Source organism: Quercus lobata, chromosome 3 (genome assembly GCF_001633185.2).
Source record: "Quercus lobata isolate SW786 chromosome 3, ValleyOak3.0 Primary Assembly, whole genome shotgun sequence".
In the NCBI taxonomy this organism is placed as follows: Eukaryota; Viridiplantae; Streptophyta; class Magnoliopsida; order Fagales; family Fagaceae; genus Quercus; species Quercus lobata.
The window spans coordinates 31,489,703-31,561,791 of record NC_044906.1 but is presented as its reverse complement, the minus strand read 5'-3'; the positions used below and the strand labels follow the sequence as shown (position 1 = coordinate 31,561,791).

Below are 72,089 nucleotides of genomic sequence, written 5' to 3'. Positions count from 1 at the left end.
GATTTGTGCAACGTATATATAAAGAGAATACTTTATCCATAATAGCGAAGACATCACACAAATACACATAAGAGGTATCCACAAGTGGGGAAAAAACTTAGCCATATACAATTTACTGGAAATTTGAATATACTTTTGTACGTTTTTAGATCCCTATAAACTAGATTGTTTAACCTAATTAATTAACCAAGTGAATACTTAAGTTTATTATTCAGATATAGGTTAAAACAAAACAACCATATCATGCAAAGCAAAGGAAAAAAAATAACACAATGATATGATGCCCTAGGAAAACCAAGCCGGTAAAAAACCTAGGGAGGATTTAACCTAGCTATCCTTAAGGTAAAAAAAAAATCCACTATAGAGAATCGAAGTTTACTATAAGACTTAGACCACTAACATCCTATTACTACCACATGTAGAACTTACTGACATGACCACATGCAAGTGCCGAATCTACAGACTTCTTCACCATCAGGCCTTTGCAACACAAGCACCCACACTTGTGATAAAAAAACACAAACTCTCTTGTTTGTGACTCCAAGACCACCCTTGAAGGTTTAGATCATCAGCGCCTTTGATGACTAGAGAAGCTAGCGATTTCTACAATATCGGATCTTAAGATTCTTCAAGGAATAATACCGATAGAAGACATGAGAGAGCTTTTTGGGTACAAAACCCTAGATACAAAAAATGCACACTCTTCTCTCTTTAAAAAGCCTTATAAAAACGTGCTTAGGGTTTCCTTTATATACTAGTAGTGTTTTACTTGAAACCCAATACGTTTAAGTAGAGTTTGGGCTGAAATAGAATTTTGCAGATACATGTTTCGATCAGTCGAGCATGTCTTTCGATTGATCGAACTAGGCATATTTCGAATTCTCCTTTCTGCAGCTTGTATGTTCTTGAATAATGACTTGTATCACCTTGAGTATTATCTAATAATACCTATAAACTCTAGGATCTATATCTAGACAAGTTTGTGTTCACGATTTGCTAATTGTTCTAAACTTTTAGAACCTAACTATCTCCCCCTTTAGCAATTCGTGACAAAACTTACATACAAAATGAAATGCTCAAATACAAGAACAACCCAATACAATAAAATCCCCAATTACATCACAAATCCCAATCTAAGACTCCTAACGTAGAAGTTGCAATAAGAGGTAGAAGGTCTTGATCAGAATGTACCTACCTTTCCTGAAAACACTCAAAAGAAAACATCATCGCATGTGTGGAAAGAAAGACATATAAACAATATGAAACACAAATATAAAAACAAAAGTAAACTAACTCTCCCCTTAAGTTAGATACATCAAAAACTTTTATTGTCTTCCCCTTTCAAAAACAATTTGATCTTCCCCTAAACAAAACATTTTGAAAACCTTTTTAAATAGGATTCTCACATTTCATCTATTTCTTCCCCTTTTTGTCACGTATTGACAAAGACAACTTAAACAAAGTGTAAACAGAAAACATACGCAACAAAAGTCAAGAGAAAATAGAGACTCAAGGAAACAAATGAATCCAGCTCTATAGAGAATAGAGGCAACTCCCCCTATGAAGAGCAACAACTCCCTCTAGGAACAAAAAATGTTAAAAAAAACTTTTCCCCCCTATAAAAATAGGAAAAACAAAATATGTTTTGGGAAAAACAGTTTTGGGGAAAATTTAGGAGGTGGGGAAAATAAAGACACACAAACCAAATATAAAAACTAAGTTGAGGATACACATGAAGAAAAATATTATCTCTTTCAATATATGCAAACTTGACACTATGTGACCCATAAACAGTTGGTGTTTGAACTCAAATCAAGTAGAGAAAATATTTGTACATTGATTATCCATCATATCTTTTAAGAAAAATATTTTCTGCAGTTCATACATAAAAATAGCATATACTAAAATGTATAAAGGACTCAAAAATTAATCAATCAATTTTTAAATCAAGTTGAATACCCAATTTAGCAAAGTGTATGCATGTTATGTGTGAAAACAATAAGAGATATGACTACAAAACTGCAAGATGGATACAAAAAACAATACAATGCATATGAATCCTAAAATAAATGATGCATGAAAAAAAATTGGTCAAAAACTTAAAAACTGTAAAATTTTCAGTTTCGATCGGTCGAGCATTAATTGAATACCAATCAAGTCAAGTAGAAGCTAGACTTGAAAAATATGGAAATTTTTGATTGATCAAAAATTACACTTGATTGATCGAAATTCTGGAAAACTGGAATTTTGAAAAACTGTAGAAGATTATGCAGAAAACAACTCACTCCAAATAATTTCATGAATGAAATACATGAGAATGAGTTTAAAAGTTTTTCAAAAACATTTGTTTTCAACCTAGAACTTCAAAAACAAGATTTTCAATCATCAAAGACACAATTTTTGCCAACCCTTAAACATATTTTGCATCAAACACCATAGAAAACATAATCTTGGATGGCCAAACCAAATTCACACACAATTTCATATACTAAGTTTAGCAAAGAATAACTTGTGTAGTATGTGTAGCTAGTAAAAGCATGAGATACAAGTAATGTGATAAGTAGATAGTAATCAATCACAATTTCTACATTATTCATCACATAAATTTGAAAGTGACTATCACCTAAAGAGTTATATCATATAACTCTCACATCTCCTAGAAAACAAGTTTGCAATCATATATATATATATATATATATATATATATATTTTTTTTTTAAAATTTTGCCTAATAATGTACACACTATTTTTATTTCATTGTGAAATTAGTATTTTAGCCAAATAAAGTATACACCAATTTTATTATTAATCTAAGGCTACACCTTATATTCTTTTTGTGCATGTGCTACACTTTCTTGAGTACAAAATTTTATGATATGCACTAAGGTGTTCATGATTGGCTAGTAAACAGTGGTAAAATGGTTATTTATGCCTTTCTCATTAAGTTCTAGTCCTAACAATTAAAAGCATGTGACTTCAAAATCAAGACCATGTGATTAAAAACTATAAATAAATCCCACAAAACATGCACTACATAGCTAAAACTAGCAAAGTGCAATAAAAATAAGCTTATCCAAGCTAAACAAGGTACACAAGCATGTTATGTAAAGATAATAGGCCAACTTTGATTATAAATCCATGATATGTAATACAAAACACAAAAATCTTTTTGGTTTAAAAAAAATTTATGACCAAAACTAAAAGCACACATTAAGCTAAGTGATTAAAAATGCACATGCAATGCATTACAGTGCTTAACTAAGCTATAGATGGTACACAAATTAGAAATATCAATTTCTTAATTAACCATTAAGTACATGTACAAACTTGTACATACACAAAATCATAAATAACTTAGCACTTATATAACACATACTATTCAAGTTTCTAAATCAAGAGAGAGATATCATAATTCATGTAATCCTCAAGAAAAAATAAAACAAGACACAAAATAAAATATTTTTGTCTTTTTGAAAATTTTCTATGTTTTTGGATTTTATTTTAAACAAAACAACCTAAGAAAATAAAACAACCAAAAACAAAAGGAAAACATGTCCACAATTAATTAAAGGCGAAAAGCACATTTTGGTCCCTACATTTTCGCACGATTCCTACTTTGGTCCCTAAATTTTGTTTTTACCGCTTTTAGTCCCTGTTTAGAAAAACGCCTTCTGTTTTAGTCCTTTCCGTCAGTGCCGTTAGGGCACTGACCTACGTGGCAAACGGGATTATTAAAATAATAATAATAAAATTTTATTTTGTCATTAAAAAATTCCAAGTCAGCATTTAAATTTAGAAAAATAATTTATTAAATTTAACTAAATAAAAAAAATAAAAAACATAAATAAAAATAAAAAATCACATTAATTAAGATTGAAGTGTGTCTTGAGCAAGAACAACAAGAACACATACACAAACCCAGAAATTAGAATTCAAAAATTAAAATTTTCAAAATCATCACATACACATGAAAGTTTGGAAATGTTCCAATCGGGGCCATGTGAAAGACAAAATAAACTGCAAAAACAACCCAAACACACACTGTACATGACAACAACATAAAAGAAAAAAACCCAGTAATGCTTTAAACTTTAAAAAGCAAACCTAGATATAGATTCAAAAAAAAAAAATTAAGTACCCAAAGCTTCCAATTGGTGCTTCTTGCTACTAGAACCAGGCGGTCTGCCCCTAGCTTTCTTGAACGAAGTGGGTGGCGCTGATCCTCCAGAAGGAAGCGATGTTGGAGCCGAGGGAGGAGTTGGAGCTGGATGAGGAGATGAAAACCCACCTCCACCACTTGACTGAGTCTGAGCTACAGGTACGGGCTGAGCCGTAGGAGTGAGACCCAAAGCCATAGAGCCATCTGGGCCATACTTTCTGGGTCTCCCTCTTTTCCTCTTAGCTTGCTCGCTGCCAGTCATACTCCCCATATTCACATTCACATTCACAGCCCCACCACTACCACTTCCACCATCAAGCTGGTAAGTCGGTGATGTTGCTGTTGCTGCTGTTGCTGTCGTCGTAGCAGTTGTGGCGTTTGTTGCGGCGAAGATGGGCTTGTAAACGGCGTTGCCGTCGGAACTAAAACCAAAGCGTATGTTCTAAACCAGTGGCTGTGCCGGCGACGGCAACGACGACTGTTGCTGTTGTTTCTACTGTTGTTGAAGTGCACCGACGGCGGTGAAAATTTTAATTTTTGAATTTTAATTTCTGGGTTTGTGTATGTGTTCTTGTTGTTCTTGCTCAAGACACACTTCAATCTTAATTAATATGATTTTTTATTTTTATTTCTGTTTTTTATTTTTTTATTTAGTTAAATTTAATAAATTATTTTTTTAAATTTAAATGCTGACTTGGCATTTTTTAACGACAAAATAAAATTTTTTATTATTATTTTAATAATTCCGTTTGCCACGTAGGTCAGTGCCCTAACGACACTGACGGAAAGGACTAAAACAGAAGGCATTTTTCTAAACCGGGACTAAAAGTGGTAAAAATAAAATTTAGGGACCAAAGTAGGAATCGTGTGAAAATGTAGGGACCAAAATGTGCTTTTCGCCTTAATTAAAAGAATTAAATCAAGGACAAGTAAACAACACTCAACTTAGAGAATCTTTTCTCACCCATATAGCACGAGTCTTTGGCTTTGTAGGTAAAAATCCATGAGAAGCAGAGTGCATTTGAGGGATTACACCAATTTTCTGAGAAAGACTAAAATCCTGCTAATTCTTTTCATAAGCCAACAAGCTTAAACTTTTCAAAAGAATATGAAACAGTTTGTTTGGACTTATGGCAAGAGAAATATCATCACATATCCTAGATTGAGATACATAATTTTTAAATTTCAATTTATGATAATTAGGACGAATGTGACTGGAGACACCACAAAAGTGACAAACAGGAACAAACTTAGGAACATAAGTATTCCTAACAACAAGTCTAGTCTCAGATTTTGGTTTTTGCCTCAACAAAGAACAAATTGTCTAATATGACCAACAACACCACAAAGGTGACAAGTAGGCACAAAAAAAAGATTTATTATGCTTTCTAACAGTAGGTTTAGACATAGGTTTAGGAACTTCAACATCTACATCAGAACTTTTACCTTTGTCTAAACAAGCAAAATAAGCCTTTTCTTTATTATTTCTCTTGAAAGGAGGGATATAAACTTTTTTAGTTTAGGCTTAAGAGAAACAGAAACAGTTCTGTTATCAACAACAGGCTTGATACTAGTCAAATTTTCAATTTTAGCTTTAGATTCAATTAACTCTTGTTCCAAGCTTTTCATCTTCTCATCTTGAGAGGAAATTTGATTTTTCAAAAATTCATTCTTTTTATTAGATTCATCTAATCAAACAACCAATTCCTGTTTTTCAAGATTAGCCAATTTTAACTCTTACTTGAATTTCTTAGCAATTTTCAATGATTTAGGTAATTTCTTATGAAGAGTTTCACAAGCATCAATAAGATCAACGGAAGCAATAGCATCTTCTTTATTCAAATTATCACAAACATGAGTAAAAAGACACTTCAAATTATCCATGATAGCAGGGATCAAGGATCAACTCTTAGATCAAAATATCTAACACAAGAGCTAACCTACTTTGATACCACTTGTATGTTTTTAGATCCCTGTAAACTAGATTATTTAACCTAATTAATTAACCAAGTAAATACTTAAGTTTATTATTCAGATCTAGGTTAAAACAAAACAATCATATCATGCAAAGCAGCAGAAAATAAATAACACAATTATATGATGACCCAGGAAAACCAAACTGGTAAAAAAATCTGGGGAGGATTTAACCTAGCTATCCTTAAGGTAAAAAGCAAATCCACTATAGAGAATCGAAGTTTACAATACAACTTAGATCACTAACATCCTATTGCTTCTACATGTAGAACTTACTGACACGACCATGTGCAAGTTTCGAATCCATGAACTTCTTCTCTATCAGGCTTTTGCAACACAAGCACCCACACTTGTGATAAAAAACACAAACTCTCCTGTTTATGACTCCATGACCACCCTTGAAGGTTTAAATCATTAGCACCTTTGATGACTAGAGAAGGTAGCAACCTCTACAACACTGGATCTTGAGATTCTTCAAGGAATAACATCGGTAGAAGACATGAGAGAACTTTTTGGGTACAAAACCCTAGATACAAAAAGGCACACTCTTTTCTCTCTGAAAAGCCTTATAAAAATGTGCTTAGGGTTTCCTTTATATACTAGTAGTGTTTTACTTGAAACCTAATACGTTTAAGTAGAGTTTGGGCTGAAATAGAATTCTGCAGATACGAGTTTCGATCAGTCGAGCCTGTCTTTCGATCAATCGAACCAGGCAGATTTCGAATCCTCCTTTCTGTAGCTTGTATGTTCTTGAATCTTGACTTGTATCACCTTGAGCATTGTTTAATAATACCTATAGACTCTAGGATCTATATCTAGACAAGTTTGTGTTCACGATTTGCCAATTGTTCTAAACTTTTAGAACCTAAAAACTTTTCTATCTAAGACACTACTTTCTAAACATTAGTTAGGGTACTACTATCGAGATTATTGACAAGTGTATTGTAATGACGATTTTGCCTGTTACCACTTACTTAGATACAATCTAATAAACATTTTTAGCTATTCTGAAGACTAAACCTAACTATTACTAATTACAGTCTACCAAACATTAATGACCATATAAACTATAGTACATTGCAATTCTTTTACTATATTCTTCACCATGGCTTTGAAATTTTTTTGGTTGGTTTATAGGAATCAATGTTGTTGGCACTTGAGATCTTTGATGGCACATCACGAACAAAATTAATTGGGAAAACTTGAAGAATATGGGGGAGAAAAAAAAAAAAAAACTCACTTTAGAGGGACTTCCAAATTTTCAGAAGTAGGGTAGAGCTATTGCAAATACACACACACACACACACACACACACACACACACACACACTATATATATATATATATATATATGAGAGAGAGAGAGAGAGAGAGAGAGAGAGAGAGAGCAAATCAGTAGGGTTTTTTTTTTTGGAAATCTAATAGGGTGGCAATTGAACGGTTTCATATTGCTTGATTGGGGAGTAGGAGAGTCATAGAGTTGAAGGGAGTTTGAATTATTATCAGATTAAGTTTGATGGATTAATAAATGAAAAGTTGAAAAGTTAGGAAACATTAATAGAGAGAGAGAGAGAGAGAGAGAGAGAGAGAGAGAGAGTAATTATATACTGGTAAAAAAAAAAGTATGTACTAAGAAAGTATTTACATAGAAAAAAAATCACTTCTCAATAGGACATTTATCCCTACAAAATCACTTTTACCATAAAATGTGGAGCTATCCATAGCAAATATGCCACTTGAAATGTAAAACAGAAACATGATGAATAATTAAAGGATAATGAATGATGGTGTGAGAACAAAATTGCATAATTGTGAACGCAAAAATAAAAATAGACAAAAATCAAGAAAAGTCTTCAAAGCTAAAATTAAGAAGGTTCATTTGCTGTGAAAACATTAGGGAACCTGAATTCCTTCATGTTATAGTAAATATTGCAACCCCTTGATGGCATAATTTTCTTGGTAACCAACAACATTCACGTTCTAGTGACGGTGCATCCTTCAAAAAATTTACTGTAACATTGTTGGTTAGTAAGTTTACCTAGTATCTATATTATACAACTTGGTTTACACAAATCATACATTCCAATACAAAGAGCTACATTTCAGATGTCATGTTTTACTTCCCACACATCAATAAATTTTTGTCATGATCATGGTTTAATGATCATGACAGAAATATATTGATATTTGGAAAGTAAAACATGACATCTGAAATGGTTGAAAGATTCAACAGTTGCACATATTATATAACTTCAAACAAAAAATAATGAGAGATAACAAATTCATCAAACTCCTAAGCTATGGTACTAAGACCTGATATCAAGTGTCATACATTGCACTGTGAGGCGCCTCGAAAGCAGATCATGGAGATCGACCTCTGTAACAGAGCCACCCATAGTTCCAATAATAAAAAGCCTCCCAGTAAAATTTAAGCTCTCAAGTTTTGCTTTAAGTAGATGCTCCAATATGATCTAGAATAACATCAACTCTTACCATTGAACATTTAGTTAGTTGTTCTTTTTTTATCACCTAATAATCAATGCAAAAAGAATAATGAAAACCATCAATCTCTATAAAAATTGAGAAAAACTGAGGTGTTAGTATTAAGAAAATACCTTTAATACCTGTTTCTTCCTTCACCCATTCAACAAAGTCCTTTGTCTTGTAATTGATGCACACATCAGCCCAAGATCCTTGCAAATATATAACTTTTCATCACTCCTTGCCAATCACAATCTAAAAATATATGAAAACTTAGAAATCAAACTTATGCATTAGATGAAAAGTGATATTGGACCTGCAATAACAAACACTCTTGCTCCATGATATTTAGCTATCTGAATTACAAATGTACCAATACAGGTTGAGCTCCCATGAACCTGACGTTTTTAGCCTACTTAAATTCAGAATTAGGATTTTTGGTAAACTACAAAGTTGTAGTCATTTAAGTTAAATTTCTAGCCCAACTTGAATCATCTCGATTGGACATCTGAACCAAAAGTTATGCCCAAAATACTAACTGGTGTGCAAGCTGGAATCCTAGTCCGAATTGGACTTGAATTTGGTGCAAATTTCCTTTGATTCCTTGCTCCAATTCGACTCAAATTTAGTTGGGTTGTCATTCTTTAACTTCATTATGGCCCTTGTAAAAGTAAAGTCCATTAGCCTTCTTCTTTGCACAAATCCACTTATTTAATTCCATTCTCCTACAAAAGACATATTCATGCATTAAAATTCAATTAAGCATAAAATTGATTATTCAGCTTTATTTTAAAACCAAATATAAAATGTATGAATTAACTCAAAATAAGTATGAAAATGCTTTCTAATAATGATATAAATATGCAAAATTAAGCTATTATCAGATATCAATGGTACCTTGTGAACATGATGTTGCTTATCATATTAAAAAAAATTGGTATTCCTATGTTACTCAACAACAAAATAAGCACCAATTAGGGGAAAAGGAAAAGTCTCCATAAGTGGGCCCCATGTTCATCTAATGTAATTCACTATCTTAAACTTAAGGGCCAATTATGATCAGGATCAAGATTCCTACATAGGATTGGTGAGATGGTCACATGGATTGGATTGTATATTGAATCGAGAATTATAGGATTCTACTTTTTGTTAAAAAATGGGTGTAAAATCACATATATATGAAAAAAAAAAAAAAAAAAATTTGGTATCTGAATGTTCAAATAGTGTATAAAACACCCTAAACGTTTAAACCCCCAATTTACAAATTACTAATTCAAGCTTATTATCAAACAATATATGTGCGGAAAATGAACATAAGCTTATAACAGAATTTATAAACAATCTAAATCAAATAAAATCACATCCACAGCAAAAATTAAATGGCAAAGATTAAGGGAAGAGAGATACAAACACAAGGACAGCACAACGATGTGTTATCGAAGAGGAAATCGAAGCCCTTGGCGTAAAACCTCTCCGCCGTTCTCCAAGTGGTAAATAATCTACTAAAGAATGAAGTTGAGATACATGAACAGCAGAAGACCCTCCAAGCCTAATCTATCTAGTGTACCTAAGCCTTCCAAGCTCCTACTCCAATGAGGTTACGCCGAACCTATTTCTTCTTTAACTTATCGGATTCCGCTATAGTCCATAGCATCAACCAATATCAATTGGTCCCTTCCTAACTGCTTCCCAAGCACAAAAAAGCCTTCTCACCCTCTCCATTGACTCACCCTCTCCTTTTTGAAGGTTGTTGGAATGATTGTGAACCTTTAGATTTGGGTGTGTTCTAGTGGACCAAAATTTACTTGATCTGATAGTAGGCTGGAATTGGCTCAATACATTAAGGAACGTTTTGGATAGGGACCTAGGAAATGTAGCGTGGAAATTACTGTTTCCATTTCCCGGGATACACATAAACCTACCTAGAAACCTTATGAAAATTAAGTCATTTTCTTAACAGGCACCATCTCTTGGGAATGGTGCAACACCAATCTGGTTCTCATTCCGCAAATCTCAAAACGCATAATGAAATAAGAGTTTACTACTGCTAATGAAAAAAAAAAAAAAAAAAAAAAAAAAAAAAAAAAAAAAAAGGTAACTGGTGTATACAAAATTCTCAATACAATACTTCACAAGCTCTGCAATGCAATTGTATCTCTGTACGAACTCTTAAGTGTCAAAGGGATCATATCACAAATACAAATCAACTTCAAGGCATAGGCTTTTTGATTATTTGATTACTGATCCACACAAAAGTGCGCACGCAAACAATTTAATATATAAACAACTTGCTTCTAAAGCCAAATTGTTGATTTGACCTTGAGCGAACTGGGTGATTCAAGATTATTAAGACTCCAGTGCATCTTTCGGCTGCAATAGTTTATCTTCGGTTTGTTAATGATCAGAAACCCAAAATTTAAAAGAAATATTGCTTATACAAATAAAATTCGCCTCTTAACCAAAGCAATCTACGTACTTTTGAAATCACTTCCCTATAATGAAAAACTTGATAACCAGTCATTCACATTCAAGCAACAAAAGGACATGGAAAGAAGAATTTACAGATTTATATAAAGCCAGTTGTTTCCTATTCATCATATGGCACTGCTTGCCATTTTTTCTTCTTGACATCCATGACATGTTAGATTCAGGATGTTGATTAGAGCCTCATATATAAGCCTTTTTGTGTCCATGAGTTGAGTATAGAGCTTTGTAAACAAGTTTGGGGGGGGGGGGGGGTGTTGGAGAAAGAGAGCTTTGTTGTTTTGATATATAAAACTTTGCTATTCTGCATATGGAGCCTTTTCAATTAGCTATCTTGCACCAGAATGTAAGACTTGGTTATATGAGGCGCATCCTTGCTTAATGATTTTCAATAGCATAACTACGCTTCTCCAATAAGTTTAGGCTGCATAAGTTCAACAAAGAAGGTTGTGGCTTCAGGACAAAGGGCAGAAAATGCAAAAGCAAAGCTTGAGAAATAAAAAATTTCAGCAACAGGTATATTACTGCAAATCCAACAATTTTTTTTTTTGTACTATAACATGAAAATGATTCTATCAATTGAAAATATTCAGTAAACTTCACTTCTATTCCCTTAATTTTAGAAAAGGGTAATTAAAGTCTTAAGCTCAAACCCATCCCAAGATCAATATAGTGTTTTGATTCCCCAGCCACAAATTCTCAATAAGTAGTACACCATAATGAATATCGTAGTAAATTTCTGTGTGCGCTGGACGACGTGACCATTATTGCATTGTAGCATTATATTTAATTGATGCTAAAGGAAAACCAAAAATGTTTTGCAAAATTCCAAACTGTGAACGACTGAGATAAATCAGAAATTGAAAAACAAGATGGAAAATGTAAGCTTTGACTAGACCTCTTAATTCCCAAGTAACTTCCAATTTGTTGACTACGATTTAAAACTTAGATAACCACATGGAGGAATGATGTTGAGCAATTTTATTGGAATTATATAGAACTTCAAAATGATGTTTACACACAAAGAGTTGTACCTCTTAGATAACTAAAAAAGCTAACGGAAAAGCACCTTAATTATGAGAAGTTAAAAAAAAAGGGAAATAAAAATGCAAACCTTCAATGTAACCCTGATGTTGATGAGAAAATAGATGAAATTAAGCCCTAAATAGACGAAATCTGAGGTCAATCTTTCAGTTCTTCATCACTATTAAACTCAACACTGTACTGCACTACACCATTCTTCATGCTTATAACTTCAAACACTCACTGGCTACTAGCTTAATGAGCTTCATCTGTGATCTGAATCATGAGTGACAACCATACCCAACAGATTAATGTAGAGAAAGTGATAAGAAACTAAATAGTTGCAGCCAGGCAGAGAACCTATAAAGCCAGCAGAGGAATAATGAAGGACAAATTCGAGAAGATTTGGTCATTGGCAATATTAGTATGTAAAAAGGAAAAACTTACTTCCGTTGGCAGTTCAAAATCCATGCTCGCATCCCCAGGTGCTCACTGAACATTCTTTCTATGTCCTTAGAGGTCTATTGCAAAGCAAGGAATGTCTTCTAGTGGCTGGGATTTAGGACTTATTCAGGGCAACCAGCATCATCAGAAGTAAGAAGTTCACAAAGAAGGCATAATTTTTTTAATGATTAGATTTATGATACTTTTAATCACAATGGACATCAATGTAATAATCTAAAGTGAATATATATGGTAGCCTAACCTTAATTTCAAGGAGCTATAACATGTTAAGAGGAATTTCAAAGTCGAGCATCACGAGCTATACACAAGCAATCAAAATAGTAGTCAGAATGATTTTTTTTTTAATAAAAAAAGGTGACTATTAGGACAGACTATATCCAGCAGCAGAATGCTAAGTCCAACAGTAAACTTTACTACCATGCCTTGCAACTTATTTAACTTATAAGCAAGACGAGGAGCATAAAAATGACGCAGAAAATATAATCCTAATTCCTACAACAAAACAGAGATATTAAAGACTATGCAAATGAGAAGCAGAAATAAGTATGGATTTGACAGTCAAACAAACAAAACGGAAGTTAAAGGAAAAATATACCATATAATATATTTGGGAGGCATCATCTTCCTCAATTTCCTTTGTGAGTGGTGGTGTCAAGATCATGTTCATTTCCTTCCTCAACTGAATCCTTGACGTCCCTGAAGGGGTTTCCTCTCCGTCAGAAATACTCTGTCCACAAGGTATATGTTAATCTGTTGGTCGAATGCTATTTGTAACAACTAGAGGACTTTGTCTAAGATCTGAAAAAATGAATTACAAACAGAAGAATATTGTTTTGAGAATTAAACATAGATTACACTAGGGGATGAGCTAGATATGACATTGTCAATGATTTTAGGAGGTCTAGCTGCAAAAGCTTTTGAAGGTACTCCAAATTTCCTACAGAGAATAGTACTGTTTAACACAGGTTTCAAATGTGTAAATTATAAGTAGCAACAGGTCTTTTGCACCCTTTTTTTCTATAAGTAATGGGGTTTCCTTTTGCCTGATGCTAAGATTGAGTCAGACCTAACGAGGAAAGAAGATTTTGCATGATGTTCTGATTGAATGAGACCAAAACATTCCTAGGCCCTTAAGGGTTGGAAATAAAATTCGTTGACCATGGATTAAAAAGCAAAAACAATAGCATTAGAAGAAGAATATAAAGTTACCTATAAGTGAATCAGAATTGAACTGCCTAGAGCGAACACTAGTAATATGGCTTCATTGCGTTCTTTTTTCCATTAAAATATTAGTGACTAATTCAGCTATTTCCGTTGTTAAATGTCATTCCAAATTGGGCGACTACCAATGCTAAAAATAAAAGCAAGAATTTATCATCTCATCCCCTCCACTAACTAAGACAAGAAATCCACATGCCTTTGTATTCATCAATCTCCTAAATGTATAACACTACACCATAAAAATTAGCAAACAAATTTCAAACCCTAAAACATAATGCCAGAAATTACATGAGATGAAAACTGGTCAATTACCTAGCTCACCTTTCATCGACTACCATATAATATGGATTGCACATGATATGTTCCATGATGCACATCCTTGCTTCCATTATGAAATGATAGAGGACCTGTTTCTTTGGCCCTTTCTCAAATGTACATCCATCTGTGAAAATTTGATTTATCACAAAATGTACATCCCTAGATATTAGAATCAGATGTTTGGTTCAAATGAGGCCAAAAAGAATTAAATACTTAGCATAAGATTATCAAGGATGGACAAAATGATAAGGTTAAACAAACAGATGATTAAGAAGAAAATATCGAGATATACCTCACAGTGGAGGAGTAAATGATTTAACTAACAAAGCCAAGGTATATGTAGTTTCTTCTTCTTTCCTGCTGGTAACGGGCCTCTTGTACTTCAAACTTTTTCATGTAAAGAAATACTTCAGACTCTAAAACAAGAAACAAGTATATGATATTGCTTTATAACTTGATAAATAGCTATTGCCTAACCCTATAACCTTCGTACTTGATAATTAACAAAAGCATTTTAAAGCCTTGAGGGTCCCCTTCTTTCTTCTTAAGACTAGCATTACGTAGATTTCTTTTCATGTGTCGCCAACTTAGATTGAATACAAAAGAAAGCCAACATGTTAAGTTAAAATTTGAGTAACATTCATTTAGGTATTATTTTTTTTTCTTTTCTTTTCAAATAGAGAATCTTCAACACATTCACACATTCTGGTAAAGTTGCATATAGAGGGCAAACAAGATTGAACCATTTGTGTCAATGTCTTAGTTAGTTTGGTCAAAATCTATTAAATTAATCTACCAAAGTTGTAATTATAATCTTTCTGAGGGAATTTTTGAGTTTTGAGTAGGATCATTAATTGAAATTTTGGTGAAATAAAAGAAGATGATGAAGAAGGTGTTATCCATAACTGGATCAAAATTGCAACGTCGAATCAAGCTGATGCTGAACTTTGCTGACATGCACAAGTGCAAATAACTTTTCACAATCATCATCCAAAAATCTGAACTTGTATTTAAATTTATGAATCCTGAAAGGGGGAATTTCTTGTCCTTTATACCCAAATATATATATATATATATATATAAATCAATATCATAATATTTTGCTTGAAATTGATTACTTGTAAATAAACTCACAATGACAATGACTGTGAGTGAAGAGACCAACACCTTTCAACCAGTGACACTCATTAGGGAACTAGAAAACTGCAACCTCAATATGCATTGCATAGGATCAGTAAATAATATTAAACAAATGGTACCACATCAGCACTTCCAAATGTGTCTTTGAACAGCAGAGGAAATTAACTAACATCATAAAAATAATCATGCCACTATCTTGATTATCAATTCTATGCAAATCATAATGAATCTTTTAAATTGTTCTAGAGTCTAGACTCAATTCCATGGACAGTGGGCCAAAAACTAGAGCTTGAGGTTTACCAGTGGAAAACATAAATTGGTATTACATGGGACACAAGACAGTAGTATTGCTTCAAAATTTAAATGAGCTGAGAATTAACAATTATGGAAGTAAATGTTTCAAAATGTTAGTTTCTCTTTGTTGAAGTCCGATCAATGTGGACAGAACCTCAATCAGTTTATAGAGTCACTCAACACATTTATGGATATTAAGATATCCTATTAAAGCATGAAAGACTTTAAGAATTTACTCAAAAGGACCCATTTGTAGTTATTTCTATATAAAAAGGTCATTGATTTTATAATTGACAGGACAAATGTTAAAATCTTTTAAATGAAGTGTAATCAAAAGTTGTTATTTACTAGAAAGTACAGACACTTCATTTAGGGTGCTGTATCATGTCGTATCCGTGTCATACCGGTGTCGTACTGACCGTTTTATATTATAATTTTTCAAAAATTGCTCTTGTCACCATGGTAAATTCAAATTGCCTAAGAGCACTCACAGCAGTGGTGCTATATAGGTATAATGGTATTTTTTAGCTCTCAATCACAAAAAACCATGATGCAGCAGTGGAGCTAAATCTAAAAGATTTAGCTCCTCAGCTATAGTGCATATCTATCTTTAGATGTGCACTGCAGCTCAAAGGTAATAAAAAAAAAAAAAAATTTATTACACTTCTCTCTCTTCTCTCATTAAATAAACATTTCCTTTTCTCTCTCTCTCTCTCTCTCTCTCTCTCTCTCCGGCTTCTCTTCTTTCTTCTTTCTTCCTCAATTTTTTTTTTCTCTCTAGCTCGCTGGCCAGCTCCCTCATCTCCCTCATCCCTTAGCTCGCCGGCCAGCTCCTTCATCGTCGATCTGTTTTACCAACCTAACTCGTCGACCCACCCCAAGCCCCATCGCCGATCTCCCCAAGCCCCATCGCCCAGTCCGTGCCTCTTTCTCTCTCAGTCACTCTCACCTCTCTCTCTCTCTCAACGTCTTCGACCCACGCCTCCGCCGCCCTCAACGTCGCCAGCCCAAGCCGACCTAAGCCCCAAGCTACTGATCCACGCCTCCGCCCAGTCCTCCGATCAAACCCACGCCGCCCAGTCCTCCCCACTCCGCCGATCCATGCCTCCAACACACACCTCCGCCTAGTCCTCCGATCAGACCCACGCCATCTCTCTATTCTCTTTGCTGTGATTGAGTTTGTTTGTTTGTTTTTTTTTGTTTTTAATGTATTTTCATAGGGGTTTGGTGGTTGTGGTGATGGTTGATTTTGGCTATGGTAGTGGTGGTGGATGATTTTGACAGTGGGTTTATGGATTTTGGTTGTGGTGGTGGTGGATGATTTTGGCTTTGGCAATGGTGGTGGTGGATTTTGTGTATTTTGGGTATGAGTTTTGTGGTTTATGGTTGTGGTTATGGTTGTGGCAGTGGCAGTGGGTTGTGGTTGTGGTTGTCATGGTTGGTGGTTTGTGGTGACTGGTGGCGATGGGGTTGTGATTATGGTTGTGGTTTTGTTTTTTTGTTTTGTTTTTTGTTTTTTTTTTCTATGTTGTGTTGTGGTTGCCAAATTAGAGTGGTGGTGGTGGTGGTGGTGGTGGCTGTGGCTGATGGTAGAGGTGGTTGGTGCTATGTATGTTTTTTTGGGTAGTGGGATATATTATTTTATTGCAGTGGTTATATTATTTTATTGTGATGTTTATATTATTTTATTGTGTTGAAAGCTAAAATAGATCTACTATTGTAGTATGTGTGTAGGTAAAATAGATAAAGTAATTTTTATTGGTGCTAAATAGCTAAAATTATAGATCCACTGCTGTGGATACTCTAATTCAAATTACTGAGAATCTAATAAAAATTTTTAATCTGTGGGATTGCTTGGCAATCAATTAGAATATTCAATTGATATATTTAGTAAAATAAAAGAAGATGCCACTAGATTAGACTTGCAACATTGAATCAAGCCAAGAATGAACTTTGCCAACAGACACACTAACAAAAATCATCTTTCACCATCATTATCCAAAAATCTCTACGTGAAGCTAAAATTCATGAACCCAAAAATACAGAGATCACAGGAACCATTTCCTTATCTTTCTACCAAAAGAAAACCATTGAGTTATTTGAGATTAGTCTTATATCCATAGCCTTAAAAATCAATAAAATGAGCAAGACCCATATAAATAAAAGAAATTGTAAATGAATTAGAAAGACGTAGGTAGACATTGATTGGAGTTGGAGTTGTTTTCTCTCTACACATTTGCAAATGATTGAGATTTTTAAGGATATCTATTAAACTAATGAAGCAATTAAGCAACAACATCCTATGCATAGTAGTTATGTGTATATGTACAACAATATACAATATAAATCGCCTAATTCAAATTACTGAGAGCCAGATAAATTCATCAACAATGTTTTTTCTCTAAATTTTTGCAAAGTAAAAGAAGAATCCAATGGAGAAGAAAAAACATAAGAAGTTACCTCTGGGTTAAATTCTCAACCGTCTATTTGAACAATGTTGTTATCAATCAGGATGTTACGAATGTGGAAAATCTTGGACCAGTCCTCTCCTGTCTCTCTTTGGAACAGTCTTCCCACACAATCAAATTTCCAAATATGAGAGATTTCAAATTTGGGAAGGCTAGTATTATTTTGTCATCTTTCTTCTTCATTTTGGATTCTTCCATTCCCAAAAATTCATCACTCATCTTTTTCAAATACTGCCCGTTCTGTATGTGTAATGATTCAAGGAACCAAAGTTGAAGACTTTAAGTGCTTGATGGCATCTCGCGAGTGGCTTGCAACTTTGCCAACTTGCGACATAACTTGCGAGAAGCACTGCTAGCCTGTTTGTGTGTTTTTCCTCATTTCTTTAATTACCCACACTATATAAACTCACATTACCCACGAAATTGTAAAGAGAATTTCAGAGAGAAAACCCTAAAAATCCATTTGAGAGTTAGAGATTGTACACCCACAATCCTCTACACATTTCTCTTACTTTTCCTCTACTCCTACCTCTCTAATTACATATCCTTTTAGAGGTTTTAAGCCCAAACACAACCTCATCCATTGTAAGTGTTGTGAGTTATTTTGGTGCTCATAGGAAGCATTGGATGAAGCCATTCTTTGGTGGATGCAATTGGAGCTAATTGCAGGATCCGGAAAGCTAGTAAAGACAAGGTTTGGTGAAGCTTGTTTGTAGCTGGGACTCAAAGAGTCTAAGTACAGAGGGTAATCTAGGCTTAGAGGGTCTATATTGTAATCCTTGTACTCCAACTTATTCACTAGTGGATTGATTCAGCTTGGAGAGCTGCGAAGTGGTTTTCACGCTGAGTTCTTTGGTTTTCCTCTTCGATAATACACTATCATGTTATCCTGTGCTTGCATCTCTCTTCCCTTACTCCTTATACTTTACATTTAATTGTTAATTATGTATATCCATGCACTAGAATGTAGTCCTGGTCAATTGTGCTTTGTGTACTCTAATTCTGCACTCAGTTGAGTAGATTAAAAGCAATTAAGCCGTAATTTTAAAATTTGAGGTCTAAACAAGCTATAGTAGTTTTACTCTTGAGCTTCCAATATCTTTGTTTGTCATCCTGGCCACTTATAGTGAATTTATGTTCTAAGAGAAGTCAATCTCCCAAATCCTCTTGGAAACTTTACATTTGACATAAAGTCTTTAGAATTAAAAATAAAATGTCTTAGGTTAATTAGATTACCCATCCCTTGAGGCAATTTTGTGAAATTGCCACTATGAATTATAATATTCAAAATTTGTAAATTGCATAAATTACAAATGATTTCAAACAATACTTCTCCACGATAGTTAACTAAATTTAGTTACATCAAATGTATGAAATTTTCCACTATATTTGGAAGTTCTATTAACATATCACCATATACACAATTCAAAGTTAATGTCTGTAAATATCTAAAATGTTGGAATAACTTAGTTAAGTTATAATAAAAATGAGAGTGTGTTGATTTTTTGCACAATAAATGGATTGACTCAAGAAATTGGGTTTCTTCATCAATTTCTAAATGCAAGGAGTAGACATTTTTATAATCTAATGACAACTCTATATCAGAATTGATTGCGAAGCATTCATTTTTTGACATTAATTGTGCAAGTCATGCACTATGTCTTGCATTTTGCAATTTTTTATCTTGCCACCATCCTCATCTTTCTCAATACCTTGGAAGAGGGAGCATATGACTAATTTTTTAAAGTAATCTTGTGCCATAATTTCCATCTCCATATTTGTGTTTGACATGATATATCATTGTGCCATCCACATAAATACCAACTCATTCCTAAAAAAGACATAATCTTTTGGAAAGATAGCACAATATGAGAGACACCATTTTAATGGTGAGGGAAAATCATAATAACTCAATAACAAAGGTGCAAAAAGACTTTTTATTTCATCATCTTCTAATTCCCACAAGCTTCTATCCAAAATACTCTTCCATTTTTCTTTACTATTCTTGAAGTGCATTAGACTTCCTAAAGTCTTTGTAGCAAGTGGCAAGCCTTTGCATTTCTCTGCTATTTTCCAGCCAAGGTCTTCTAGTTGTTCACATAGAGTTGGATCCTTATAAATAAAATAAAATAAAATAAAATAAGCTATTTTCCTAAACATTAACCAACAATCTTCCTCAGACAAAACTTCCAAATTGATGATCTCTACACTTCCTATCTTATCAGCAACACTATATTACTTGTGGTGGCTAAAATTCTATTACCTTGGGAACCATATTTGAATGCTTCTTTGATTGGCACCCAATTTCTGTCATCTTCAGTCCACACATCATCCAAGATTAGAAAGAACTTCTTTCCCCCAATCAATTCACAATTTTTTTCCAATAAACTTTGCAATTCAGTAACGTTGGGATTAGCACCTCCAAATGCTTGAATGATTGCTTTGGCAACAGTACATTGATCAAAAGGTTCAGAAATACAAACCCAAATTCTTTTGTCAAAATGGGTCTTCACTTAATGATGATTATAGACTAGTTGGACAAGAGTTGATTTGCCAATACCCCTATGCCCACTAAGGAGATGACATAGGGCTAATAACTGGATTGCATGTTGTTTATGTTCTAAATATGCATGTCAAATTTTGTTCACATTGAATGTTATTTACCATTCAATAAATAAACTTAACTTTTACGTATAATTTTAGATCACAAAAATTTGAAATTTAAATTTTAATTGAAAAAATAGCTATTAATTTTTTATCTTCTTGAAATTTTGCAAGCATATGCATGGAGGATATAATAAAAATATGTAATCTAATGGTTAGATTTTCAAAATTCACATCCAACAAAAAGATATATGAAGAGTTTGAAGAATATCTCTCTAAACTAATTTGGAGAGAAACATTTTCCAACTAATTAATATATATATATATATATATATATTTATTTAGTGCTCATCATTCAATCCTAATAGCAGGGGTGACTCTACAGCCAGCCTAGGGGGTTTAAATGAACCCCTTGACCTAGCCAAAAAACAAAAATTACATATAAAATTTTTAATTTTTAATTTTATTTAGAGCCCTAAAATAAAATTTTGAACACCCTAATCCTAAATTTTCTTTAATCCCAATTGAAATAAGCTTGAATATGATCATTTAATGCTATTTCAAAATAATTTTACAATAAAGGTTAAGTGGCAAGTTTTAATAGGTTTTTATCTAGACCCACAATTAACATCATTTTTTTACATATTTTTAACAACTAGCCACCTAAATTTTGTTGTGAAAGTGTTGTGTCAGTATCTCTACTCTTAAAATTGCTACTTCGTTTTTATAAATAAATAAACATTCTCTCCGGACTCTGGCTTATTTTGCGATTGGCCGCGGAATAAAATTGCTTTTCCCTGCATTTTTTTTATTCATTAGCAAAAAATTACCACTTTTAGCACACAAAAATTACAACACTATATATTGACCCTCCTAGAAAAAAAATCATGGAACCACCACTACCTAATAGAGGATTCTCCCAAGGATGCAACGAATCTGCTTCTATTATTGTAATTTGATTGAAATAGTGTGTTTGTTTTTTCTTATTGTTAATTTCATATGGTGATATATGAATTATTTTTCTTGATATGTGAGTTATTTTGCTTATTTCATAATTATTTATTTTTGGTATAAGAATTAAATGTTAGCTTTTTCCCTCCTTTAAAATTTATGAATTTTTTACTTGAAGAGTAAAATTGACATTTCAATTTTAATTAATTGAATATAATTGAATAGGCCATGCATTTCCAGACATTTGAATTTTGTGTTAAAAGTTTGAAATTGACTGAATTTTTTGAGTGTAGGGGCAAAATTACTTACTATCAATCAATTAGAAAGAACACGTACTGCTTGATTTTATAATTTAATCCGGAATTGAACTTTTGACCCTACACTTTATGGAGTCAATGTAAAAACAATGAAGAAAGAGGAAAAATTAAAATAAAATAAAATAAAAAAGGCGGAAAATTTGACGAATGGTAAGAACATTGGTTTAAGAAATAGTTTTAAAATCTTTTTATTAAAGTGAAAACAATTAATTGATTTTTTTGACTACTTTTTATGTTTTTCATGAAAGTGACATCAAAACTTTCTTAAAATGGTCTATAAACAAATGCTTTAAGAATACCCATTAGCAGAACCCATTCAAAGATAGTGAACAAAATCTTTTTTTGAATTGTGAGACCAAAAAGTGGCCAGAAAAAGAAGTTAAAAGATGTACACCTTAGTCCTTACACAGAAATACATCAAAGTTTTTGTTATTGTCAAAGTAAGACGGTCTGTCATATATACACCTTTTTGAACCAAAGTGAAGTGGATGTGTTTTCTTGTGGTAAAGTTCAAAGATATGCATTGAATTCCCAATTGTTAATGATGAGTGGTGTTGGTGGGGACGAAGGGTTTCCTAGTCTATTGCATGCTTTAGTTTACTTTTGGGGCCAAATCCAGTGTCGGTAAATAGCGGGGATATGCATAGAATTGATTCAACCCTCAAAAGAGTTTCAAGAACAACTTTTTTGGTATCTTTTTAAGCAAAGTAAAACCGAAGATCTTGCATTACACACCCAAGTCAAGATTTTGAATATGATGGATGGCTTGACCAAATGCTATACGATTAATTATGACAATAAAAAAAAAAAGGGGCAAACAAAGGAAATACGTGTTTTACATAGTCGTAAATCCTTTACTTATGTGTCAAGTTATTTTATTTTTCTTTTTTGTTGTTGAGATGGTTTGACGGTATATATATGCAGATTAAACGAAGGAAAATCGTAGGAGCAAGATAAAGACATGATAGAGTTCATGAAATTCACATAGACAATAATTAATTTTAGGGTATATTCTTATGTACTTATGATGGTAACAAGATTGAATTACGTAAATGGCGGTTCTTTAATTTTGTGCTTGATTGGAAACTGATAATGCAGCATGAGAATGCATGAACTACTGATATGGAGATGCATATAGTCTAAATTCTCAAGGCCACGTATGGCTCCAACTAGAAATTAATTACTTGCTCAAATGGTATAATCCAAATAAGTCTTAGTCTCAAAATTTCGGGATACAATATAGATTTTCCAAAACCTAATTATTGTCGGCTACAAATATTATTTTCTGTCATTCTATTATTTTCTGAAATCATATTCTTTATAATCTCTTTAGTTAGATTACAATTCTTTTTTATTACTATTAATAATATTAGTTTAGATATTCTTTTATTCTTTTTATTATTCTCTCGACTTGAATCAACCCACTCTTCCTCTACATATGATTTGCTTCTCATCCTTTCATCAATAGGGACTATCATAAGCTTTAAGCAATTTTTTAATTATTTGAATCCTACTTTTACTTGTATTTCCAGTACTTATCCTTTTTTTTTTTTATTATAAATATTTTTGGATAATTAGCCGCTTATATATCCATCTTAGCAACATCATTTTTTCTATCCTCAATTTATGAACATATTGCTTTTGAACATCCCAACATTCAATATTATATAGCATAGCTAGTCTTATAGTAACCTTATATAAATTTTCCTTTAACTTGATAAGCATGCTGTGATTCATTACAAAATACTCCTTATGCACTTTTCAACTTATTCACTACTCTGCTCTGGCTTATCTTATTTTTACATCATCTTCAATCTCTCAGTCCTTATAAATAAAAAATTGATCCAATAGAACATAAACTCTCACCAGTTAGTATCTCTTGACCATCAAGTTTTACAATCTCTTCATATGACCGATAATACAGTCTTCCATACCTGAACATGTCACACACATGGAGATCAATTATCATTTCTTTCAGGAATTACTTGCACGTGGTGCTCTACAAGTTAATCAATTATATTTATTCCAAACATCAAGGCAGATATCTTCACAAGGGGCTCACTTGTGTAAACTTCATAGTTTTTTCTTCCAAGCTCAATCTCCACTATGTTTCATTTCGCTTAAGTGGGTGTGAAAAACACAAGATTGAGACATAACTATTCGACATGACTCCATGATATTCTCCTACCATGGTTTTCTCATTTTTTTTTTTAATATATATTTTGAATTTCCCTGTATTTATTTCTGTGTATAAAATCCTTGATTGTATCATGTTCCCAATTGTAAGCCCCATTATATAAAGATTAATAATTAAACAACACCATAATGTGTGGGACGTCCTCCATTTTTCTTCAAAACCATCATAATCATATGCAATAAAATTCTAAATCTATTTGAGTTTACTTTTTTTTTTGGTTTTCTTCAAACAACAAAGTGCACATTTGACGTGCTTGTCCTTAAAACCCACGTGACCCCAATTTCTACCCGTGCCGCACATAAATTTTGACCATTATACACAAAACAAAATGAAGAGGCTTAATCTTTTGCAACACAGAGAGAAGCAACCTAGAAGAATGGTTATTAAACAGCTTCTCAACATGTGGTACATGACAAAATGATTTCGTCACATGCTTTAAAATCAAGGAAAAATGAAACATTTGAGGAAGTCTCCATCACTTAGTGAATAGATATCCACAATATTTTTTAAAAAAAATGTCCGTGAGTGAGACAGAAAGAGATAATAATCTTCCTAGAAAAAACGGGGTTTGCTTTTGAAAATCCTGCTGCATTTTAAAGAGAATATAAGGCTATTTGATGACCTTGCAAGAGCATAAACTTAAGAAACTCATTTGAGAGAGAGAGAGAGAGAGAGAGAGAGAGAGAGTAGAAAAAGAAAGAAAGAAAGAGAAAGAAATTAAGAGTGCAATTCAAGAACAAGGATGGTGAGGACTCCTTGCTGTGAGAAGATGGGACTAAAGAAGGGACCATGGACTCCTGAAGAAGATCAGGTATTGATTTCATACATCCAAACATACGGACATGCAAATTGGCGGGCGCTTCCCAAGCAAGCAGGTATGAACAATGTTCCAACTACGTATTTTTAATACAAACATAGAAAAACCCTTTCGCACTCTCAAAAAATATTGCATGTTTTTGTTGTTGTTGTTGTGTTTTTTTAGAGCCCCAGATTTTTACATGATTCAAATATAGTTTTTTGATAATTCAAAAGTTGAGGAGAGAGATTTGAATTTTATATGTCTTCTTTAAAAATAGCAGAACATGTCATTTGAGTTATATATATATATATATATATATATAAAATTATAATTTTAGTTGTTCAAAAGACATAATTTAAATATCTTCTTTCTTGAATAAAATCGTAAGCATTTCCAGAAATATTTAGATTCGTTTTAACTGATCTGTTTTAATTAAGTTTTAATAGAGTTATTATATATATGTAACAGCTTGTTTAATTAATTTATGCATTCTTCAGGTTTACTAAGGTGTGGAAAGAGTTGCAGGCTTCGATGGACTAATTACTTGCGGCCAGATATCAAACGAGGAAACTTTAACATGGAAGAAGAAGAGACCATCATCAAGCTACATCACATGCTTGGAAATAGGAACGTACAGATTGGTTTGCTGCACTTCTAAAAAATTCAATTTTTTATTTCTATCTCTCTTGTACACACACATATATGCACCAACACACATGCATATCATGGAAGCAAAACGCATAGAAGGTTACTTAATGGTTAACATGGCGAATTAAACTTTGTCAACTGTCGAGAACATACTCATAGATTTGAAGATGCATTTAATTAGTAGTTTCTTTCATCATTACTATTGTCTCGGAAGTGACCATTTAAAATGGAATAGGTACAACCCAATTGGTTAATCCACTTTGCTGCCCACTTTTCAAATATCCTAAAATATAATTACATATTTACATTGTTAAATTTAACTTAAAAGAAATACTCTAGAGTCAAGATTAAGGTCCAAGAGATAAGATTATAAATTTTAAATTCTTACATATTAGCACATTATTTTAAGGAAAGCCTATTTGCTTTGTATTAATTCAGTCTTTTATAAATGAAGATTATTTAATACTTCCATGATTAATACCCTCTCTTCTCAGATGAATAATAAATCCTTCCATAAATTTTCATGGACTAATGATTAATCTGTTTTAATTTGTATCCTAAATTTTGACTTCCGTTGTCATTGCATTATATATAATGGTTGTGTTCATGCATCGCATGCATACACCCGTTGTCTCATGTTAAGATTATAGCTTTTTAAATTCTCCAATTACAGATTATAAAATTGTTAAACAAGATGCACACTACCCTAAGCATCTAGTTGATTCGTAAATATTCTTCTATCTCCAGATGGTCTGCCATCGCAGCAAGATTACCAGGACGAACCGATAACGAAATCAAAAACTTCTGGAATAGCCACTTGAAGAAGAGATCACTTGCACAAAATTTAGCCACTCCAACCACCACAAATCAGGCTGTTGGAACGCCTGGTTATATGCTTGATAGAGATTTTCAAGGTCATGTTCATGCACCAAATTTCCCCCAAGAGTCTTGGAAATTTGTGTGTTTAGATCCAATCAGGAAGGAGGCAGAGGGATCATCACAAACCATTTCAATGGAAACAGAGGAAACATTTAACAATGATAGTTCCAAAAACAATGATGAAATGGATTTTTGGTACAAGCTCTTCATAAAATCTGGCGAGTCATCACAACCTCATGTAAGCTTAGGACAGTTTGGCTAGTTTTTCATTAATTTTCTTTTGGTTCATCTTTTGTTTTTTCATCTAAAGACTATGAATACTTTCGAATTTGGACAGAAAGCATTGGTTTGAAATGTTTTATTTGTAATGTTAATTGTTAGCGTCGATTGAGATAAATCTCTATGTATATTCATAAAGTATATTCAAATAACTTTGGTGGTCCCGAAGGATAAAGTGATTAAAGAAATTTAAGGTTTTCTAAAGCATCTATGATCAAAGAATCGAAGCAAATTCAACTTTGTTTATCCAGAAGTATAATATTATCTCTCTTTATTCGTACGTAAAAAGACATAAAATATGAACTTTTTATCATAGTAGCTAGTGAGGACGAGAACATCCATTAGGAGTCCTACTAATTTCTCTTAACCATTAGGCTAAGATACCTACTAATTTCCTTTTTGTGTAGACAAAATTTGAGTGGATGTGTTTTTTATTCAACAACAAAAGACTTTATCCGTAACTAAAACCAATATTTTTTAAACACTTTGGTCGAATTGAAAACTGTGTCATTCCACCTTAAAACCAATTGGAAATGAGAAAGACACACTCAAATATTTAATGGCATTCAACATCGTGCCCCACGGGCCTACTTTTAGAGTGGTTGTAGGGAGTTAAATTGTGATCCCCCTAACAATCCCTCCCTCACAATAACAATCCCTCCCTTACAATAACACTCCCACAACTTGAACCTATGACTCTTGGTTCTAATACCATTTGTTGGACCATGAGCGTATCATCTCACCTCAAAACTAATTGGTATTGAGGAAGATACACTTAAATCTTTTATGTCATTCGATATATATAGAGCCTCATGGGCCTATATTTAGAGTGGTTGTAGGAATTCAAATTGTGACCCCCTACAATCCCTCCGTCACAATGACACTCCTACGACTCGAACCCATGACCCTGGCTCTGAAACTATTTGTCGGATTGTGAGTTATGGCATTCTACTTCAAAACCAATTGGTGATAAGGAAGACACTCAAAATTTTTATGGCATTTAACATCGCGTCCCGCAGTCTATTTTTAGAGTGGTTATAACGAGTCAAATTGTGGTCCCCCAACAATCCCTCCCTCACAATGACACTCCCGGGACTCGAACCCATAACCCTACCTCTAATACTATTTGTCAAATCATGAGTAATGTTATTCTATCTCAAAACCAATTGGTGATGAAGAAGACACACTCAAATCTTTTATGATATTTAACTTCACGCTACGTGAGCCTACTTTTAGAGTGATTGTAGAGAGTCAAATTGTGGTCCCCCCAAAAAATCTCTCTCACAATGACACTCCCATGACTCGAACCCTATGACCCCGACTCTAATACTATTTGTCAGATCTTGAGATGTGTCATTCTACTTCAAAACCAATTGGTGATGAGGAAGACACTCAAAATTTTTGTGGCATTTAACATCGCGCCCTGTAGGCCTATTTTTAGAGTGGTTGTAGCGAGTCAAATTGAGGTCCCCCAACAATCCCTCCCTCACAATGACACTCCTAGAACTCGAACCCATAACCCTAGCTCTAATACTATTTGTCAGATCATGAGTAATGTCATTCTACTTTAAAACTAATTGGTAATGAGGAAGACACACTCAAATCTTTTATGACATTTAACTTCACGCTACGTGAGCCTACTTTTAGAGTGGTTGTAAAGAGTCAAATTATGGTCCCCCCAAAATCTCTCCCTCACAATGACACTCCCACGACTCGAACCCTATGACCCTGGCTCTGATACTAGTTGTCGGATTTTGAGTTGTGTCATTTCACCTCAAAACTAATTGGTGATGAGGAAGACACACTCAAATCTTTTATGTCATTTGACATTGCATCCCACGGGCCTATTTTTAGAGTGGTTGTAGTGAGTCAAATTATGGTCCTCCAACAACTTTTACTAGTGTTTTCATTAAATATACTAAACATTAGACATTAAAATTAGCTTTAATTATAGAAAACATAAAATGTATACAAATCAATTAATTTAGATAAATTAAATAATAAATATTAATTTTATATGCCTTAACGTATATAATGTATTATAAGAGAAAAACATAATAATAATTAACAATACTAATGAAAAAAATTTCTTTTGTTTTTAGATAACAAAGTAGGCCATGTATCAAACTTTTAACCATAAAAATCATAGCATCTGTCTTCCAATGAAAAAAAAAAATTTCACACTGTCGATGCCCGACCTCTATTAGGGATAAAGCAGAAAAACCACCACTGCTGTCGTGGACCCTCGTTCAACCACCCACCGTGGCAATAGCTCCCGTGCATGCAGGACCCCGTTGGAGGGCCCCTCTCGGTATATATGGTATGTGTGTTCGTGTGGAGCTTCTGGTGCTCTCTCTCTTGGTGGAGGAAGGTAGGTCTACCTTTGGTTTTTTGGCAAGAATCTGGGCCAAATTTTAAGGGATTACCGAAGGTAAGTGGAGTCACCACCAATCATTAGGTTTTTCTAAGGTGTGATTGGTCACTTATTTCTAATTGATTTTATTACCAATTGTAGGCTAAGAAAAAAGGAATTTTTCCTAATCTAATGTGGTTTCTAGTTGATTTTATTACCAATTTTAGGCTAAGAAATAAGGCATTTTTCCTAATCTAATGTGGATGGCAAAAAAAACTTGATTTTTAGGTCCAGAAGTTTGGTTACGTGTGGGGAAGGTGTTAGGCACCCCACAACGCATGTCCAAGGACAGTCCTTTGTTTTGATAAAACCTTAAGATTGACAGTAAAAACATAATTTTGGCATTGGCTTTCGGAGCTTTGCATGCAAGGGAGCTTTGAGGTTTGGCTTTTGAATGGGTGTGGTCCCAATATTTGCTTTCCTAAGGAATTCGAGCAAAGTACTAGATTTCCACGGCGAAAATCTAGCAAGATGTCACCTTACTTTCGCTGCGAAAATTAGGCATCACTTGCCTTAGGTGACATGTTTTGTGACAATCACACCGGAAGGGGCAAGCAAATATATATATATATATATATACACATACATCATGCACAATGCAAGCACACAAAGCAGGAAAGTAAATACCTATATCCTTAAAGCATGGCCCAAAATATAAGTGTAAGAAAATAAACAGGGGTTGCCATACTATAGAGATGAGGATGAATGGTACATGACATGATATACCTAATACAAACCATCTAGGGGAGAAAGGGAGGAGGAAGGAAGGGGTTTAAAAGAGTGCATAACCAAAAGGGAGAAGCGAAACTCCTAAACCTACTAACTACAGCTGCTTGGCTTAACCACATGCTCGCGTCGGCGTCCCTTTTGCTTGAGCCTGGGAAACCGTGCCCTAGCTCCATGCGTCCTCGCTCTATGTGTGTACATGCAAAGGCAAAGACAAGAAACCAGCAAACAAGTAATGGAAGGAAAAGATGAAAAGAGTATATGAAAAGGCATAAAATAGATGAGCGTGATAGACTTGGCAAGCATAGCAAGAAAGCAAGCAAACAAGCAAGAAAACGAATAAAAGGTGGTGCCCGCGAAGGACAAATGTAAGTTTGGATCAAATGTCCATAACTTCATTGTGTTGAAGCATGGACGACTCATGCATGGACATGTAAGCAAGCGTGTAAAGATGCATATAAAGCCAATGGGTGGCACAAATAAGCATCATAGCAAGCATATCGTCGCACGGAGCGAAAAAGGGGAAACGTATGCATGAAGCAACCGACATCATGGTGATGCCTCCTAAGTGGTTACATCCAAACAGGGCCTCATGGGCGTTGGATGTAACCACACAACCACACGCCCGCTAAGGGCGTCAAGCGTGGCAAAGCCTAGAATAAGAGAGGCTAACACAAGCATAAAGCATAGAAGCAAGCAAACATAGACATGCAAATAGGATGATCCAAACCCTTTTATGTGGGCCTTGCTGTATGGACGATGAAAGAAACCATAGAGTTTAGATCGGGTCCTAACCACTAGGCCAAAACACATTAAAGAAAGACAAAGCAACAAAAAGGCTACAATAGCACATGGCATGACAAACATAGCCTAGGTCTAGGCATACAAACATGGCATGGAGTGCACAAGCACATGGATGATGGCATAAAGCATATAAAACATATAAGCAAGGAAACAAGCATGCGGAGGCATAAGCATAGGCATAGGAGCATAGAACATGCATACAAACATGTAGATCTAAGCAAGGCATAACCATAGACATGATATCAAATATGTGAGCATGTAACCCTAACATTAACATAGAGCAAAAGAGGAACAAAATATAGGAAAATACAACATAAATCATAAAACATGTAGGAAAGACAAATAGACATGTAAACAACAATAGAAACATGTGGATCTAGCCAAACAACACATGGGAAAAATATATCTAAGCACAAACACATGGTATGAGACATGGAGGCATGTGGATCTAACAAAAAAAACATAGGAAAGAGAAGATCTAAGCATAGAAAGCATGGTATAAAGCATGAAAACATGTAGATCTAAACATTTAGGCATGTAAGGATGTAGATCTAAGCATAAAACATGGCATAACGCATTAAAAGCAAGGATATTTAAGCTAGAAGCACAAATAAAACAAGGAACATGCTAAAGAAAGCAATAAATTATGTTATTCAAGCAAAAAGAAAGGATAAAAAGCTTGTTGAAGCTTTAAAGAAAAAGGGGTATGGACAGTAGCTAAAAAGCTACATCCATACCCCTTAAACCTCAAATCCAAGGTATGGAACAAAGGAGAGGAAGATGGAGGGGATGAACACTACCTTGTTTTTTGGAGAAGAGAGAAGAATCAAGAAGGTTTGATGTGTTTTTTGTTTTTTGGGAGAGAAATATGGTGAGAAAAGAGAGAGAGAAAAAAAAGGCCCAAAAACGCCCAAAACAGCTTCCAAAAACCTAAATTTTCAATTCTAGTCCAATCTAGGGTACCAAGGGCTATTTATAGCCCTTGGCACCCTTCCTGAGGCCCTGCGTACCTTGTAGGGCCGTCAAGTTGGGTCGAATGCCCTTTAAAGGCCATTGTTGATGTCATCGTGACATCAGCAAATTCGTCATGTAGCACTTTTTCAGTTTTAACTTTGGATGCGCATTTGGAGGTCTTCCTAGACTCAGATTGAAGCGATATTGGTGTCACTGGAAATATCTTGATGTATAGTTTTCATAAAGCTAAAGAAATTAAAAATCCAACGGTTGGATCAAAAGTTATGACCACGAGAAGCATGTTGACGCACTTTTCACAATTTTCTCAATATCTCAGCCATTTTAACTCCAATATTGACCCATGAATAGTCGTTGGAATGAGAATTTGATTATATTCGCAATGAAATTAGTTTCAACCCATTTAATGGCCAGATCAAAATTATGGTTTTTGGGCCCACCCGAAGTCAACTTCGGGTCAAACTTAATCAAAGTGGCTAAAAATCTCCGAGAAGCTTGGGTTTAATGAAAAACTATGAAAGGTGTTATTTTGTGTGGATTTTGACCTTGTTTGACCTTCGGTCAACCCTAGGTTGAGCAGAGGCACTTTGGGTGCTTCGGTGTCCAAATAGGTTATACTACATCATTTTGGATGTTCTCGTGGCCCTATGGAGAGAAAATGATATTTTTGGGTTTTTCAAAATTTGGCATGCAAATTAAGGGTAGACAAAATATGGTATCAACACACACATTCTTGTATCTTAAATCTCTAATTGTAAAATAAAAAATAAGAGAAGAGTTTGTTTTTAGAAAAGAATAAGGTTTTTTGGTGATGAGATTTGCTTATATATTTCTTGAAATATATGCTTGAATGCTAAAAAAGTTAATGATATATATATATATATATATATGACACAAAAGTTGAATAACAAAAGAAAGAAAAAAGGAGACATTAATTTTTTTTTTTTTTTTTTTGAGAGAGCATCAAAATTTTAGAGAAGCGGTCATAATGTAGTAGATTTTTTTAATATAAGGGGGAAAGTTAAGTAAAATTTGCACCTAGCATAAAAATTTAGTATTAAAATAAAGGGTGAGGGTGTTTAGCATCTTGCATCTTGCTCTCTCTTAGGGCATCTCCAATAGATGCTTTATATCTATTTTTTGGAGAAAAACACTACCATTCACACTCTAGATCCTCTAAACACAAAACTTTTCCAATTTTTTTTTTTGAAGTTGCTACAGTCATTCTCTTTATCTAGAGAAGACTGTAGCAACTCTAAATGAATTTTTGTTGCTTAAACAAATCATGCAACTCTTAAAAACAATTCTTTCTCTCTCCTCTCACCAAAGCTACAAACATTCACAACGGCTACAAACACAACAATCCTTTCTCTCAAACCTCTCTAAACTCAAGCATAATCAAAATACAAACTCAAAAACATAATCTTAAAATTAATCAAACCATAACAATAAAAGCAAAAAAAGAAAAAGAAAAAAAGACACAAGCCATCTACCATCTAGGCTGCGTTGGGGAGGAAGACGAGCGGAGGCGGTGGAGCGGAAGGTGTGGCAGCATAGAGAGCGGAGCGGAAGGTGCAGCGGAGCGGAGCCATCTAACCCATCTGTTCTTTCTCTCTCTACCTCTTTCTCCGTTTCTTACCATAAAGAGAGCTGGATAATGTTTTGGAATCAAGTAAAAAAAGAAAAAAAAAGTAGAGAAAGAAAGAGTTGGAGAAAGAAAGAGAGAGGGAGGTTCTAGAATCAAGTGGAAATAGAGAAAAAAAGGAGAGGATGGAGATATATGGGTATATGTGTGTGGTGGAGAAAAGTCAAGAGAAAAAAATAAAAATAAAAATAAAGGGAACGTATGGATGATAGAAAGAAAGAAAGAAAGAAAAAATAATATAAAGAAATTAAAAGAAATGACAATTTAGAAATGCTACAACAATATTTTCACAATATTTTCATAATAAATCTTAAGTAACATATTGTTATTAGCTAATATTGGTGAGTAAAAATATAATTTCAGCGATGAGTTCAAATTAGAACTAGTAACAACTTTTCACATAAGATTTTGATGTAATTCTTGTGAAAGTATTGCAAAAAATGTTATGAATATAACACTTTTCATTAAAAAATATAATTGTTGGGAATGAATATAGAAAGAATAAATGATGATAAAAAAAAATAAAAAATGAATGAAGAAATAATATTTAAATGAGATAAAGAATGGGATAGAGAATCTGTTAGAAAGTATATTTGAAAAAGTGAGTAGCTAAAAGGTAAAAGTCATTGTTCATTCTCCAAACAGTACAAAATTTTGGAAAATCTATTGGAGATGCTCTCAACAAATTAGAGATTCACTTAAAGCTAGATGACGAATAGGTGTGGGTGTCTTTGATTGCTAAGGAAATGGACAAGTAGTACATCAAAGAACAAATCGCCGTAGAATTTTTACTTTTAAGAAAGATGTCATTGACATAAATCAAGAAGTAGAGAGTGATGCTGATAAAAGATGAGTAAAGTGTCTTTCTTAAGGCGACAAAACCATAGATGTGAAGGAAATAGTCGAGGTGATGGTACCAAAACCATGGTCTCTTAAAGTGTCTTTCTTAGATATTTTTTTTTTTGAGAGAAAAACATGATTGGGTTTACTATCCTATCAGCTGAACCATGTGCACTGTTCCATCTAATTGGCCATGAAAAAAAGCATTTTGAATATCCTGCTGAATTTGCCAACCATGCATTACAATAATTGAGAAGACACCATGATTGGTTATTTTAACAAAGTTTTACAAATCTAATTTGTGCAAAATTCTATCTAAAAAAAACTATTTAAAAAATAAAATAAAATAATAAAAAACCCCAAAGATTTAGTATCAAGTATCTACACTAGTCTACTGGGGAAATTTTTGGTAATGCCTAGTACAATAATCTAATCATGGCCACGGACAGATCCTTCCCCAAGGATGCAAAAATCCATTCACACATCAAACTCAGGAACCTTACCATAACATGGTCAAAATTTATAGTAACTCCAAAATTGTATTTTTGCCTAGGTACGTAATTATTGTTGATTTCGTAGGGTTATATTAGTCCTTATCTCATTTTGAAAGTCTTCCTCTATATATATATATATATATATATAAAGGTTTCTCTAAATTATTAATGTTCTATAATGAATTGTGAAAATAAATAAATAAATAAAGCCATTAGTTATTTTTAGAATAATCTTTTAAAGAATTTTCCAAAATTTTCCTACCCACTAACTGTTTATTAGCTAATTTTATAAATATATATATATATATATATCTTTCTCAAGAGGAATTTTCCAAATCAAATAGCTATTAAATTAATTATTAATTGACTAAGAAAGAAGGCTTCTCAAGTATTTATCAAGTAAAAAAAAAGGTTTTCTAAATTGATTTTTCAATAAAACAAAAATGAAATGTAAGAGACTGCGCCCTGGACTCAAAACTTTTTGGGATTCGATTTGGCTAACCCACGTGAATGAGTGAAGTCGTGTTGGTGCTTGTCAAGATTGGAGGTTCTACTAATGTTATTATTCATCCTAGGTTAATAGTTTTACAATGTAGTTGCCATTTATTTAATTGAAAAATAAGAATACCAAAATTGAAAACATACATCTTTATTGTTGAATTGAAATTGTACATCTCATGAAAATAACTAGAAAATAGATGGCTTTGGTTCTAGATACAATCTAAGAAAAATACATGGCTTTAATTCCTAGTTACAATCTAAAGATTGAAAAGTATAAGGAAAAACATAATCTACTAACCTCTGGTCTAAGTTTGGATGCTAGGTTATAAGATGAGAGAGTATTAGGTACCCACCTTATCTGGTGAAACCGGTCTTCTAGGCTTTGGTGACCAATGATCATATCACATTATTCAAATAGTTTATATCATCCAAAAACATGTAATTGATAAGTTGAAATGAGCATTCAAGGATATGATGAAATCCTTTTCTAAGCATGCAAAGATTGATTGAACATATTGTAATTGAAAAACATGTTGAATATGTGTGTAATGTGTGATAAACCCTAATCTAAGAAAATATGAGCATGTTATTTAAATTGAAAATCCTAGAACATACAAAAGCTAATGCTGCAACTTAAATAATGCTCCCAAGTACAAGATTGTTGCGAAGTAATAAATCGATAAGTTTAAGGTAAAGTCCACAGGGAAAAGGGAATTGATTAGCAAACCACAAGAGAACAAAACTAAAACAATACAATTATATTAAAGAGAAATTTTGATAGTTTGGTGAAGGTAATTTTGAAGGAGAGAAAATAACAATATATTAAGGCGCTAAGATTTTGGGATCCACATACAACACATCTATTGGTAGTCTTAACTATATTTATTTTATAACTCAACTAAAATTCATACGAAGAATGATCTTAGTCGGATGATTTAACAATAAGAACTCAAGAATTAATTTTCTAAGGTAGTTTCATGAAATTGATTGATTTTAAGCAAAACAAAACTAGTGAATTAGTTCACAGGGAATACTAAGCATTTAACAGGCCCAAAGTCTATGATAAATCAAAGAATTATACCAAGCTAAAAACTTTTCTAGATGATTAAATTAATCAAAAACATAAAAATATAAGCATTAAAACCATTAAATAATTGTTGAAAATATACCAATTGAAAGGCCACAAACTGAATGACCCCTTGTGATAGAAATTAATTAATTTATTAGCCAAGTTATTAATTAATCAATTTATCAAGCAAACGCGTGCTAGCACAAAAAAATCACCAATAAACTAATAATGCAGTGGAAAATAAATAACACGATGATTTGTTTACGAATGGGGAAAACCTAATGGCAAGAAACGCAGCAAGAACTCTTTTTTCTGTAGGAGGAGGCTTAGGGTTTCAAAAAAAAAAAAAAAACCTTATGAAGCTCTCTAGGGTTTTGTTTTTCTTTTTCCACCTTCTTTAAATAGGAGTTTAATGGGCTCTCCTATTCCAAATAGGTTTATACAAACCTTGGGCTTTCCTAGTCCTATAAGGATTATACAAACTCATAAACAAATAGCCTTTTAGAATAAAACGTTTCTGGCTATAATCTAAAAACCCATAAGCTCGATCGATCAAGGCATCTATCGAGCTTTAATGAATCTCGACAGATCGAACTTCTATTAAGCAGGTATCGAGACTTGCAAATTGCACTTTTCTTGAGCAGTTCTTGAGTAATCTTCATGTCTTCAATTTAACCACTTGTAATGATCATCTTGAACCTACTTAGATTTACCCAAATATAAGTAAAGTGCGTTTTGTCAAAGGATATGCCAATTATATAAAAATATGTCCCTAACAATCACCCCCTTTGGCAATCCGTGACAAAACCACAAGAGTACATTGAATGTCTTAGAATACATTCTACTCAAGATTACAAAATAAATAAGCCTAGTCTAAAAGATCTGAACCTTGGAAATTGCTGCAAGAAGAAGGTTCGGAACCTTGACTTGGCTTTTAACTTGTCTTTCCTGAAGGCACTAAACAAAACACATCAAGGTACCATGTGGAAAATAATGACAAGTTAAATAAACAAGAAATATGTGTATAAAGAGAGAAAAGGAACAACACATGTGAGATAAAGAGTGAAACACATACAACATCATCAAATATAGAAACAACACATGATGTATGTAAATGGTTACAAAACTAAAAGATACACAACACAGGAAAAATATATCAATATCAATGTGTATCAAACTAACTCTCCCTAAGTTAATTACAACAAAACTTTCTTCCCTTTAACATGAAGTTCTCCCCCTAAGTCTATTACTCCCCCTAAGGAATGACATTCAATTCTCAAATTTCTCCCCCTTTTTGACACGATTGTCAAAGGGCATAAAAAGCCAAAAGACATGACAGGAGACAGACAGAAAACAGACATAGAGAGAACGAGGAGAAAAAGGAACCATAGACCTACAAGAAAAAGAGAAACAAGATGCTATGGATACAAAGATAATCAAAAATATGCAAAACATGTGAAAAATAATGCATGCAAGAGGATCTCAATCGATCGAGAGGTGGCGAGATAAGTGTCGAGCATAATAGACGTCAACAGATGCAGCTGTCGAGGATCTGTCGAGGGACAAATCAACAAAAAGCTTAAAAGATCTCGATCGATCCACCAGGTGTCGAGAAGCTATCGAGGAGACAGGAGCTTTCTCGATTGATCCACTAGGTGTCGAAAAGCTGTTGAGATTGCGATTAGAAAAGGTTGAAGAAGCTCGACAGACAGCAAGGTATCGAGGAGGTGTCGAGCCAGCATTTAAAACCAGTTTTTGGAGATGTGAAAAACACAGACATGAATGCAATCCAACATGCAACTCAACCAATGATCCAGTCAACATATTAAGCTCCCAAAATCATCTCTCAATGATAATTTTAAGCACATGGATCACAAAAAGAAACACACACACTAAACAAGTCTAACCAATTTTATATTTCAAAAACAAGTCAAGATAGTTTAGTGAGCATACATTAACACGTGTAAAACCTCATGATGGCCAAATCACATTGTGTCTGCACATGTATCAAGAATAGCAAAGAATATTGCGTGTTGTGTGTGAAAAACATTGCAAGATTGTATAAGTGTATGCATATTATGACGATTTGAGATATGAGAAAATCACTTTAACTCACACACAATCATAACTGCTTGATGGGGACTATCACCTTTGAGGTGTATCCTATAACTCCCACATCTCCTAGAATACACACTTGCAATCATTTTTAAAGCATTTTTGATCTTTTTGCTTTTGATTTTTCTTTGCATATTTTTCTTTTAAGTATATCATGCATGGACATATTAGAGAGAGAAAAGAAATACCCAATGATATTTGATATTCCAATTTTGCTATGCCTAAGCACACAAATGTCAATGACACTGCACTTTTGCTATGCTTACAGGTGTCATATTATGATTGGCGGACAACAGTGGTGAGATGGTTATTTATACCTTTCTCTTAGGATTTTCTAACCCTTCCCGTCAAAAAGAGTGATATGAGTGTTAAGTATAAGAGATAACTTAATCTTACTCATCACAAACACGAGTCAGAAAACTCACTTGCTTAGTTGTGCATAGAAATACTCATCTAAACTACAAATGATACAAAGTTTAGAAGACTTTGTTTCAATGACCATCCAAGGTACACAAGTACCGATGTACACAAAACACACACTGTTTTTTTATTTTTCTGATTTTTCAATTTTTTATTTATTTATTTTTATATCAAAAACAAAATAAACAAAAATGAAAACAAACAAACAAACAAAAACATGTTAAACAAACAACATGAAAGCATGAAAGAAATATGCATATGCATGAAGGCATGATTCCAAAAGCAGATAAGAAATCAAGCAAAGAGAATCCTACTTTAGATAGAAAGAATTAAAGTAGAGGACAAACAGAAAAGACAATTTAGTCTTAGGATCCTTTATCACCCACACAACACGAGTCTTTGGCCGTGAAGATGAAAAGGCACGTGTCCTAATATGACTACTATAGGACATAAAGGAATTAGAATTCCCCTGAAATTGAGTTAAAGAGTTCAAAGCTTTTAATAACTCACCAAGAATAGGTACAGAGCCTTTAGACAAAGGATGAGACCTATTTGACACTCATTTATGAGGAAACAACTTGAAACAATTAGGACGTGTGTGACAAGAAGCACCACAATGGTGACAAACATGAGTAGTTTTCGAACTACTATGCTTCCTAGAAGGAGGTCTAACCTTAGAGGTTGACAAATTAGGACAATTTGGCCTAATATGACCAACAATATGATAATGATGACAATGGGGACAAATTTAGAATTTTCATTCTTCCTAGGAGGAGTTTTATACATAAGTTTAGAAATTTCAGCGTTAACATTAGAATTTTTACCTTTGTCTATCCTAGCAATATTAGCCTTCAACTCTTCATTATTCCTTTTAAATGGAGGAATACAAAAATCCTTTTCTTTTGAGTAAGGCTCAACAACAAGTTTGGCACTAGTTAATTTTTCAACTTCAGTTTTAGATTCAACTAGTTGCTCTTCCAAACTTTTAATTTTGTCCACCTGAGATGAAATTTGATTTTTAAAATGCTCATTCAAATTATTGGCTTCATCCAATTTTGCAATCAAATCATCTTTTTCAAGCTTGACCTTCTTAAATTTAGCTTTTAATTTTGTAGAATATTCAAGAGATTTCATACAAAAATTATAAAGCTTGCAATAGGTATCTTGAATCTCATCATCATCATTCAACATAAGATCATACAAATCAAAAAAATCAAGAGTTTCCATGACAACAAGGGTCAATAGATCACACAGCCAAGTTATTAATTAATCAATTTATCATGCAAATGCGTGGTAGTACAAACAAATCACCAATAAACTAATAATGCAGCGGAAAATAAATAACACCATGATTTGTTTACGAATTGGGAAAACCTATTGGCAAAAAAATCCCATCGAGTGATTTTCAGGTCATCACTCCCGAAACTCCACTATTACCACAACAAGCGGTTACAAGTAAAGGAATCCTAAGTACCTTACCAACCTACAGTTGAACCCTTACCCCAATACTTAATTGGACTTGTTCTATAGTGACAGTTCCCCTTTCTGATGCACAGCTCCCAAGTACGTGACTAACCAATCTGATGCGCGGATCTCAGTACGCGGCTTACTCCTTTGCATGAATCCCAGTACGTAACTAACTCCACAGCAACCCTTTGATTGTTGTAGTTGATTTGTAGCAGCTTCACATGGAAACACCAATAAGATCTTTAATGTTGGTGCAGGAGACTTTGCTTGGTTACAGAACCCAAAGGTGTACAAGAAACGCAATAAGAACTCTTTCTTCTGTAGGAGGAGGCTTAGGGTTTCAAAAAGAAAACCTTATGAAGCTCTCTAGGGTTTTGTTTTTCTTTTTCCACCTCCTTTAAATAGGAGTTTAATGGGCTCTCCCATTCCAAATAGGTTTATACAAACCTTGGACTTTCCTAGTCCTATAAGGATTATACAAACCCATAAACAAATAGCCTTTTATAATAAAACGTTTTTGGCTATAATCTGAAAACCCGTAAGCTTGATCGATCAAGGCATCTGCAAGCTTTAATGAATCTCGACAGATCGAGCTTCTATTAAGCAGATATCGAGACCTGCAGATTGCACTTTTCTTGAGCATTTCTTGAGTAATCTCCACGTCTTCAATTTAACCACTTGTAATGATCATCTTAAACCTACTTAGATTTACTCAAATACAAGTAAAGTGCGTTTTGTCAAAGGATATGCCAATTACATAAAAATATATTCCTAATACTAATAAACCGTTGGGTTTCACCCCTTACCTTAGCAAGGCTTCTAGCAAGCCATAACACAAATAAAATTCTAAAAATTGTGAAGAAACTTTAAGAAAACCTAAATTAAGTTCTATGGCAGCTCTCCCTCTTGAATTTTGCCCTAAAGGGCTTTTAAATAAACCTAAATTGGACATTTGGTAAACTACAAAGTTGTAGCCCTTTAATTTAACTTTCCATCTTAAGTTAAATCATCTCGATTAGATATCTGAGCCAAAAGTTCTACTCAAAATACTAATGTGTGCACAAGCTGTAATCCTAGTTCGAATTGGACTAGGATTTGGTGCAAATTTCCTTTGATTTCTTACTCCAATTAGACTCAAATTTCATTGGGTTGGCTTTCTTTAACTTCATTATGGCACTTGTAAAAGTAAAGTCTATTAGCTTTCTTCTTTACACAAATCTGCTCATTTAATTCTTTTCTCCTACAAAAGACAAATTCACATATTAAAATTCAATTAAACACAAAATTGATTATTCAGCATTATTCCAAAAGCAAACATATAAAATGCATGAATTGACTCAAAATAAGTATGATAATGCTTTCTAATAATGATATAAATATGCAAAATTAAGCTATTATCAGCTAAGAACAACCTAGATCTAACATGCTAACAATCAAGAACATATGAAGAACTTGAAAAGAAAACATGCTTGAATCTAAATAACTAGGGCATAATTAAAAATAAAAAAAACCCTACCTGCATGCACTACCACTCCCAAGCACTCCAAGTAAGAAAGCTTCTCTAAAGGGGGGCTTCATTAACAGGAAGTTGATAGGTTGGGACAAAGAGAACCAAGCTACCTCTTCTAGTGAGTTGAGACCACAAGGACCAAAACCATCTCGGAATCCAAATTAACTTTTTTTTTTTTTTAATTATATCCTTTTTTTTTCCCATATAAATTATATCCTTAACCATCTCGGAATCCATCTCAGATACAAATGAATTTCAACATTTTTTGTTGACTACCTGTGTTCTAAAATTTAGCAAATTAATTCCAAATATATCCAATTAATTAATTAATAATTTAATTAATTAATTTTTACCAACTTTTCTTGGAATAAATTAATGTTTTGTCTCTAGATTGAATTAGGTGCACGCAACCTTGACATAAATTATATCCTTAACCAATAATATTATGACACATCATTTAATTTAAATTGGACTAAAAATAGACCAATTAGAATTAAGAATTCATAATCACGTATGGTCAGGACCCAATTCATACAAATTCAATTTACTGTTAAAACTTGTTTTTTTTAATCTCTTTCAATCTGCTTGTCCAATTAAGGCTCATGAACTACCTTTTTTATCGTTATGACTTCAAGATTTATATCATGCAACTAAATTAGAAATCCAACAGTCAAAATGAGCCGTATCATGTTGGGTGGGACCAAGAGAAAGAAAGAATGGTGGGCAACCATGCATTTACAACTTTTCCCTATGTGATGTGCACTGGCATACAATTGGTGCAATACAAGTAAGGTTAAACGTGAGTTGCAAAATGGAGTGTCTACATGAAGATTGCCAAAACCCCTTTAAGCTTTAGTTAATCTTCAAAGAAAAAAGAGGGAGGATGCCATAAATGAAAAAAAAAAAAAAAGTTTAATTAATTAATTGATTACTTTATCTGTCTAGGTTAACCATCCCAAACCAATTTTGAGTCAAATCCAAATTGATTCATCTAGACCTAATCTGAGTAACATCTATGCAAGTATATTTAGGCCCAATTTAGTTCACTTAACATGTAAACTTAATCCTAAGCCCAAAACGAAAGAAAATAATATGTTATTTTTAAATTCATTTTATTTTTAGAGTTGTATTTTTTTCCCCCCTAATGTGACACTTTATAATTTATTAAAATGCTGAGTGGCATTTTTTAATATTAATTAAAAAAATTATTAATAATTTAGCCAAAATGGAAAACCCACCCTCTAAGTTTCACCAATTTTTATTTCAGTCCTCTAAATTTCATTCATTCTCAATTGAGTCATACATTAGTGTTTAGTTCATTTCTGCCATCATCTTACCAAAATGATACTGTTTTGGTCTTTAGTTAATACTAGTCGCTAACCCATGCGATGCACAGGAAAGGTATTGAGTACAATATAAAATTTAATCTTGGTTTATTTTACTACAACACCAAAATTGAATTTGTAAAATAAAATCATGTAGCTAAAACATTTGCTAACAGCTATACATTTCAGACATTTATCAAACTATATTATTATTATTATTATTATTATATCAACTTAACAGTATTTAAATATATGATATTCATTGAAATCTTCTAGACAATTTGAGATAATGGAAAAAAATAAACTCAAAACAGAATACAAAATAGATGGAAGTACCCTCTAATATAATTATTTACATAAAAAGAATTGGGTCGAAAAAAAAAATCAGCACAATGTATTAAACAATAAAATTTCAATATAATCTTTGGAAAATATCTCTCCCATTCTCATCTTCATATTGTTGTACATTGTCATAATACCTATGTCATAAAATAGATAAATATTATTAACACCCACAAAGAAAAACCAATAGGTGAAATGAAAAATAATGAATTTTTAAGTCCAAGAACTAGGGGTGTCCACTCAGACCCGGACCCAATCCAACCAACCAGATCACTCGATTGTAACCGACCCACTCGCGATCGATCCGTGAGCTCCGGTGGTCGGCGGCGGGTTACAAAGCCCAGAAACCAAGTCCGGTAGGTTGGTTGGCGGGTTCTTTCCTCTAAAACCCGCCTCAACCAACCTGATCAGAGACTTACAAAAATCTGGCAATTCAAGCTTTTTTCAGCGATTTCTTGGTCAAATTACTTGATATCCAATGAGATTTATGTCGAACTTGAGGAGATGTTAGATTTGGTGGAAATCTCACCAGATCTGGCGAGATCTCACCAGATCCGGTGAGATCTCTACTGGATTTGGTGAATTTTTGCTTGAAAAAAACAATCTTGACAGATTTTTCCACTGTGGACAACCCGACTGTGCCCGACTGCTTTCCGATGCCGATACAACTCTCTCGTCGATTGGTGGTGGGTCTGAACTTTCACCACCTGATTCTATCGGCTCGGTTGCAAGTTAGGTACAAACCCGACCTTGATTGACCCGTGGACACCCCAACCAAGAACCATCTAAAAGTGACAACATCGTCTCAACACATATAAACATGATGAATATATCATCCTTCATTATAAATAATGTGACCTATAGGCTACAACTGCAACCTATAATGGAGGTCAAGAGGGCTATGAGTGCAGGGACAAAGAACCAGTGCACAAAGTATAGGATCACCAATTCAAATAAGCAAATCCAAATAAAATTTAGAAAATATAAATAAGATTAAACCAGAAGGCAAGTTAGTTGTAGGGTTCATATTGAAAATCTCAAAGAGAAATTTTAGGCAGGGTTAACCGACCATGGGCTAAAGCAATACAAGCCCACAGTAAAAGGTTTTTTTTTTTTTTTTTTTTTTTTTTTTTTTTTTTTTTTTTCGTTGTGAGAAAGGTTGAATGTTTCAGTAAAGCAGACCATGAAAAATCAATACATCAAGTCATTTTGGGTAGCCCATAGTGAAAAAGTTAACTTAGTAGAACTACTAGGGAAAGAGAAAAAAAGAGCCATTAAAACCAGAGAGTGGACAAGTACAGGCATGCATCAAGAAAGCTTCCACAGCTGAAAACTGAAAACACTGTAGCAAAATAATTTTCAAATGTGTGAATAGTACCGTGGGACCCATTTTTAATGAAAAAGTTGCTAAAAAGTGAGGTTTGTGGGTCCCATGCATTATGCATGGGACCTACTGATGTGCACTATTCATACAGAAAAGTCAACAATCACAGCTAAAAAAAAAAAAAAAAAGAGGAAACACAAACGCAAAATGCGGTGCCTTTTTCAGCTATCCAAACCGCACCGTATACAAAACCAGTAACACTGCCAAAAACATGAGAAAACAACAAGTGGACAATCATGCATCCATCAAATAAAACCAATACAACAGGTGGACAATCATGCATCCATCAAAGAAAACCAATACACACGTAGACAAAACCAATAACACTACCAAAAACATGAGAAAACAATAGGTGGACAATCATGTATCCATCAAATAAAACCAATACACGTTGAAAAAAAAAATCCCAAATTCTAAGAATATTTAACACCAACTATTCATTCATCACCTATTTTGTAAGGTCAGCTGTGTATTCTCAACAGAAAACAAAACACCTTCTAATGGTAATTACATTATTGTAAGAAAAGTTTAAATAATTTGTAGCATAAGCTTCAACAAATTAAAGGACTCTTTGTTTCCTCTTCCTCTTTTGTCAATCTGCAATAGGTGTGAGCTGTACATCAATTGCATCATTTGTAGGATTAGCATCTTCTTCACTTGGTAAGTTGTTGACAGAATCATAGACAAAGTATTTATAGAAGATCAAATCATAACTATTTTTGTATAAATCAAAGATAGCAAATAGACATTAAAAAATGGAATATTCTTTCAAGCATGTATTTATTGTTAATTAGCATTTTTCTGGAAATTTAAAAATATATTTATGTGGACTTTAATTGCTTTCAGTAATAATTTTTATGCTGTAAATTTTTGTTGAAGATAACATTAATAATTATTCTGAATATGTAGAAAAGAAATGCAACATAAACTTAAAAAAAAAAAAAAAAAATAGAGCAATTGTTAACAAACCTAGAGTTGACACAGTTAAGTATGCAACTCTTTATCCAAAAATGAGAGGACCTAAAAAGTACGTTTTATTTTTATTTTTTTTTTAACTTTTTAATTTTAAAATTTAAACTATCAATTAGGTTCATGAGCCATGTTCACCTAAATCCATTCATGTTCATTTGATCTGCTTAGAAATAGCCATTTGCTTTCTATCTTTAATGCATTATAGATATGACATGGCTTCAAACCGTTGGCAGGAGGAGTCACATGTTCCAAAAGAAACTCATTTACGAAGCATTGAAAATATCAATATGAATACCAGGCTACTGCATTATTTGGAAAAAGAAAAGAAGAAAAAAGACTGTTCAATGCATTGAATTAAATACCTTAGAAACAAAGTTCTACCAAGCACCTATCTAAATTTGAATGCTTGAAAGTTGAAAGTAACATTCACAAACTACGCTTTGACCATAAGGCTGTTATTATAAAAAAATTTGAAAAGGACAACAATCCATCCTTCCATTATTTCTATATCAATTGAAAATCTGGCAATTGAAATCAAATCTACTGATTAAGTGCATTGTCTATTTAGCAGAACTGACATCTAAGAGTGTCTTCATCCTTTAATATAGACATCAATGACTTGGGCAAACATATTTTTTTCCGGTCATTGGGTACAAACAGAATATTTTTGACATCATCATAACTTATGATTGAATGCACAAACCATAAAGTGGCTACAAACTAATGCAAGAGTAAGCAAAGTATTTTCTCAAACACATGGTGTGCACAAAATATTTCAATGCCTTAGTTATAAAAATTAAAAATTAAAAACAGAAAACAATAGCATGACTGTGAAGAAAAGAATTACCAATAGATGTAGCGTCAAGGGCACTCTGTTTTTTTGTCCACAACCTTCGCTGGGTTTGTTCTCACAAAGGGGAGGGGGGGTGAAAACGAAAAAAAGAAAACAAAAAGTCAACAGTGTATATAAACAGTAATAAGTAGTTATCCACTGAAACGGTGTGGGTTTGAAAGAGTTTGACCAACATGTGTGTGGATGAGGGTTCTAAGAAATTATTGGAAAGACACAATTGTTTTCGCAGCGGGGAAAAAAAAAACAGAAAATGGAAAAATGGAAAGAAGAAAACAAAAAGTAAACAACGTATATAAACAATAATAAGTAGTTACCCACTGAAACTAAATAAGCAAACCACCGAAAAGACACAATTTTTTAGTGTTTTAAAGTAAACATGTCAGCAATTTATGTAGTCACGTGGCGGAATGAGGAGTGGTCAATGAAAAGTCAAACGTTTCAGCTATTAGTTATTACTAGTATTATGTCCGTGCGATGCACGGCTTAATAAAAAATATTTTGATAATATAATTAAATTTAATAACAAATAAAATGAAAAAAGAATTAATTCAAAATTTAAGATTAAAAAATAAATTGTACTTGTACACTTAAAAGAAATTTAATTTTTATTTCTTATTTTGATATTTAAATCATTTGTTTTAGTGTTGATTTCATTTAAATGGTTATAAGTTATATCAACCCTAAACTTGCATATGTATCCATATGTAACATTCTAAATTAATAATAAATAAAAATATAATACTCTAACTTAATGTAACATTCTAACTTACTAATAAAGAAATATAACACCCTAACTTAAAGTAATGTTTGTAATTGAATTGTGTTTTAGCCTTTAAGAACACATATTTTTTTTTTATTATATAAAAAAAAAAACACAGATATTAATATTACACAAGAAAAAATAATGAATTCAATAATTGAAACGGTTAAAAACAAAATTAAGCCAAAACCTCAATTCATTAATGAAAAAATATCCAAATCTTTGAACTTAAAAAAAAAAAAAAAAAAAGTTAAGTAAAGATAGACTTACATAGAAATTTGGATGGATGGATTCTCTCCTATCCAATTTCATGTTTGACAACAAATTTTGCTTTTAATTAAAGAATATAGATTACATGGAACAAAGCACCAAACAAAAGCCATTACAAATTAAATCCATTATAAAATATTGATGTCAACAACAAATAATCATGTAAAAAGAAATTAAAAAATACAAATATATTGCTTGCTATATTGGCTTCTAAAAAAAATACTAAAAGGTGTGATCAAACATAGAATTTTAGCCTATCTATAAAACTTGTTGATAAAAATCATATTATATATAATAAAAAAGCAACAAATACACAAAATCTATTCAATTTGATGAAAGAAAAAAAAAATTACTTGCAAGGTTGTAGGTAGGATAGAAAGGAGAAAGGAAGAATATAACAAATAATTGTAAAGTACGTAGTAGAAATAATGAGACACCAAAAAACTGTGAGTATATATAGTGAGAATTTTAGGCTGTGAAGAAGATGATATGAATAAAAAGAAGTAGTTTAGGTGAAACTCAAATACTTTTTTTTTTTTTTTTTACTTTATTATTAGGAAAAAGATGACATAAGATGCAAATTTATCCACCAAAAAAAAAGAGGGGGAAAATGCAAGTTCTATCTTTTTTTCGTTTTATGTTTTTTAAAGAAACGTAGGAAAAAAAAATGCAAATTCGATCTTTTTTTTCTTTTACGTTTTTTTTTTCTCTCTTTTTTATTTAAATTCTATCATTAGGTAATTCTATTCTATTGATTTTAGGTTTTGTTGATAACATTTAGATAGACATAACTGTTATAGTTGTAAATTAAATACTTTCTTTCATTACTTGATTTGTCATATTTATCCAAAAAATATGTATATATCTATTCTTAAAATCTAAAAATTTATTAAAATTTACAAAAAGAAGTAGTTTAGGTGAGACTCAAATACTTTTTTTTTTAACTTTATTAATAGAAAAAAGATGACATAAGATGCAAATTTATCCACAAAAAAGAAAATAAAATAAAATAACTTAGGAAAAAAAAATGTAAGTTCTATCTTTTTTTCATTTTACGTTTTTTCTAAAAAAACGTAGGAAAAAAATGCAAATTCGATCTTTTTTTCTTTTACGTTTTTTTTATCTCTCTTTTTTATTTAAATTCTATCCTTAGGTAATTCTATTATATTGATTCAAAGTTTTGTTGATAACATTTTAGATAAGCACAACTGTTATAGTTGTAAATCAAATATTACTTTCTTTCATTACTTGATTTGTCATATTTATCCAAAAAATATGTAGATATTCTTAAAATCTAAGAATTTATTAAAAATTTTGCAATTTGATGAAGCCGCTTAGTGCAACCACAGCGTCTAAGCCAAACTTTTATTATATATAATATGATATAGATTTATTTATATATTTTATTTCTTAATTTCACAAAAATGTTAATTAAAAAAAAAAGCATAAATCTATAGAGAAAGAGAGAGAAAGAGAGATCGGGAGAGGCCAGGTTGGTAGGGTGCACCTGAGGCCGAAATCCACTTGTTCCCTGGACGAATTTGTTCACTGTAAATTTGGCTAGCTACTTGAAGATTAATGGTTTCCACTCCCTTCCATTTGACTCTATTCTTTGTGGAAGAACCAGGTCCATAATTTTGGTACTCAAAGTAAAATATGGTGCTTGGGGCTAATGTGCCTACCCATAGGCCATGGTAACCATCCATTGGGGTTGATTAAGCTCCCTAGATTGCTTTGGAGGAACACTGTCGTTGAGTAATTCTTCCACGGACGTCCAAGGTATGTTTGGACAGAACTCAAGTTCCCATAAGGAGATATGGTGCAACCTCTCTCTAATTGTTTTTCAGTCATGGGGGAGGGAACATTGTCGTTCACCTCCAATTTAATTTCTGTTTTGTTTTGTGTTTATTTATTTATTTAACGTTTTTGTGAAATTAAGAAATAATATATATATATATATATATATATTAACTAAAGACGAAAATAGCTTTGTTTTGGTAAGTTGACGGCAACAACTAATAGAACACTAACAGGGGGACTCAATTGGAAATGAATGAAATTTAGAGAACTGAAATGACAAAACCCAAATTTAAATGACTAAAATGAAAAATTATGAAACTTAAAGGATAGATTTTGCATTTTGGCCTATTAATTTATAAGTCATGTTAGTTTTAAGTGGGTCAGCAGTGCACGCATATTGTTTGCCACACAATAAATTTTTGTTATTAAGTTGACGGTGGGGATTAAATTAATTATTTGTTGAAAATAACAGGAACTAAATTGATTTTTATCAAAATGTAAGGATCAGGTTGACTGTAACTCTATAATAGTAAAATGTAGAGATCAAAATAAAAATTTGGCCTTTATTTTATTTTATTCTTTTTGCGAGAATCATATTAGGTAGATTTGGCGCTTCTAGTGTTAGGTATACTTATATATAAATATATATATATATATATATATATATATAAAAGGTAGAATTTCTACTCTAACCTAATGTAAGTGTATATGTGTGTGAAACTTCCTCCTGAAGACTTAAACCTCGACCCTTACTTCTCACACCCCACAAGCACTTATACTTATGAAGTAACCATCGCATTAAGGATATGTGGTGATAGTGTTAGGTATACTGAAATTAGGTTGTATTCATCTTTTTTTTTTTTTTTTTTGTGGAGAATTGGTTATATTCACTTTTAAATAGTACACTTTTGATCCTCAAATTTGGCTAGATTGAGAAATAAGGTTGGCTTTTTATTCCTTTTGTATGCTGAGTTGCTTGAGATGACGAAGAAGCACGGACTGAAAGGTCTTGGTCGTCAAGTCATTTCATCAATGTGGCGGAAATGTCAGGGGCTTTGAAGTGAGCATTTTGCAAATTATTTATATTTAAAACTTATTTTATATAAGGTAAGACAAAAAGTTAAAAATGTAGTTTATTTTGTATAGGACATATTAATAATATATTATTTAAATAAAGAATTAACTTATGATCTGTTGCTAAATGCACACATAAATTTCAAAAATTTTTTTTTTTAAAGTTCACAAAAATTGGAAAAATAAAATTCAATTACACTTATAATTTTTAACATTATTGATTTTTTGGACCTCATTCAAGCAAGTGAATAGTGTTAGAAAACTTACATGTGTTTAACATGGAACATGGTCGACAAACCCAGAATGGGCCCCCTGTCCCCTCCCAAAGGCCCAAACCACGTTTCCATCTAACTCTTGTTAATTTGTCCTGTAATGAATTGGGCACGTGTGTACTGTAATGAGTAATCTAATCTACAGCCATCTATAAATAAGAAGCAGCAGCTGGACCTCATAAAGAAGTGAAATAAGCTTAGAATTGAAGAGATAAGCACTAAGATGGATCTCATTCATGGTGAGGGAGTGAGTGAGTTATTTCAGGGTCAGTGTCATTTGTTCAAACACATTTTAAGCTACATAGATTCCATGTCACTAAAATGTGCAATTCAGCTAGGCATTCCTGACATAATCCACAACCATGGCCAACCCATTACTCTCCCAGAGCTAGTCTCTAAGCTTCATATTCATCCCAACAAAACTAGCTGTGTGCACAGGCTTATGCGACTGTTGGTGCAATCTGGCTTCTTCACTAAAACAATAGTTCATGAAAACCAAGAAAAAGAAAAAGAAGAAGAAGCCTATACTCTCACACCTTCTTCTAGGCTCGTCCTGAAGGATAATGGCACTAGCTTCTCAACATATGTTCTGGCAATGCTTGATCCTGTTACTTTAAGCCCATGGCAGTTCCTGGGAGATTGGTTTCAGGGGAGTGAGCTCACACCCTTTGAGAAAACACATGGGAAGGGTTTCTGGCACCATTGCAACCAAAGCCCAGAATTCAATGACTATTTCAATGAAGCAATGGCCAGTGATTCCCAAATGATGAACTTGGTTATTAAGGACTACAAGCCCATTTTTGAGGGTTTAGGTTCATTGGTTGATGTTGGAGGTGGTACTGGGACAATGGCAAGGATTATTTCTGAGACATTTCCTCACATGAAATGCACTGTGCTTGACCTCCCACATGTTGTTGCAAACTTGCCAGATAGTAAAAATCTGAAATATGTTGGTGGCGATATGTTTCAGTATATCCCTCCTGCAGAGGCTATTCTATTCAAGGTATATGACATACTTTTTTTTGAGAATGTGGTATCTGACATACTAATGTGTCTTTAATATTTGGAATAGCATCATCTCAATATCACTTAAATTTGAGAGAGTTTAATTAGTTTCATGGTTAGTACTCTACTTTCTGGGTTTGACAGACTAAAATGTATCATGTTATTTAAAATTTTATGATGTGACAGTGCATACACTTTTGGATTATATATAAAGAGGTAATAGGTAAGTAACTGCATGTGAACGCAATAAATGATAAATTTCCAGACTTCCATAAGGATATTTTGAGGTTAGCTAAATTTAAAAGAAGCTAAAGTCTAAAGATATGAAGTTCTCAATTTGGATTGTTATAAATTTATAATACTTTTTGGCAGTATATTTTACATAATTAGAGCGATGAGGAATGTGTCAACGTACTGAAAAATTGCAAAGAGGCTATCATGGGCAAAGGTAAGGAAGGAAAGATAATTATCATGGACATCATGATAAATGAGGAGAAGGATGATCATGATGTTACCACAACAAAGCTCCTCCTTGATGCACTAATGATGGTTTTGCTCACTGGAAAAGAGAGAAACCAGAAAGAATGGGAGAAGCTGTTCTTGGAGGCTGGCTTTAGCCACTACAAAATTGTGTCATCATTTGGCATGAAGTCCCTCATTGAGGTTTATCCTTAAGAGATAAACACATACATGTGTACGTTAAGCAGGCAAAGATTGTTGACATTTAGTTATTATGTGTTAAGCATGATGCCTTAGAATAATGCTTGCGAGCATAGGAATAAACTTCTATCAATCTTGAATCTGTCTATTATGGTAAGATATCATAATTAAGCATAATAAATTGTGCTTTAGCATCTTCTTATTATCGTAACTAGCCTTTGACACACACTATGTGCGGGTACCTTCCTTTTATATTTTTTTAATTGGCAAGAATTTTCACCAATACAAACCACACAAATAGATGGTAGAAAACTAAATTCATAGTATATGAGCTATCATTTAGTTGTCTTAAAACTGAGTACAATAATTAAAACATTTTTTTTCTTAATTTAAAATATTAAATAAATGATACTTGGATAAAAATGATTAAAAAACATGTTTAAATACACTTTCACCTCAAGTCCTGAACTTCCACAAGAAGTTTTAGCTTGAGATTCATTTAAAATCTTATACAATATCTGCCATGCATGATGTATTCAGAGCTGTGTGCAAGTGACTTCTACCCACCTATGAAAGGATATATGAAGATCACTGAACACCTAGAACATAACAATCCAAAACATAGAAAGTACTAAACATCCATCATCCCAAGCTTAGAGTATGAATGATATGAAAGATTAATGAACATTAAAAATAGCATCAATCATAAATTCATAATAATCAAAAAATTCAAGAAAGCATGCAATACCAGATTATCATTAGCTAAAATCCACAATCATGATTTTTATTACCGTCATTGCCATTCAACAAAAAGTTTTTTTTTTTTTTTTTGGTAAAAGCCATTCAACAAAAAGTTAATTGCAAGGCTTAGGACATATTCAATCTGTTAGAAAATTGACGTAACCAACTTGACTTATGGGCAGATCTAGAAGCAAATATTGCTCAGATAGAAAATACATACTAAAGTAAGAAGTTGTGTTCTAGAACCGCATATATATATATATATATATATATATATATATTTACTAGAGGACCATCCTTAATGAATTTTGAAAAAATCTTTTTCTTTTTCTTTTGATAGATGTGAGTGTTGAAAAACTCTTTAAAGAGAGCTTCCAAATAGATGGCTTTGCAGGCATTGTACAAAATATGAAGAACCTAAATGGCAAGTTCTTTCCTTTGCAAATTAGTGTTTTTTTTTTTTTTTTTTTTTTTTTTTTGAGGGGGAACCTTTCCAAGTTAGTTGCCTTATTATAATAGCAACCTTATAGCAATACATAAATTATTGTTTAGTAGCTCATGTGATATTAGAGCCAAAAGCGTAAGTCATATCAAAAGTCAAAGTGATTAGCCAAAAATATTACTACCATCTAAACCTTTATCAATAGATATTTCACAAACTATAAACAAAGCTGAATCGAAAAAGATAACAAGGAAATCCCTTAAACTGGAAAGAATTAATCAGAAACCTGTTTTCCTATAACTAATTGATTAGAAATATATCCCATCCCTTTTCATTTTAGAAAAGCAAGTCTTCTTCAATAATGACAACGAGGCCCCATACAAATGTTTCTTCTAAAGTATTCCAGGGATTAATATAATAAATTCCCCTTAGTTAGACTAAGCCTCATGGCATATCCCATGTTAGAGAAGGAAAGCAGAGAACAATGTGCCCAAAATTTTCCATGATCAACGTATCATAAATTCATAATGCCTAAAAAATGACATGAAAGAAACAGATTTTTTATAATTGTCACCGACCATAGGGCTTTTTTTATGTGCCCTAATCGCATAGCATTTTTATATGTATAAATCTATTTGTGTCGACATGTGTATATGTAAATTATGCCACATTTCGATAAATTTCATTACATAAGATTAAAGGTGGATTATAATATTCAAAATATTACTACTGCCATCCGAAATTCATACTTTGGGAAATGATCATATGTATTTGTACAATGATCATCTATTCTTCATGGAGGAGATCGATTAATTGCCTTCTGTCAAGTGGAATGTTTAATGACACTGTTGCATTGCCATTTATTTCAAAGTTTTATAGGACATTAAGGAATTCATGAGAATGTGCATACATTTAGACAATATGGTGGAGAAGCACGTGGATATTTAACATTTCTAAGAGCTATAAAAAACTCAATAATCTTCATACTGGTCTTGGAAAACATAAACAGAGAAATCAGGATTTTGAATCAGGAATTATTAAAAAAAAAAATCGAATATCGGAATTTCGATTTCCAAAAGGCAAGAATTCAAAAATACTCCCTGTGAAAAAATTACCCAAAACCAATCTAAAACAAATCCAAATCAAAACAAATACTTTAAATAGAAACCAATTCTAACCTAGTAATCATAATCAAATCCAAATCTAATCCAAATGTCTAAATTGAAACCTATCCAACCAAACGACCAAACATAAATCATAGTTCTAGCGAAATTTAAAAAATTAAAAATAAATAAATAAATAAAACCTATACCTGTAGCTGTTCCAGATGTATAACGGTGGAGGGCAGCCATATTTTTGATGGTTGAAGACCAACAGTGGTGCCTGCTCATAAATATCTTTCTCTTTATAAATCTCTATAATTGGAAATTGAGAGAGGTCATGAGAAAGAGAGGAAAGATTCCCTTGTACCCATATTTCCAGCCCCTAACTTCAAAATTGTGAGAATGCATCTTGGTTTAATGGGCTTTTGCTCTAAAGTTTAATAACAAAAGTACATAAAAACAATAGGTCCTTAAACTTCAAACCATGGTCAGCGAGAAGAGGAAATTAAGAGAGATCGTAAGGAAGAGAGGGAAGGCTCCCTTGTATCAATATTTCTACCCCCTGGCTTCAGAATTGTAAGAATATTAGCTAGTTGAATGAGTTTTTGCTCTAAAGTTTCAACTATATGAGTAAAACGTGGTTAGCTTTGTTTTGAGCTGAAGGCAAAGTTTTATAGCATCCTTTAGGTGTCCTTATTGACTGGTTTTTAGGCTAAAGATGAAGCTATGGACCTCCTAAGAGCTAAATTTATGTTTGGTTCAGATTTGCTTTAGTTGGGTAAAAGAGTTAACTTGCTTTATGCATAATTTGGAAAAGATTTGACTAAGCCTTCATTGGCTCCTCATTTATAGTAGTTTCGGACTCTTAGGAGGCTCACCTAAGTGAGGGCTAGCAGCTGGAGTTGGCCAATAAGAGCTAACTATGTTTTAAAGACAAAAATGGCTTATGGTAGAAACTTTGGATCACAGTCAGGCAGAGCATAAAAGTTCTTTTGGGGTAAAAATTTCAGGTACAAGACCTCCTCTATGAGCTTGAGGTGCTATCAATATCCCTTACCCACTTGGTAGCATGCATGGGCTGGGCTCATGCAAAAGGCTCGAAAGAAAGTCACATATATCCTCCAAATCACACTTTCTTAATTTTCCTAATATGTTGCATAGGCTTGGGTCATGCTCAAAAAGAATAAAATATAATATAATATATAAATTAGGCCCACAAGAAGGTTGGGATTGGTTAGGTCAGGCTTATAAAAAATGTATTGCAAAAATATGTATCATTGCAAAACTGATAATATAAAAAAGTCAAATGGCTAATTCAAGTAGCTAGACTACAATAAAAATATATATTTAGTAAATTAAGTTTAACACAATCACTTTAATTATCTTAGTCGTGGGAATTCTCCTAAGAAGTTTCTCCATAATATTTTAATGGACTATTCCGTGACCCTTACCAGACTGATTCATCTAGGCCCAACCCGAGTAACACCTATACACATTTGTTTAGGCCCAAGCAAGTTCACTTAACAGGTAAACTTGATCCAAATCCCAAAATTAATAAATGAAAAAAGAGGCCCGAACCCACAATAGCAATACCCAAAGGTCCCAAACCTAATCTGTAAATACCCAGGCCCAGTACGATTCACACAGTCACCAAGCCCATGGAAATTATGGAAAATACCCAGGTAAACTTGATCCAAATCCCATAATTAATAAACAAAAAAAGAGGCCCGAACCCAAAATAGCAAAACAGGTAAACTTGATCCAAATCCCAAAATTAATAAATAAAAAAAGAGGCCCGAACCCAAAATAGCAATACCCAAAGGTCCCAAACCTAATCTGTAAATACCCAGGCCCAGTACGATTCACACAGTCACCAAGCCCATGGAAATTATAGAAAATAAATACACTAAGCCTAAAATGCAACCCAATTTGTCTAGACTTTAGCCTGACCCATCTATAAAATCCACAACGTCCCTTCCCTTTTGAATTTACAAAATTATCCCTCAACATTGTAAAATTTTGAAAGTAGCCCTGACCTTTCCAAAATATCAACATTTCCCCCAAAATTTTTTAAAATATCCAAATTATCCAAACTTTCCAAAATTCCCAAGTAATAGTTTTTTTTTTTTTTTTTTTTTTGGAAAAAAAAGGTAAGAGGGGGATTAAAGTGACTTTTCTACTTGAGCATTACCATAGTAAAACCCTACTTATTGTGCTATAATTGTTATACCAACGACAAGAGAATACTAGTGAACATTGAATAATAGAAGTGGTGTGTAATAGTCTCTACTTGAAACTTATCCTAGATCACATAATACAAATGTGGAAAGTGATTAGAGTGACTTTTCTACATGAGCATTACCATAGTAACACCCTATTCATTATGCTATAATTGTTATACCAACTATTGGGGATTTCACCAAATTAAGGAGTAATAGTGAAAGAACAAATGAACACATCAAGTAATTAGAAATTAGTGATTGACTTGGAGGCACAATTGAATGTTATCCTAAGACAATATTTGTTTTCATACGCAAGTTGCTAAAGGATTTCTACAAACTTGTCCCTAGGATACAACTAAGTTTATTGGGTTCTACAAATAGCAATTTTGGAGAATACCCACAGGGTTATAATTTTCAAGTGAACATTGATCTCTATTTATACCCATAGAGTTATAACCCTTCAAAAGGTACATATGGAGAGTTACGATGCCTTAAAAAATCGTTTACAAGATTTAAAACCTTTTCCAACGTTCAAAATGGTTACCACAATTCTACAAAAAATTCTACAAAACGGTTTTTACGATGCTCGATCAATCGAGAGGAATCAAGCATCAATTGAAGGCTCCTTTCAATAGATCAAACAGGAATTGAGCATCAATCAAGTTAGGTAGAAGCTTTAGATCAATTTTCTTGATCAATTTGATCGATCGAACAAAAGTTTCGGCCGATCAAACATCTTGAAACTTGAATTTTCACAAAGAAAATTCCATATCTCGAAATTCAATTTTATTCATTTTACAAATGAATACTCTCCAACCTTTTATCATTATTACAACCTATCCTTGTATATACCTATATATACAACAGTCCCACACTAGGTTGTAATAATATATGGCTCACTTAATTGATGTTTTATCATGCATAATGGAAGGTATCTTTCAACTTAAACCTTCTTTTAGTGTAATTGCTCAAGAAATCAACAAAGTTAATGTTGGCTTAGTGCTTAAACCAAAACTCTTATGTGTTGAAATCGGAAACAACAAACACATGAGAATATCCATAACACATTTATAAATCCAAGTTATTAGTACTATTATGGTCTTATGCTCTTCTCGGTTTAGTGAACATGTACAAGAGAAAACTCTTTTACTCTTGCTAGAAGCGGCATCACTCCTATGTTCACAAAGGCAGAGTTCCTTCTTATGTCCCTATTACACAGACATTTATGATTTATGAATTTCATTAAGAGTTTAAAACTTATCCTCAATTTCATCATAACAGTCTGCACTAATCCATCCTGAATGAGACACAAATTTAGTGCTCTTATTAACCACGTATCAATAGCTTATTGTTACCCTTTAGACCTCTTAGATATAATCGGTTCAATGTTGGGTTCCCATTATTTGCGATTCTCTTAAAAGAAGGGTTTTAGTCCTATTCTAATGGATGTTATCCTTACCAAGTTTCGAGACACACTTTGGTAAATGACCTATTTTATATAAAGAATTACGTAGGCAATAGACTAGTCCAATCACATTTGACTTGCCTTACGTATTCTTGTCTTAGACTTTTAAGTCTAAGTTCACTTTGTATACAACTTATGCATACCATACACATTGTGGTTTTACAACTACAGTATAAGGAATGGCTTACTATGGTTGTGGCCACGACACTTTATCAAAACCTTAGCCAATTTCTTTCCTTGCATGTTACCATTATAATCAATGCTCTCAATTTAAATCTATAGTAGAGTAAGAAATACATCTTATTTCTTTAACGCTTACACATAGCACCCTTACATGTAGTGATTATATAACTAGACATAGATATTATCACTCACATCAATAATAGAATTAAACTTGAATATTCTATGTAATAGATATTCATCATAATTAAGTACTTTCTAGTGATCAACCTCAAGTTTTAGAAATTTTGAAAGTCTACATACTGTGAAGGCAATGTCTAGTTTAATTCCATACATGATACGCAATATGTACTGAATTCACTAGCAAACTTGAGCTGTGCATCCGCCCTTCTAGTAATTTCTTTATTTATTATTGGAATCAGAGTGTATTTTCCTCTTTAAAGATATTAAAAATCTAAGAAGTAAGTTCTCAACATTAATTTCAACACAATAAGATAACACAATTCCCAATAGATTGAGAAATCACTAATCTTAACGCAATGAGACTACTCAAATCTCAACAAAATGAGATAACATAAATCTCAAAATGAGATTAATATAGTTCACATCTCCACTATGTTTCTTTACTTGATTCTCATTCATAAAATACTTTTATTTAATTAATTAAGGAAGTACAAACCCATAGGTCTTTCAAGCAAACTTCCTTACCAATATCATTTTTTTAAGAAAGTCACTTCATATCTATATGATGCATACTCAAATTATATGGAGACACAATCCAATATTTCATTATTGATCCTTGAATGTTCAATTAATGAACTCACTTGTACTCTCTTTATTTCACAAAGAGATACTTTCAAATAGGATCACCATATGTGCTTGTTTAAACTTGAGACATCTACCACACATGGCAAAATTTAATAACAATAAATTTAGCATCTCTAGATGTTAATTCTCAATACCTTTAACAAGCACATCTTTGATGGATATTCGCATTCTTATGAGTCCATGACTCGTTCAAGGCTTATACCCCCACACTTCTTAGATATCATAATTCCACAATTTGAGTTTCTAAACCCCACAATTTGGGTTCTCAACCAATCCAAAATTCACATATATACACATATTGTAATTACATATATCAAATGTAATAATTAGACATAGTGAATTTCTTTAAAATTATATGAATGATTTTAACGATACAAACTAATAACACAAATAGTTACTAGTGTATAAATATCAAAATTCTATCATTTCCCTTTGTTTCAAACCTTTTACTAACCTTAAACCAAAATATTTTATATCTTATTCTAATACCCACTCACAACCAATTGGTTTTGAAACTAAAAATAGATCCACTAAGACCCACTTATTATTAAATAATATCAAGTTTATCTTATCATTAATAGCTTTTACAATAGAAAGTTACATCTTTTACAAGCACAAAGTTTTCTCAAACTTTAGGGTCACTTCCCTCAAAAAGTACTATGGGTATTTAATTAGGACTACACTTTTATTACCTTTAACAAGGTAAACAAGAGCTTCAGATTAAATAAAATTTGGATTAAGATCCATTTTATTTCTTACACTTTGACTCCACCTTTGTTCACTTGGTGAACCACATTTAAATCTTTAATATCATTTGATGCGATATTTAACATTAGAGTCATTTATTCGTGTTTAAGTAGGTATTGGAGTATCCTTAAAATCATCTTTGAATTTAAACACTCAATAAATTCAATATCCTTTGATTTAACTTTTATATTAAACATTAAGTCTAATAAACTACATACCCTTAAAATTTACTCAAAACCTATGTAGAAACTCTGGTCTCTCACAACCTACATATACACTTTGTATAGCTCTTTGACTAATTAGTCCTCTTTGGTCTATCATTATACAAAAGGGAAAACACTCCCACAATTTAAAATGATAAGCATTTGGTCACTTTCTCATTTCATAACACATATGAAATATCTTTGAAATGAAACTCTATTATGCACATAGCATACACTAAGCAAATGTTCTTCCCATTGATTAGATAAGAACTTAGCTGATTGCATTGCACTCAAGATTATGGCATTCATCATATCAAATAGATTTCTCTTCCCTTTTCTTTTGACCAAACCATTTTATTAGGGTGTATTAGGGACTGCACTTTGGTGTATTATTACATGTTCCTCACAAAGAAGAATGTACATTTAGAAATACTCACCATCTGTAGCTAATACACCATATAATGCAAATCATCATGCTTATATAAATTATATCATGCTTTGACATTAATTTCAAGAATTTGAAATTTAAAAGTTTCAATCTAGCATGCCACAAATAAATAATTAATAATATAAGCACAACCAAAACACATTGATAAATAACACTCAGACAATAGCATATCTATTGCCTACTAATATCCCATTCTTAGACAAGACTATTCTTAAATAAAAAATTGGCTTTTCTTTATAACAGGTACACGAAAAATATTGGTCAAGAGAACTTCTTGCCAAATCTCAATTTCACTTCAACAATACACTTTCCATGAACCTTTGCCTTACTGTGGATGCCCACAAGCACCTTTAGTTTTATGGAAGACTTCTCATTAGTCTTGAATTGTGCTTTGCAGTTGCACACATGTAACATTGCACCTGAATCAAAACACCAATTGGAAGGATTTATAATTATAGCCATATGAAATATAGTGATCTTTATTACATACATCACCTACCATAACAATAATGTCCTTAATGAAAATTGCTTCATTGGCATTTCCATCTTCATCCTTCTTATTCTTTAAGAACTTACATTCTCAAATGTAATGGTCTTTGTATGGCACCGAGGTACCCAAACCCAATTGGGCCCCGGGTTCAAGCCCAATAGCACGACCCCATTACTCAAAACTTTGCTTAAAACTACCCTCTTAAACTACGAGTTTTGAATCTCGTCCCCTAACCAATGCTTGGCATAAATTTCCCGAACAACTAAGAAAGTCTTTTATCCAGACGTACCATAGGGTGCTCGGCAGTTCCCAGGAAACATCACTACCGAGCATATTAACTTGAATTAGAACCAAGTTCCAAAGCCATAATCTCAGCATTCCACTCTCGCCTAAACACCTACTTACAACAGATAATATTGGACCTTTGATTGCACTAACAATGGTAGTAATCATGACCTTCCCACTAACTTAGAGTTATAAATAGTAGAAGTTGGGGAAGAAAAGGGGGTTCAGAAACGGAGAGAAAAAACAAGGGAGAAAGAGAGAGAAAGAAGGAATTTCATTTTGAGTCTCTGTGCTGAGAACGACCCAAAGTAAGAAATCCTCAAACCCACCTCGTAAATAAGTTGTGAGCCCAAGTGAAGTTAGGCCCAATAATTTCATTTCCGGCGCACACAATTGGCGCCCACCATAGGGCATTCCTGCGAAGCTGTGGTTCAACTAAGACTCAAACGAGGGAAATGTCCTGAAGGGCATTCGGGAGGCCAAGCCGAGAGCAAATCGATAGGATCTTCTCAGGGTTCCACATGGCGGGAAAAGAGACAGAAAAGGCGTGAGGATAGGGAGCGTGTGTGAAGAGAAGAAGAATCTGACCTGGGAGAGGGATCAGTTCAGACTCACCGAACGATGTCGGATGCCTCGGGACACGAGCAGCGTGATGGTAGAGACCTAGAACTGGAGCGGTTGTGCAGACTGGCGACGGATCTATAGTTGGAAGCAAAGGGTCGGCGTTAGGGAAGGAACTGAAACAACCGACAAAGGAGGGATGATAGTATGGGAAATCGAAGCGAAGAGGGCTCTAGCCAATCCGGTCCGCAGCGATTCTAGGACTGGTCACTTTCCCGAGAATCACTCCGACGTAGGAACCACTCGCACTCCCGAGAGACACGTCATCACCGGAATCGTTCACGTTCACATGGATACGATGACTGAGACTCGGATTCACCAGAGGAACGGTGAACCCATAATACTGCCATGGATGCCATGAACCGGGCCTTACGAAGAGCTGCTCAGTCACCATTCTCAAATGAAATTGAACAGGCCCTTATGCTGAGTCGATTTACATGGCCACCATTCAATTCCTATGACGAGAAAATGGACCCTGTGGAGCATGTCAGTCATTATATCCACATGATGTCCTTAAATGCACATAATGATGTGCTAATGTGTAAGGTATTCCCCTCTAGCCTTGGTTCCACGGCCCTGAGATAGTTCAATGGGTTACGAAAAGGTTCCATTCTCAGTTTTGCCAAGTTGATCCAGGAGTTCGACGCTAAATTCGTGACGTACAGCCGAGTGCCGCAACCGGTGGATGCGCTACTTTCCATAAAAATGAGGGTCGGTGAAACCCTTCGGAGTTATGCCAGTCGATATTGGGAACTATACAATGAGATCGGTAGGGGAAATGAGAAGATAGTGGCAAACACCTTCAAGATGGGGTTGCCCGAGGGTTCTGAACTACGGGAGCTGCTGACAAAAAAACCTCCCGAGGATATGAGGCAACTTATGAGGCATATTAAGGAGTATAAGCGTCTCGAAAATGATCAGCTACAGAATAAGAAGAAGGCCCCATTACTCGGTAGATCCCGACAGGGCATTATTCCGACAAGACCAAAAAAGGATTTCAGGATGTAGGAATTAGAAGCGTAAATTGAAGGGGTGAATGTAGCGTTCAAAGAGTCGGTGCACAAAATTCTAGATCGGATTAAGAACGAGTCGTTTTTCAGGTGGCCGAATAAGATAGGGGGTGACCCATCTTGGAGGAATCAAAACTTGTACTGTACATACCACAGGGATAAAGGGCACACTACCTAGCAGTGCTGAGTATTAAAAGATCATCTGGGGCAACTAGTAAAGGCAGGGTATTTGAAAGAGTTCGTAATGGATTCTGTTAACCAAGATGCCCGCCAGGGTGTTCAACAGAAAAGGAATCCCCTCCCGCCACCGCTGGGAGTGATCGAAGTCATCCACGCTATCCCGAGGGGTGTGGCCACAGTTAAGGGAGTATTGACAGTAGCCTATGCGGAGGGAGAATCACCCGAGAAGAGGATGAAAGTTGGTCGACTGATGATCTCTTTTGACGAGGAAGATTTGGAGGGGACGATCTAACCTCATGATGATGCATTGGTAGTAATAGCACGGATAAGCGGCTTCTTGGTGAAAAGAGTGATAATAGACTAGGGAAGCAGAGCTGATGTAATGTACCTAGATTTGTTCGAGGGGCTCAGATTAAAGAGTCAGGACTTGGCAAAATATGATACGCCACTGGTATCGTTTGACAGAAGAGTCGTGATCCCCGAAGGTCAAATCTTTTTCTCGATGGACATGGAAGGCAAGGAAGTAATGGCGACTTTCATAGTAGTCAGGTCGTTCTCGCCATACACTGCAATCCTGGGAAGGCGGTGGATTCACGCAATGAACGCTGTTCCGTCCACCCTGCATGTGAAAGTTAAATTTCCCACCAAGTAAGGAGTTGCCATGGTTCGAGGAAACCAGCTAATGGCTAGACAGTGTCTGGTCATCGCGGTCAGGTGGAAGGGCAAACAGGTTGGACAAACAGAAACCACCGAAAGAGAAACTTTATAGCAATTACAGAAGCCCCAAGGAGAAACAGGGGCAGATGTTGCCGAGGAGGTTTTAAAGGTTAGAATTTTTCCAGATACTGACAAGTATTTCCAAATAGGCACGAGCATGAATGACCGAGAGAAGGTAGAGATGTTGTTATTCCTTTTGCAGAATGTGGATGTCTTTGCTTGGAGTTCGTACGAAGTGCCCAGTGTAGATCCTGAGTTCATTGTCCATAAGCTTAACGTGGACCCATCATTCCCCCCGAAAAAGCAAAGACCGAGAAGAGCATCGAAGGAGCATGTTGACGTGGTAAACTTGGAAGTCCAAAGGCTGAAGGAAGCAGGAGTGATAAGAGAAATATTCTTCTCGGAATGGTTAGCAAATACAATGGTAGTAAAGAAAAAGAACGGTAAATGGAAGGTTTGTGTGGATTTCACAGACTTAAATTGGGCATGTCCTAAAGATCCGTTCCCAATGCCCAAGATTGATCAATTGGTAGATGCCACAAATGGGCACCTGAGGATGAGCTTCTTGGACGCTTTTCAGGGGTATCACCAGATCGCCCTAGCACCTGAGGACCGAGAAAAGACAGCATTCATTTCCCCGGGTGCAAACTATCACTATGAAGTCATGCCATTTGGGTTGAAGAATGCCGAAGCCACTTACCAACGGATGATGACGAGGATGTTCCGAGAGAAAATTACGTGCACGGTAGAAGTATACATTGATGATATGGTGGTAAAAAGTAGACAGGAATCACGACATACGGAAGATCTCCGGGGAGTATTCGAGGTACTTTGGCAACAAAAGTTGCAGCCTGAACATCGAGAAGTGTACTTTCGATGTGGGGGCTGGTAAGTTATTGGGGTATCTGATCTCTACTCGAGCGATAGAGGCCAATCCCGACCAGATAGAAGCCGTGAATCGCCTTAGGCCACTGAGCAATCCCAAGGAAGTACAAGTATTAACCAGGATGTTAGTCGCCCTAAATCGATTCATCTCCAAATTTGCTGATCGCTGCAGATCATTTTATCAACTTCTAAAGAAGTTGAAGGAGCTTCAATGGGATAAGGAATGTGACAAGGCCTTTCGAGACCTGAAGGAATACCTAGCGCAAGCGCCCATGTTAATGGCCCTGGAGTCCTGAGAAGATTTGTTTGTGTACCTCTCGGTGTCCAACCACGCTGTGAGTGCTGTATTGCTAAAGAACCGAGGAATGTAGCAGTTGATGTATTACATAAGCAAAATCTTAGTAGATGCTGAGACGAGATATCTGCCCTTGGAGAAGTTAGTATCGGCACTGGTGCATGCAACGAGAAAACTGCTGCATTTCTTTCAGGCTCATACTGTGTTCGTCCTTACCGAGTATCCCCTGTAGTCATTGTTAAAAAGATTTGACTTCACAGGCTGGATAGCCAAATGGGGAACTTGGTTGGGTTCGTTCGACCTAAGGTACAGGCCGTGAAGCTCGATGAAGGGACAGGTTCTTACCGATTTCATTGCAGAATTCACCCCCAAGAATGATGGGAAGATAATTTGTAACGTAGAGAGTCGCCTATGGAAGGTGTCAGTGGACGACCCTTCGAATGTTGTGGGGGCCGGAGCCGGTATTGTCATAACCACCCCGGAGGGCATCGACTAAAGCATTGAGGGCCATATTGTACCTGGGCGTGAAGGATGTGGAGATTTATTCAAATTCTCGGCTGGTTGTTTATCAGATCCTAGGAAGCTTTAAAACTTGGGCTCTCGGATGAAAACTTATCTGAGTGCAGCTAAGCAAATCATTAGCAAGTTTGGGATAGTGAAGGTGGCCCAGATAGGTTGGGCATAAAACAGACTCGTCGACTCGCTGGCCACGTTGGCCTTGTCAACTACCGAGGAGATTCCTCAGCTCATCAAAATAGAACTTATAAAGGAGCTAAGCATCGATATGGAAGATAACTGTAACCCTGCTGGGGTTGAGGTGGCCGTGGTATCAATAGCCAATCCATGCTGGATGAACCCAATCATAGATTTCCTAGCCGAGGATAAAGTTCTGGACGATGAAAAAGAGGCTAAAAAGATTCATCGAGTGACTCCCCGGTATTGGCTGTCGGCAGATCGCAAATTGTACTGGAGGTCTTTCGTAGTCCCGTACTTTTTATGCTTACATCCCGAGAAAGTAAATGAACTTCTGATCGAGCTGCATGACGGAGTGTGTGGTGGTCATGTTAGGGGAGGGGGGCGATCGTTAGCACACAAGGCAATGACCCAAGGGTTTTGGTGGCCACAGTTGCAGAAGGATGCAGTGGAATATGTCCGGAGGTGTGAACAATGCCAAAAACACGCCCCTCTAATCCACCAGCCGACAGGTCGTTTAAACCTCGTCAGTAGTCCATGGCCATTTGCACAATGGGGGCTGGACATCCTCAGGCCTTTTCCCCGAGCAACAGGTAACCGCCGGTTTGTGTTGGTGGCAGTTGATTATTTCACAAAATGGGCGGAATCCGAGGCCCTGGTCAATGTCCGAGAATTGGACGTGAAGAAGTTCGTATGGAAAAACAAAGTCATAAGGTTTGGGGTGCCGGACTTACTGGTATCAGACAATGGGCTACAGTTTGACAACAAAGCTTTTTGAACCTTTTGCAGCGATCTCGGCATTAAGAACAAATATTCTACTCCAACGCACCCTCAAAGCAATGGCTAAGCTGAAGCAGTGAACAAGACGATTTTGAACGAGTTGAAGAGAAGGTTGGACAGGCAAATGGGAGGTGGGTCGAAGAGTTACCTAACGTTTTGTGGGCTTACCGCACAACTCCCAGAAGATCCACGGGTGAGACCCTGTTCTCCTTGACATATGGGGTGGAGGCCGTGATACTAACCGAAGTGAGTTTGTGCAGTGCATGTGTCGCGGGATTTGACCCCATCCAAAATGCCGATTTAATGATAGAGCACTTGGATTAGTTGGAAGAATGCCGAGATGTAGCAACCATACGGCTCACGGAGTATCAATAGAGACTCACCCAAAGATACAACCGAGATATAAAAGGTAGGGAATTCAGCGCTAGGGACTTGGTGTTGAGAAAGGTCATGGGAAACATGCAGGACGTAGGTGCAGGGAAGTTGGCTCAAACGTTGGAGGGACCGTACAAAGTTACCACCATTGCAGGCGCAGGGGCTTACTACCTAGAAGACCTTGACGAAAGGCCACTCCCCTGGCCATGGAATGTCTACAACCTAAAGAAGTTTTACCTGTGACCATCCATACACGAGAACGTAAGTCCAAATCTTGTACTCCACTATAATCAAGTCAATGATAAAGTTACTTGTCTAAGCTATTTTCGATTTCGTTATTGCACTTTAAGTAAATTGCATATTAAGTACAAATACAAAACTCTAAGGACAGAAACTTCATTCTCGGTTTAATCAAAATCACTGAGCAGGTGGAAACCTTATCGTTCTTACAAAAAACTCTAAGGACAAAAACCTCATTCTCGGTTCGATCAAAATCGCCGAGCAGGTGGAAACCTTATCGTTCTTACAAAAAACTTAAGGACAGAAACCTCATTTTCGGTTCGATCAAAATCGCCGAGCAGGTGGAAACCTTATCATTCTTACAAAAAACTTAAGGATGGAAACCTCATTCTTGGTTCGATCAAAATCACAGAGCAGGTGGAAACCTTATTGTTCTGACAAAAAACTCTAAGGACAGAAACCTCATTCTTTGTTGGATCAAAATTGCCGAGTAGGTGGAAACCTTATCGTTCTTACAAAAAACTCTAAGGAATAAAACCTCATTCTTGGTTCGATCAAAATCGCCGAGCAGGTGGAAACCTTATCGTTCTTACAAAAAACTCTAAGGATGGAAACCTCATTCTCGATTCGATAAAAATTGCCGAGCAGGTGGAAACCTTATCTTTCTTACAAAGACTCTAACGTCAGGAATTTCATTCTCGGTTTGATCAAAATCGCCGAGTAGGTGAAAACCTTATCGTTCTTACAAAAAACTCTTAAGGACAGAATTCTCATTCTCGGTTTGATCAAAATTGCCGAGCAGGTGGAAACCTTATCGTTCTTACAAAAAACTTAAGGACGGAAACCTCATTCTCGGTACGATCAAAATCGCCGAGCAGGTGGAAACCTTATTGTTCTTACAAAAAACTCTAAGGACAGAAACCTCATTTTCGGTTTGATCAAAATCGCCGAGCAATTGGAAACCTTATCGCTCTTACAAAAAACTCTAAGGACGGAAACCTCATTCTCGGTTTAATCAAAATCGCCGAGTAGGTGGAAACCTTACGTTCTTACAAAGACTCTAACGTTAGGAATTTCATTCTCAGTACAATCAAAATCGCCGAGCAGGTGAGAACTGTGCACTAGGTTTTGAGGCACCGTGCCATTTACACTCTCAAGAAAGCGAACATATGTGGTATAAACACAATATATTGGGGCACGATTTAACAAACTGTGTAGGCAACTCCCGGCCAAACATGAAACGAATAAATTGCAACAATAAAAATAGATGAAGAAAGGCAGCACTAAAGATCAAAGTAAAGCGCTCACAGGCATGATCCAAATGATCACACAATGAATAAATAGTCATTCAAATAAAGTTAAAAGAAGAATTACTATCTCATCGCCAAAACTCGGCAACCGTTTACGGGTCATCCCTGCGAAATAAGAAAATTGTTTAGTCACCACAACCCGATGACATAGGCAAATTTACCAAGAAAAAAAGAAAAAGAAAATGCAGTAAAAAGAAGTAAAAGCATGAGAAAAGCGGTACAGCAGGTAACTTAGTCAAGTGGAGGGTCTAGTCTGATCTGCTGCTGCTGGTCGGCCAAGGGAAAGTGCAAGTCCCCACTGAGTTGGTAAGCATTTGGGATGCTGGCGGCCTCCATTTCATCTGGCTCTACATGAGCATCGATTTGTTCCACCAGCTCCCTCATACTTGTTGTTTCTTCCTCGTCAAAGGGTACTGGGGGATATTGTACGGTAGTAACAGAGCGTGGAAAGGGAATCTGGCTGGGATCTCTTAGAGGGGAATCCTCGGGAACCCCTAAAACTTGCAGAGCAGCAAACCACCTGGCCTCAAAACCCAGCCTTCGAGCTTGGTTCACCACTGGTTCTGCAGAATTCTTGGCACCGGCAAACCCTTCATTGTACCATTTTTCTTTGCAAGCCTCCAAAGCTGCCTTCAGGTCGACAAGTTCCTCGGCTTGGGTTATGTTTTAGCTAATTTCTTGAGCCAGCTTCACATCTGTTTCATTCTGCTTAGCCAGGAGCTCCGCGCACCTCTTCTCCGCTAAAACTCTATTCTTCTCCTCAGCAGCAGCCTTCTTCTCGGCAGAATCAGCTGCCTTTAGTTTTTCCTTCGCCGTTTTGGCAGCCGTCTCCTGTGCCTCCCTCTTACGATCAACCTTCTCGGCAAGATCCTTTGCACGACTAGCCAGAATATGGGCCAATTGAGCAGCCTGACAAAGACAGAAATTAGTATGGCAACGAAATGAAAAGAATGATAAGTAATTGACAAATAAAGAGTTACCACGATAGTATGCCACTCTAACCGACGCCCCACAGACTCCTTCGACCCGTCTTCAAAGGCATGTACGTCATCGAGCAGAAGAAGACCTGTGGTCGAGGTCTGAGCAATGTGACCCCCCTCGCCTTTCTCCCACATCCGCACACAGGCAGTTGAAGGCAAAGGCCTGCCGTCTAGTAGAAACTTAGGCTTCCACGCTGGCGTGGCTTGAGAGAAGGATGCAACACCCGGCCCGACCTGGGTTTGTGGCTCGTGAATAACGATACCTCCTGTTGGCCGGGGAGGAGTCTGAGTAGCTACATCTCCTGGACTCGTGGGTGGTTGATCGGTGGCCCTCTGCCTTTTCCGGGCTCGTCCAGCTTTAGGAGGAGGTGGAGGGGGAGGCGCCTAGGTTTGACTCTGAGAGGGTAGGGGCTAAATGGCCTACCGCGCGCTGGGTACGAAACGATCAATGGTCATGGTCTTCCTGGTCACCATGTCTTTGTCGAGGAGGGGATCGATGACCGATAAGTTGGTTACATCAACTGCAAGATTCTCGACTTCCTCAACAGGGACCTCGGGTTCAACAAGGTTCTCGAGGTGAGCGGGTCCTTGAACAAGAGCTTCTTCTTGGATAGCCTCGTGAGCTAACTCTCGGAGACACCGAGACATGCGCTCCGTAAACTCATCCCGCAGAGGCGCTAGCTCGTCCGAGCAGGTGTAATACTTTCCGAATTCCCTCGCCTCGCCGGTCGTAAGCTTCGGCGGTAGAAATTTACGTACCGGACATCTATATATGACAAAAGTGGGCTGTCAACTAATAGCGCCTGTTTGAAGGACTGCCAGGTAGAATAAACGGGTTCTACTTCGAGGATCAAATGCGAGGCTCGGAGTTGTCCATCCCAGTGCACAAATATCTTGGAACGAAGGATGAAATTCAAGTCTTTGACGTGGACTGTTCTAATGTCCGGGACGAACAATTTACCATCTGCAAAAGAACGAGATGCAATATCAACAACCAGTAATAAAAAGCTACTTAAATAAAAAGAAAAGAAGAAACAGTTAAGTCAGAGATTGGTACGAACCCACTTCACGCCGTAAAAGGGGGCAGGGGACCTCCCCAGCAAACTAGTTGCTGCGCACCCGGACAAACTCCCCGACAGAGTTTCTATTCGAATCAGGTAGGCATGATATCAGCCATACCCGATTATCCCTAGTTTTTAGGTAATAGTTGGAAGTTTTATTCCTACAAAGACTGTACATGTGGTTAATATCATGGTGATCCAACTGTAAATCAAAGGTGTGATTTAACCTACTAACGCAGCTAACTACCCGGTAAAAATTGGGAGGGAGCTGGTCGAGACACAGCCCGTAGTACCTAAGTGTGTTGGTCAAAAGAGGGTCCACGGGGAACCTAACCCCACCCTCTAGAATTGCCATTAAAGGAAAAAAAAATCTGTACCATGCTTTCTGTGGAGAGCAATTTCACTCTCGTGGCAGTAAGCCACTTCCACTTCACCGGGGATATCAAACTTTTGCCTAAAGGTGGCCAAAGCCGCTGGGGCCTCCAGGAGATAAGAGTAACCTATTTTTGAAATCTAATACTGTGAGAGGGAACTCGTAGAAAGAAGTTGAAGAAACAAGAAAGGGAAGAGAACTTACTTTGGGCTCTAAGGAAGAAAGGGACTCTGGGCTGGTGAGTAAGCGCTCAAAGGAGTGATTCGCAGAGAGTATGCTCAAGAAATAAGAAGTGAAAAAGTGAAAGAATATTCTAAAGAGAACTATTTATAGGAGCGGAAGAAGACATAGGAACGTTTAATTAGCAATAAATGGGCACGATTCACGAAAGACCCTACGAATGCCAAAGATAACCAACGCGCGTGTCGCTTCAGTTTACGAATCGTCAGGCAATAATGACAATTGAACCTGGCTTTCTGGAATAGCGCGTCTTTTAAGAAGAGCACCAATGGGAAGCCATAACCGCATGAGTCCCTAGTTGTATGGCTTTCGAAACAAGAAGGCTTGGTCGGTTCCTTAATTCTTCCCGGCAGCCGGGCATGAATCAAGGAAGGGCTAATGTACAGCACCGAGGTACCCAGACCCAATTGGGCCCTAGATTCAGGCCCAATAGCATGGCTCCATTACTCAAAACTATGCTTAAAACTACCCTCTTAAAATACGAGTTTTGAATCTCGTCCCCTAACTGGTGCTAGGCATAAATTTCCTGAACAACTAAGAAAGTCTTTTATCCAAACGTACCATAGGGTGCTTGGCAATTCCCAAGAAACATCACTACCGAGCATATTAACTTGAATTAGAACCAAATTCCAAAGCCATAATCTCAGCATTCCACTCTCACCTAAACACCCACTTACAACAAATAATATTGGATCTTTGATTGCACTAACAATGGCAGTAATCATGACCTTCCCACTAACTTAGAGCTATAAATAGTAGAAGTTGGGGAAGAAAAGGGGGTT

General features: G+C 34.8%; 3 protein-coding genes and 1 pseudogene across 4 annotated transcripts; 3 read left to right on the top strand and 1 right to left on the bottom strand.

The window, feature by feature from the left end:
• Positions 1-4,130: 4,130 nt before the first annotated feature.
• LOC115980740 (AT-hook motif nuclear-localized protein 10-like) lies at positions 4,131-8,528 on the bottom strand. Its single transcript, XM_031102962.1, has 2 exons — positions 8,446-8,528; positions 4,131-4,581 (listed from the first exon to the last, which is right to left on the bottom strand). Exons 1-2 carry the CDS (start codon positions 8,526-8,528, stop codon positions 4,131-4,133), a joined length of 534 nt encoding a protein of 177 aa, XP_030958822.1.
• Positions 8,529-24,771: 16,243 nt separating this feature from the next.
• On the top strand, positions 24,772-26,795 carry LOC115982552 (transcription factor MYB15-like). The gene is made up of 3 exons (XM_031105180.1): positions 24,772-24,970; positions 25,392-25,521; positions 26,290-26,795. Exons 1-3 carry the CDS (start codon positions 24,838-24,840, stop codon positions 26,681-26,683), a joined length of 657 nt encoding a protein of 218 aa, XP_030961040.1. The 5' UTR covers positions 24,772-24,837; the 3' UTR covers positions 26,684-26,795.
• Positions 26,796-50,918: 24,123 nt separating this feature from the next.
• LOC115982957 lies at positions 50,919-52,443 on the top strand (annotated as a pseudogene). Its single transcript, XR_004089793.1, has 2 exons — positions 50,919-51,731; positions 52,106-52,443. The product of XR_004089793.1 is annotated as a trans-resveratrol di-O-methyltransferase-like (transcript).
• A 10,073-nt stretch (positions 52,444-62,516) lies between these two features.
• LOC115980739 lies at positions 62,517-63,176 on the top strand. The gene is made up of 2 exons (XM_031102961.1): positions 62,517-62,714; positions 62,805-63,176. Exons 1-2 carry the CDS (start codon positions 62,517-62,519, stop codon positions 63,174-63,176), a joined length of 570 nt encoding a protein of 189 aa, XP_030958821.1.
• The last annotated feature ends 8,913 nt before the right edge of the window (positions 63,177-72,089 follow it).

What these genes read in the sequence shown, in the direction of transcription:
- LOC115980740 (XM_031102962.1), bottom strand. Translation starts at nt 8,528, where the DNA reads ATGGGTGGCTCTGTTACAGAGGTCGATCTCCATGATCTGCTTTCGAGG. An exon ending in TGTATGACACTTGATATCAG is followed by an intron (nt 4,582 to 8,445) that starts GTCTTAGTACCA and finishes CTTTGGTTTTAG; the next exon opens with TTCCGACGGCAACGCCGTTT.
- LOC115982552 (XM_031105180.1), top strand. Translation starts at nt 24,838, where the DNA reads ATGGTGAGGACTCCTTGCTGTGAGAAGATGGGACTAAAGAAGGGACCA. An exon ending in GGCGCTTCCCAAGCAAGCAG is followed by an intron (nt 24,971 to 25,391) that starts GTATGAACAATG and finishes TGCATTCTTCAG; the next exon opens with GTTTACTAAGGTGTGGAAAG. An exon ending in CATCACATGCTTGGAAATAG is followed by an intron (nt 25,522 to 26,289) that starts GAACGTACAGAT and finishes TTCTATCTCCAG; the next exon opens with ATGGTCTGCCATCGCAGCAA.
- LOC115980739 (XM_031102961.1), top strand. Translation starts at nt 62,517, where the DNA reads ATGGATGCCATGAACCGGGCCTTACGAAGAGCTGCTCAGTCACCATTC. An exon ending in ATGATGTGCTAATGTGTAAG is followed by an intron (nt 62,715 to 62,804) that starts GTATTCCCCTCT and finishes AAGTTGATCCAG; the next exon opens with GAGTTCGACGCTAAATTCGT.